This window comes from Neolamprologus brichardi, chromosome 16 (genome assembly GCF_056152115.1).
Source record: "Neolamprologus brichardi isolate AB-2024 chromosome 16, ASM5615211v1, whole genome shotgun sequence".
NCBI lineage: Eukaryota > Metazoa > Chordata > Actinopteri > Cichliformes > Cichlidae > Neolamprologus > Neolamprologus brichardi.
The window spans coordinates 32,343,718-32,414,809 of NC_142119.1; the positions used below are offsets into that span (position 1 = coordinate 32,343,718).

The window sequence follows — 71,092 nt, forward strand, 5'->3', positions numbered from 1 at the left end:
CAAATGTCCAAAGAGGAGCTCCAGAAAGCTGAAGAACTGTTGCTCAAGAGCACTTTAAAAGATACAGGCAGCCTCCCATTAGATGCACCTGAGGTATAAATGTGATGATTCTAGGTTATGTTCACAAAGGTTGACCTGTGACCTCGAGGGATTTGATCTCAGTTTGTGGAAGCTCGTCCTCACCTGCTTTAAACAGGTGAGTCCAAAGTGTGATTAATACAGCGTCATCCACAAACCTTCACATCAGACTCTCAGAGTTCAGTTTCCTTTATTTAAAAACGAAAGAAAGACAAATCAAGAAAACAATCAAAGAAAAATCATCACATTCAGAGTTCACTCCAAATATGGGTGGAGATGGCTGCACAGGCATCCACCCTTCACTCCCCTGAAAACCAGATAAACTTGACCTTGCTTTTCACTTGAAAAATGAAAAGCATGGGTCTGCTTATTTAGCACAGAAAACAGGAAATACAGGAACACTTCACAGTAACGCTTCACATATAAACTCGCGGTAACGACACTGAGATTTTATGAAAATTTCACTTCCTGTCTCGATTAATGGGACGAAGAAGAGCTCCAGGTTATAAAAATATAGACACAGACTTTATTCAGATTTACAGGAGACGCTATTGTCAGGATTACATCGTCACAGGTCAGACAAAGATGGGAACGATCTGTTGTGGGACGTGTCCCTGTGGGAAACCGTGTCAGCTCAGCGATGATGATGATCTGAACTCAAACAGTCCAGGTGAGACTGAAGGATTGCATCAGCTGTTCAGGAGTTTGACATTTTTATACACGCGCCCCATTTTCAGGCTCAGAGCTAACAGAGCAGGACTTTTATACAAATATTAAGAATAGTCAGCAGAGTTAAAATGATCTGAGCTTGTTCAGCCCACTGAACCAAAGTTTGTTTGATCCAGAATCCACTGCAGTGGTGTAACAGATGCCAACCAACATCATCCATAAAATACTTGTTACACATCATTACACCTGAACCCCCCACCCGCTCCGCCGGCTCCACCTAAACAGACTTCTCCGAGTGGCTCCTCTTCAGGCGGTCAGACGAGCCGTCGTCATGTGAGCTCTGAGGCGAGAGTCCGGGTGGAGCGCTTCCTCGCCGGTAGAGGATGACGTATGACTGGAAGAGAGGGCGGGACCGTTTACTCTGACCTCTGCTCAGTCACAGCAGCTCTGATCACGAGTACATGCAGACACCAGCTTTAAATAAAAACACCATTAACAACAGCAGCAGAGGCTAAACACTGATCCCACACAGTGTCATGTGACTTTCTGCATCAAACGTTTGTGTCATCAGATGATTGATAAACTGGTTAAATCTGATTGATTAGTCGCTGTTACCAGAGATTTGGGAAGTCTCGTTTTCAGCACACTGAAGGTCAGCCGGCTGCCGTAGGCGACCAACGCCATGAGGAGGAACACCAGCGCGCAGAAGGCCCCCAGCAGCACCACCAGCATGTACACTGAGGAAGAGACGCAGGGTGCAGGTGTTAGACTTCCACCTGCACATTTACATGCCTGAGAGGAAGTGCTCGCTCTGAAACCAGGTTCCTCTTTCAGTCTTCAAACACGGTCCATGTGCCTTCATCAGGGCGTGAGGTCTGTGAACACGCATGTGTCCATACACGGTAATAAAACCGAGCTCCCATTGGCTGTGCCGGACGCACGAATGTGACATCATGTGACATCATGTGAAAAGAAGAGCTAGGCTAATCACAGAGGCGCGTCTTACATTCAATTCAAAACTGACACTCTGGAGTTTCCTCATGTCTCTGAGCAGTGAGAATATTTACACTCAATAAATATTCTAACTTATCAAACATGATTTTGTGGCACAAACTGGATTTCTTATCACCAGACTCCAAATAAGCTACAGCAGCGTGTGGACAGAGTCTTCCTGTCACACCGTGGACAATCAGGTCAGCTTTAGCGCCATCATAAACTTGTAATAAGCATTGGCTCGTGTCTGGACTTCTGGACGCACAAAGTAATCCTTCATCTTATACCAGACCCTGAAACTAGCTGTCTTAACTCCTCCCCCTCTTTAATCCAACTTTCTTTCCAATTGGGTCTCATGCTCTGGTGGGCGGGGCTTTGACCCCCTCTGTGACAAACTACAGAAGCAAGAGAAGAAAAAAACTGTGATAAACAGTAAAGTGGGTTAATTCAGCTGTTTATACATCAAAACATCAAAACAAGATAAAATTAGAGCTGTCGTCTTTTAGCTCACTAAACTGAAACAACATTAAGCAGGAGAGCAAGTCTGCAGCCACACATACGTGAGTTTCTGGGTGGGGGGCTGGTGAAGGCACACTGAGCTTCACTTGGGATGGCTTTGGAGAAGTGAGGCTTGACGGAGGCGGTCACACAGTACTCCACACCTGTCTGCAGGTAGCTGATCACAGTCTCCTCAGAGTAGGGCATGTGCAGCGTGAACTGAAACACACAAACAGACGAAGTTCATACTGACGGTCCCGACAGGCGGAAGCAAACGTCATCATGTGACAGGAAGAAGATGCTGAAAATGGACCACACTTCAGCCAACCCTGAGATCCCCCATCAAAGGTTGGTCATGGATCTGCTGCTGTGTGGATGATTCACTGTGAAAAGTCCTGATGCTCAGCTTCACGTCCACAAAATCAGAGTGTTCTCCAACGTGTCCACAAACTGTTTGTGGACCTGAGCTTAAACACGTGCACATGAACACAGCTGATGAAAAGCTGGACAAGGTGAAGACTGAATGTTCTGGTTTGTGGGCTTTTTAAAAATACATGTAGAGGCGAAGAACCGCAGCACGTTAAAAAAGGAGAGCCTGATCCAACACAGAAGAAGGAAACTGACAATACGGGAAAACCTGCAGGTCAGGAAGCTTTTAAACCTTCGACCAAACCTTCACAGATTTCTGATTCTCTGCAGGCAGGTTTATGTTATGTAGTTACCTGACCTGTAGCTTCTCCACTAGTTCCTCCAGGTGGCACTCTTTCCTCCATTTCTTGTCATTCCAAACAAACTGGTGCAGACACACTGTACTTTGTACTTTGTACTTTGTACAGTGCATCACTTCCTGTGTTACAACCGTGATTTTATTTTTCCAAAGACAGGAAGAGCTGCAGCTCAGCAGCTGATCAGAACAGGAAGTAAAGCCGAACGACACACTGAGCCGCTAACATGAGGAGCTACCGAGCGCAGAAACATCTGGGCCAGAGGTGGCCCTGTGTGGACTCATATATGTCTGCGATCAGAGACAGAAAGCTGTGAGGAAGCCCACATCCACAGGAGGTCTGTGCTTATATCTCTGAGGGGTTTGGATCAACCAACCAGCCGCGAAACGGTGTGCAAGTGTGCCTAGAAGAACGCAAAGGTCCCACCAAACACCGATGTGGTTTAGATTTCTCTTTTGTTCATTCACTGACTGATAAAAATAAATGATTAACTCTTTTATTTTTGAAAGCAGTTTCTCTCACCTGCCTAAAACCTTTGCGCAGTACTGTATATGTGTGTGTGTCACATAAAAGTCCACACAGGTGAGACGTGGACACAATCTGTGTTCACACCTGAACATTTTAGAGAGTTCAGGGTCACTGAGGATGGACTCACGACTCATTATGTGAAAGTGTGACACGACTCCATCCTTGACTCATGATGTCGACTTCAGCAGAAAATGTTCATTTTGTGTACTCTGACATAAATCCGATGAAAGTCGTGTGGCTCGTGATCTATTTATAAAGTTCCATCACAGGGATATTTTTAGTTGTTGCAGCTCGTTAAGTAGCTCGTATTTTGTGTTTGTGCAGTTATTGCCAGCTGTCAAAGCTGAGCATTAGTGAGTATCGAGGTTAAGGAGGTCGTGTCCCGCCTTCGCCCAGCCGCTGGTGGGCTGATCATCTCGGTGACGGCACCATCGCCTCCTGGTTTAATGAGCTTTAAACCTTTAAGTACCCATGAAGACAGCAACAACAAATCACTATAATTGTATAAATGTAACCACATACGTCTTCTTGATTAAACATAACCAAGAAGTTTTTTACAAAAGGGACACAGAGAACGAGAGGACTCATATCCAGCAGCAGCAATCAGAAGATAACGAGCCGACTGAGACTGTGGTGGAAAAAGTTGTTTTTTCTTTACTTGGGTAAAAACAAGGTCACCAAAACCCTCAAAATAACTGTTTTTCTTTAATGTTTGTTATGTATTTACAGCCCGTTCTCACTCCCGAGGCGTAACATGCCGACGTTTTGTCACGTCCCGCGGCATTCCTGAGGAACGCAAAAGGAGACCTTCGGCGTTCTTATGGTACGCGGCGGGTTATGGCCGAAATCCAGTGCAATGACGCTCCCGCGGTAATAGACGTTCCAGCCCTGTATTCCAGCCCTAAACCTAACGTTATCCCTAGCCCTAACCATAACCTTTTTCCTGAGGTTAACCATGACTTTAATGATGTTAAATAGCGTGTTTCTAAGCGATTTGAAGAAAAAGAGCGAACATGTGTAGATTGAGTCCAGACGGTTCTCATATTTTCTCATATTTCCTCATTTTTCCGAGGTTGTCATTTAGGAACGTGGTGGGTAGCCGAAAACGTAATATGATGACGATTTGTCACCTAGCGTAAAATGTTACGCTTTGGGAGTGAGAACGTGTTGGTATTTACTGTGTTTTTGCTACAACTGCTTTGAACTGATTTTATTTTTCTTGTGAAGAAGACATTAAGTGTTGTTTTAGTGGATTTTAGCTCAATATGTGAATTATTTTCATTCTAGTTTTACAGGAAATACTGTGAAGTCATACATTAAAGTTTTATTTGATCAAAGCCAGAATAGTTGTTAGTTTGTTGCTCTACTACAATCTGCAGGATACGACACATTTTCCAACACACTGAAGAGTTTATTGTTTTTCTCATAAACGTTTCACATTTGTACTGAAAATTTGCCATTTTTGTTGTAAATGTGTTATTTTCCCCATAAATATAAGATGGTTTGGAAAGCTATGTGTGAAAACGGAGCTTATGAAAGCTGATTGCCGTGCCTCGTGCGCACCTTTACTTCCTTTTTTTGACACCAGACCGTGCGCCATGTTTTTGTTTGTAGGCTTCTGATTGGCCAACACTTCTGCATTTCTACGTGGACGAGGACAATTAGACAGTAAGTGGTTGCACTTAAAGCACCCAGAGTATTAATCACATGTGTGGGCGTGGCCACAGATCTGCTGTCCAGCTTGACTCTCATTGATAATAAATGTGCAGAAACATCACTATTACTGCTACAAATAGGAATATATTCATCTTCATGATAACGTTTTGTTTAGGTTTTTGTTTATTATGCTTATTTTGGTCACAGATGTATTTTGGGGCATGTGAACGTGCTCTTTGTGTTAGCGCCTCCTGTGTAAATGTGATACAGGCTATAAATCAGCTCTACACCTGCAGCCCAAACCTCCAGACGCTGTCTCACCTGCTCCTGACCTGATCAGGGGGCATCAGCTGACCCTGATCCCCCACAAAGTGAATGAATCCTGCCTACCAGCACATGTGAGCGGGGGATTTTTCTGTAACTTTCAATGTGACTTTCAGGTCCTGCTTATTGAGGAAGAATCTGTGAATCATGTGTGTTTAATCTCCTTCAGCCTCCAGCTCACAGAGATGACTGACCCTCTGCTCTTGAAGCTCAGCGTTTCCTCGAACACAGGCAGATGTGAGCTGGGGAGAGGAAGACGCTGCCAAAAACCACAGAGTGAAAAACGTCAGCGGCGCCTCTCCAAGCCGCGAGGTGCTTAATAATCGTAGCGAGCTTTCAGACGAGCTGCTGTGTGGGTTTGTGATTTCTTGGTATTCCACACGGCTCAGAGTTTCACAGCATGTAAACGGCCTCCGTTAAAACACGCAGGTGTGCGTGACGCGGGAGGATCCGAGGCTCTGCGGCTGGTTCGTCTCAGCATCAAAAAGTTCAAATTTTCCACAAAACACAGAAGTGCTGCTAAAGGAGTGTGGATGAGGTCAGCTCCTGTTTAAGGTGGAAGATTAAATGTTGAGCCTCACCGTTTATTAACAGCAGGGCTGAAATGTAGGAAAATTTGCTTTCCATGGAAAACTGTTGTCTTACATGATGATGACCAAGAACAAAAAACCTACATTTGAATGAACCACGAGAACTTCACAAGATTATAAAACATTTCCTTGTAATAAGTCAAAGTGAGAGAAGTACTAATAAAAATCTGGAAATGTACTCCTTCACAGACGTGTGCAGGAACTTTGTCGAGTACACCAAAAACACAACCACATGCAAACCCCTGTGGGTGTAGCCACAGGAGGAAGACAGGAAGTACCGTTTAAACACACGCATGTTTGCAGAACTCAGATTACCAGTGTGACAGCGCCGAGACAACCGAAGCGCTCCGAAAGTTTAGTCATAAAATTCTTTTGTTGGTAAAATATTTGTATTTGTTGTATTTGCAGCGGTACAAGTAAAGACTGTAATCTGAATAAATGTTGGTTCAAAACTCAAACCCTGATGAAAAGAAGTGTTTGACATGTTCATTCATTTGTTTTCATTTATCGTTGAACGAGTCACAAAATTATTTTAGATTTCAATTTGTGTTTTAAACAATCAGACTTTTAGTTTCTGGACACTGCAATGATTTACAAAACTTAAATATCCCTGAATTCTCTTTAACCAGAAAAGTTATTTTATACCAACAAAAAAAACAAGATTCACTCATTAAAGAAAAGCTTGTATAACTGGATCAACATGTAAGGACTTTTTGAGGGACACCTTTGTGTCCACAAACACAAAATCTACAAGATAATCTCTAAAACAACAGGCAGAGTTTGTAGGTTGTTTTAGAAAAGTCTCAGTCTTTGTGTGTTTTGGCCTTTTGTCCACATGTAGATGGGGTCCTGGGTTACAGAAAAACTGAAAGAAGACAAACAAACATTTATCTGGTTTCATGATGGTGGGGCAGCTTCTGATTTGTCTGCATTCTTGTACCGTTAGGTTTAAATATTCACCTGACTTTTCTCATATTTTGTGTTTTCATGTTCAAAGCGGTTCTTGGGGGTAACGGGGGAAACCCCCTTTTCAAAAAATACCCGAGTGCTGGTGGGCGTAGCCCGAGTGTACGGCCGACATACCTCCGCTCCATCGCGGGTTCGTCGTACGTTAAAGACTAAGTCTGTGTGGCTGTCCTTCAGGTGCTCGCTCGCCAAGACTTCAGGAAGTGTGAGGTGCAGGATTAAACAGTTCCCACATCCAGACACCGCCATGTCAGGAGGTCCAATCACAGCTACAGAAAAAAGAAGAAATTCAGTCAGCTGGAAGGAGACTGGACACAAATCAGTACAGCGACACAAACACAGGCGATGATTTTAGTTTATGTCAGAAGAAAAACCCTGAAGAGATTTCTAACCAGGGAAACTGTTCTCAAAGGAAAACGTCACGGGACCGTGTAAAATCTGTTTAACGAAGCTGTGAGCAGGATTAGAAGAAGATGAAGGTAAATCATTAGGAATGTACAGGTGATGGCACGAACAGTCACATGACGTGGATACGGCGACGTATCCTGGCTCAGGGCGAGCTTTGATAAAACAACCACAAAACCAGAAAAATATGATGTTTGTGGTGTTAAATGCAAGATGGTGGGTGGAGTTACTGATGTAACCTGTGTTAATAGGAGTTATCGTTTTACACTGCTGTAAGGTTACAACAAATATGACATAATAATAGGTACAAGTGTGCTGTGTTGGCTCTCCATCACACGCTCATGCTTTCATCATGAAACTGGTAATGAAACGTGTTAGCCTCACTGTCTGACAGCGGCAGGAAGCTGTCCGATACCGTCCAGCTGGACCTCTGGGTGGCGGTGAAGGCCTGGACACGAGCTACGTAGTGGTCGAACGGGTCCTTGAAGGCTCTGGTCAGGTCACATGTTTGTCCCGCCCTCAGTGCCACGCAAGCCGGCACCGGCTTCCACGACTGCTTTCTTCAGGTTGAAGAAAACAAAACACAAAGACAGACAGATTACTGTGTCATCCTGTGAAATAAACCTTTCACAGATGAATGAAGCTGTGGGCGTGTGCGTCATCCACAATAAATAACCTCACATCTGCCTTCAAATAAATATGAAAGTTTACATTTACTCAGAAAGGAAAGTGCTGACTCTGTATTTAGAGGTGCCTCAGAAACAGAAATGAAACATGAAACTTACTGAACAAAGGAGCTAAATAAATAACAAACACAGGAGATATCATTCAGGATCAAACGAGGCTGAAATTAACTTTACTGACATTATTGTGACCTGACGTTTTAGTAAGAAGCACCTTCAGCCCAGGAGGTGCCAAACCTTAGGGACTGAGAAACCAAGAGTACAGTGAAGAATTCATGTTATAACTGCTTCTGTTTCTGGGACATCGTCACTAGAATATCGACTTGAGTCATTCCCAGGCGCCGTTTTTACATTTCTGACTACAAAGTTAACCACACAGTCTCTGATGTACTGTATTTTCCGCACCATAAGGCGCACTTAAAATCCTTTAATTTTCTCAAAAATCATCAGTGCTCCTTATGTATGAGCTCTGGTTGTGCTTACTGACCTGGAACCGGTTTCATGACATACACGGCGCTCAAAAATCTGTTAAAAATGTTTTAGAACGACTTTGGTACAAGATGAAGCCGCACCGCTTGATGAACTATCAGGGGGTTACGGCAACTGTAGTCAAGGGGCCTCACAGAGTAATCTGGGTCCTAAACTCCATCTTTTCAGGTCCCAAAGTCAAACGAACACTGCAGTATCACTGAGAGTTACAAACTGTCTAAATTCTTTCATCTTTAATAAAATGATCAGTGTTGCTGCTTTACCAGGTGTAACAATTAAGTTTAACATCCAGGCATCCATGAAAACAGAATTTATTAAATTCAACAGAGTTAGAAGTTAGCAGGAAGTTAGCTCGCTAGCTTCCTGCTAAACATGATAGCATGTTCTGACTGAGAGATTTCTGAAAAATTCAAACGTACAGCTTTGCTATCACTTCCAACATAAATGAAGACAGGAAACTAAACAGCAGTGACGTTTGCAGGGTTACTGAAGTTGGGCTAGCTGGTATATAATGATGTGCTACGTGACCGCTAGCAACACAGCTATGTTAGCCTAGCATAAACACAGTGAAGCTGGAGGATAACTTTTTTCCACTCGATAAAAGTTAATGTGAGGGTTCCTGGTGGTTAGAGACAAATGCAATCGCATGGCAGGATGCTGTAAACGGACCAAACTTCAGTCAGGAGAACAACTGAGATAATCCATCCACAATACGAGGTTAGTCCGGAGACACTGAAATTGGCAATATGGTAGTAACAGTGTAAACACATGGTAATATACACAAAAGCAAAAAAAAGCATAAAAATAGGTATCAGTGACATCAAATTAAAATGTAGGGTAAAGTTAGTATGAATAAGAACAAAAGACTCCTGGAAACCCTAACTTTTTTTTCCTCAACAGCTCGGCATACATTTCTAAAGTTTTAACCTTTGTGCTGTGATAGTACTAATCACTAATCACTGCTCTGCCGTGTCAAACAAGACCAAGCGATCTGTCCAAGCTGCTCTATTAAAAAGACCAGTGAAAGCCTTTAAATTCAGCCTGACACTCTGAATCTGAATTGGTTTTGTTTGAGACAGCTTAAATTTCTGATCAGATTTTCTAAATACCTGGAGCGGACGACTTCTACCATGAATCGGGCGTTGGAGGGGGTCTGAGGGCCCGGCTGGAAGCTGAGTGTGTGTTCCAAGTTGATGGAAGAGATGGAAACGCTGGAGGGTGCAGAAAGGGAAACGCCCGTCGCTACAGAAAGGAAGGGGATATAAAAAAGTTTTAAAATAATCCTCCTGTATGCTTAGACAGGAAGTGTTTGTACTCACACAGTTTCGGCTCTGCAGATTTAAAATGAACCTCTCAAAACGCATTTGAAGTACAAACTCTCAGCTTTACTTCACGGCGTGGAATAATCCACTATTTTATAACAGGATAATGTACTTAACACTGTTTCTTACACAGGAGTGGATATATCTTTGTTTCTTCAAAAACAAAACTCATCCATCCAATAGTGCGAGGGACCATTTGCTGAGGACTCATTAACAGTTTGGTCCACAGAGAGAACAAAGACAAGATCGTGGACATCCACAGGAGACAGAGGGGGATGATCCCAGGATCCTTTCCATGGTGAAGAAAACCCCCCTTACAACATCCAGTCAAGTGAGGAAGACTCAACGCGAGGAAGACTCCTGTTATCGTAGGCCTTTACACACAGACTGACTCAAAATTCCGAATTTTTCAGACGTGAACTTGTCTGTAATGTTAGCATGAAACAATGATGAGCTCGTCCTGATGTTCCTGAACACAAAAAGGAAGAAACAGAGATTCTGGTTTGTCCGATGCTCAGGAGCAGGCAGCAGCAGGGAGGATTTCCTATTCTGATCCCCGAGTCAAAGCCTTCGGACGGGTTTCAGGATTGAGCTCCTGTTTCTTAGAGTTGTGACCACATCTGAGGAGGCAGAGTACTGATTCAGAGAGCCGACTGACCCACAGCAGCAGCTAGCTGTGAATCTGAGGGATGCAGGATTATTTACTGTTTATAACTTTGTGTAACTTGAGCTACGAGAGCAAGTGTATGGTCAGATATTTATTCACATGTGAAAGCTGGAATAACCCAGCGTGATCGGAGAAATTAATGCTTTAAAGCTGTTCACTATCACCATCCTGACACTTTGAAGCTGAAATCATAAACGTGGGTGAGAAATGTAGGGAAGCTGAAGCTGCAGGAACTTTTCACAAAACTAGTTTAGAAGTCGGAAATAGAAAAGCTTAAAGCTCTAATGTCCAGCAGGGGCCGACTCCTCTGGCTGTGAATTGACGTCTGATTGCATAGAGGTCTGTGAGACATAAGCCTCCAACTCAAAAAAGATGGTCCCATTGGAGTAAGAAGGGACCTGAAAACAGGGAGGGTTTAGGGCGGAGCTACATTTGATTGACAACTGCATCGTCCCTCTGTCCTCACAGATCTCACATCAAATCAAATCAAAATGTATTTCTATAGCACTTAATAATACAACAAAGTTGACCAAAGTGCTTCACAGTCGGTCAGAGCAAGAGCATAAGACAGAATAAAAACAGTTAGAAGGAGGACAAGAAACAATAAGGTAAACAGCATAACTAACCACGAAATAACCAACTAGTTTGAATCAAAAGCCAAACTACAATAACACGTTTTAAGACGCAATTTAAAGACTGGATGGACTCGGAGGAACGAATATAGGGAGGGATGTTATTCCAGAGCCTGGGAGCTATGACAGCAAAGGCCTGACCTCCTCTGGACTTCAGACAAGACCTTGGTTGGGTCAGGAGCGTTTGATCGGAAGATCTATGTGCCTTATTAGGGACATACAAATGGAGGCGATCGCATAGATACCTGGGAGCGGATTTAAAATTTTAAAGGTAAGCAAGAGAATTTTGAAATTGATACGGTAGAGCAGATCTACCTGCTCGTTTGTCACATCCGGGTTCAAAGCATCAAGAGGATGATGAGGAAACATCTTCATGATGGGAATACATCACAGTGTATCTGTCAGGTGTCTGTATGATGTGCTTGGATCATGACAGTGTTCTTTAGTTATTTAAAGACATCCACAGGAGACGACGGATGTTTCACTCAGAGCTGCTCTGACCTGCCTTTTGGCCTACTTTGGACAAGTGGACTCTGTCACTTGCCTTCAGCCTTTCCAGGTTTGGGAAGGGTGGGTTTACAAAAAGAGCTTCCAAATGGGAATGTGGAAAGTTGGATCACCTCCAGACCTTTCACCCGCTTCATTTACAGAGAACCAGCAGCTCCATTTGATCTCTTGAAAATCAGAAACTGTGCAAAGAAATGTCTGTAGTTTCTCAACTAAGTGAGTAATATTCCTGTTGCGGTTCTGTGACAGCGATTAGTGGTAAGTTGACTGCTGTTACATTATTATAACAGACATTAACACAATCTGAAAAATCTGTTTCACTTCCATACAGGAAGTGGCCAGCAGCAGCGTCATGACCACAGACCCAGTGGATGTGTCCCAGAGATAAACTTTCCCCCTTGGACCAAAGAACAGTGACTAACATGAAAGTATATTCAGTAGTTTAGATGGTTACCTAGGCAACCAGAGCTTGCAACGTCCGCTAGTGGCCAATCATCAGCTACAAAGTGCGATGACTTCCTGTGTGGCCAGTATCCACCAGTATCATTAGCTGTTTCCGGGTCCAAACTCTGCTTCAGGTCCCAAAGCCAAACAAACACTGCAGCATCACTGAGAGTTACAAACTATCTAAATTCTTTCATCTTTAATAAAATTATCAGTGTTGCTGCTTTACCAAGTGTAACAATTAAGTTTAACATCCATGAAAACAGAATTTATTATATTTAACAGAGTTAGAAGTTAGCAGGAAGTTAGCTCGCTAGTTAGCTAAACATGATATAGCATGTTCTGACTGAGAGATTTCTGAAAAATTCAAACGTACAGCTCTGCTATCACTTCCAACATAAATGAAGACAGAAAACTAAACAGCAGTGACATTTGTAGGGTTACTGAAGTTGGGCTAGCTGGTATATAATGATGTGCTACGTGATCGCTAGCTACACAGCTATGTTAGCATAACATAAACACAGTGAAGCTGGAGGATGAATGCTAACTTTTTTCACTCGATAAAAGTTAACGTGAGGGTTCCTGATGGTTAGGGACAAATGTAATCGCATGGCAGGATACTGTAAATGGACCAAACTTCAGCCAGGAGAACAACTGAGATAATCCATCCACAATACGAGGTTAGTCTTTAATATACTGCTGCATGGGCTGTAGCTACATCAGAAGGGTTTAAAAACTGAGTTTTAAAATGAACAGTGGTGGTAAAAACCAAGAGAGGCCGACAGTGATCACTGACTGTTTTTAGGGGCTTGTTCAGATTAAATAGAACAAAATACAAAACATGTTTAAAAAAACAGCCTTAATAAACCTGGCTCAGGGTTCATACTCATCACTTAACAGCCAGATCCCTACACTGACTAGGGAGGGAGCTAAACCTGACATGTAATATAGCATGTAACACTGTAAGATATGTATGACAATATAAATAATCTGAAATAAGTTCAGAACTTTTACTTTAAGTGTCTAAATTCTTCCTTCAGCAGTGTCTGAACATTAACTCGACACAGGACCAAACCCAAGCCTCAAGATCCAGCTGAAAGTTTTACTTATCGCACCTTCATGGCACCATTATCAAGGTCCAGAGACTTTAGAACAATAATATTATAGAAAATCTGAGCAATAAATCACACTTTACTGTCAGTAAACTTCATTATTAACTTTTATATTGTGATTTTGTGTCAGTTTTTTGGCAAATGAGCAAAAGTCATTCTACAAGTTTAAGGAAGTGAAGAGAAATGAAACCAGAAGTAACATTTTATAACAAATAATAATGATAATTAGTTATTTAAAATGTTATTAATATAATACGTCATTTTTAACTGTCACAGTTTTTCCTTCACTACCAGTCTGATTTCCTGTGACCCCCTCCTCCTTTGAACTCCCCCAGAAACAGATTCAACACCCCTGATTCAAGCTGTAAACCTGCTGAGAGCTCAAATCAGACATTTCCTGTAAGTCCATGAGTGCTTCAGTAGAAATAAGAATGATTATTAATTCTCCTGCTAACATCCACACTCACTCTTTTCCTCCAATACACACAAACTTCAATGCAAAGGTGTAAAAAACCAGAAAAACAACAGAAAGCTTCAGTAACCCCCCACCTTCACCCCAGTGAGCTTTACCAAGATGTAAATGCAGAAGCAGCAGCATCCACAGCCCCATCGTGTGTCCATGGACTGTGCCAAAGTTAGACTGCTTCAAGGCGGCTGATAAGCTGTTTGTGGGGCTGAGGACAACCTATAGAGGGAGGGGAGGGCAGCACAGGGGCATGTGTTATTGTACAGCTCTGAGTTTCTGTTTCCACAGAAGTCCCTCCCTGCTCACACTACAGCTCCAGCTCCTGATTACAGAGCACACAGGACGCCAGCAGCACTGTCTCAGACCTTTATTGATTTGAAGCGCGAGTCTGTACAAAAACATCTGAGGCTTCTTGTTGTTTTTGATCAATATAGAAATGAAGTGGCTCAACGTTGGCTGCTGTGAATACAAACATGCAAAAATGGCACAAACATGTTGTGATTATACTGTTTGAATAAGTTGTATGAGTGCATTACAGAGGTATGATGTGCTTTATGTGAATGAAAATAAGCGAATAAGCAGGCTGTGTGACGCTGATTCGCTGCAGACACGTTCATGATCAGACATGATGAAGAGTTCAGACACAGACGTGCCCATAATAACAGTCGCTGCCTTTAGACACACATAAGAATCAAGTCATTTCATCTGCTGTCAGATTATTTCTTCCTGATTAAAACATTAAAAATCATAAAAAATGTCCAGCAGTGCCCACCAGAGACCAGAGGGACAAAAACCAACAGCAACAATCAATCAGATTGATTCAGAGATAATCAGCTCTACATCACTGATTACAGAGGTCCTTACAGGAAAAAGAAACTAATCGTCACTGACGTGAAACATACAGGAAATGACTTCAGTTTGTTACGATTCTGTTTTTCTGTTGTGTTTCAGTTTGTTTTACTGTCACCAACAAGAATAAAAACTAAAACTAACGGAGCTGGTTACGCAACCAGTGCTCGGAGCAGCAGCTCTCCAACACAGACACATCACAGTAACCAAACATTTTACAAACGTCAGAGTTTCAGTGCTGATGGACAAAGTCTGCAGATGAGAGACGTTATTGTCCAAAGGGGAAGAAGTCGATCCAGAAGACGCCCGGGTCATTACGCCTGTCATACTGAAGCAAGTCCACCAGGTGTCGCTGCAGGTCTTTCTCAGTGTAAAGCCAAGCCTCCCTGTTCCCCACCGTCCCCCCCACAGGTGAACAAAGAGGCTCTTTAACTGCCTTCTGCTTTAATCACATGATGCAAACATGAGTAATAATCCAAAGCACGGCTGAATGTGAAACATTTTGTTCAGACTCGGTGTGGGTTAGAGTTCGACCCGGGCACTGGGACGGAGTTTGGGAATGCCCAACAAACACAGCTGTGTTGACAAAACAAACTGGTTTTATTTAAAATAGGAGATAAAAATAAACCTGCTCAGAACTGGCCTCAACATTATTACAGTGCTGCGCTCACATGTTTCAAAGTCCGCAGAAAACATAAAGTCTAACAGGAACATGAGATTTAGATAGATCGCCTCCCTAACACGGGACGTCCTCTAGCTGCTCACCGCGGAGACCAGATGCTAACCTCACGTTAGCCATTAGAGGCGGCTGAGTCGCCATCTCCAGAGACGCAGCAGGGACAGACGTCCTGGACCTCCTGCATCAGCAGGTGTCTCACACTAATAGAACCTGAAACAATGAGACGATCTCTGGACTTCAGCCGTCTGACGGACAGATTCAAATAAGTAATATCAGCAAAGAGGTGAGAACCTACACGTTAGAATAAAAATGGCCGACGTCTGCGCCGCTGCTGGTGGAGGGAAAATGAAAACATTTCAAACCCTGGCCCACATGAACCCAGACGTGGACCTGATAACCAGGCGCCTTAAAGAGCTCTGTCAGATACCCGAGCGCCCCATGTATCCACAGACCTCCTCCTCCTCCTCTTCATCATGAACAGTTTCTGTGGCGCCCTCCACGGCAAGCACTGAGTCAAACGCCACCTCCTCCACAATGAAGTCTGATTTTTTCTCCTCCTCTTCCTCCTGTTCCACCCTGCCGAAAGTTAATGTGAGGAGGTTCACATCCTTCTCCTCTTCCTCCTTAGGTCTTCCTCCACAGCCCACCCGCAGCTCTAGCCCAGCTCTGGAAGGACTTCCTGTTGAAATCAGGGCATTGCGCTGAGAGTACGGCTCCTGATTGGAGGAGACAACAGGCGGTGGTTTGGGCTGAATCAAAGATGATGATGAAGAGGATGAAGAGGAGAGGAGGTTCGCGCCCGCCCGCTGTGTGTACGCCCCTCCTGTGCCCGTGCTCTCCGTCTCACTCTCCTCATCACTCTCGTCCGAGGAGGAGCAGCTGCTTCCTTTCTTGCCTGCTGAGGGCGCCGTCTGCTCAATGTTCAGTGGGGAGATGATGCAGGGATCGTTGAGCCCCGCCTCCTCCCGGTGATGGATGGTCGTCTGACAAAGAGAGAGATGAACAGTCAATAACATGAACCAATCAGACGTGCTGACATTAAACACCAGGCTGAAGTACACTGAGATTTAAAGTACTCTGTGCTGGAGGGACACAAGTATAAATACTAATACTGCATTCCTGTTTTAATACTTTACACCTGTGATCAACACCTCTGCTGTTTTTTTAATAATGAAAGTATTTATTAGATTTTGCATTTTATAACAACAAATACAAAAATGCAACAAGCAAAAGCAAGAGGCAAACAAAAAATAAACAAACAAAAAACAAACAAACAAACAAAAAACAAAAACAAACAAAAAACAAACAAAAAACAAACAAACAAACAAAGACAGTGAGGTTTCAACGTCTGTTGCATTAAGCTCAAATGTCCAAGTCAGGTAGACATGTAGGTGCAGAAATTGTCCCACTGTTCCACTGAAGCTTCCTGATGCAACGTTCCCAATCCTTTTAAGCGTCGAAGTCCATCCAGTGTTCCAAAATGACACGGACACATGTTACCACTGCAGTGCTTAACCCTCTAAACTGGTGTTTATTTAATTGTGGCGCCTCTCCTTTGTCTACTAGCAGACATCATTTAGGTGATCTGGGTAAGTTACAAAGTGTCCACCCCTGCAAATAATTCAGTACAGTGTTCCAAACTGGAAAAACCAGCGGGCATTCCCAGAGGCCATGTATCAGAGTACCTTTGGCTTGTTGGCATTTGCAGCACAAGTCCTCTCTACCAATCCCCATTCTATACAGCCTTGAAGGAGTATAATAATATCTATTAGGAATTTTGTACTAAATAAATTTCCCCCTGGCTTCCCTAATGTATAATCCATTGTTTGACAATATAGAATCCCATCTACCTTCATCCACTGTACGCCCCAGATCCCTATTTTTTTCAGGCTCTTATTTATATTATTTTTAATCCATGGGCAAATATTACAACATTTTGCAGCTTTGCATAGTAATAAGGGTAGTAACATAAAATTCTCTCTCGGGTTACCTTCATGTGTTATTGTAACTCCTCCTTTTAAACAGTTTCTTATTTGCAAATACTTCCAGAAATGACCGTTACCCTCCAAACAAAACTTATTTTTAATATCCTCATATGACATGAAAACTTCCCCTTCAAATAGGTCACTAACAGTTCTGATACCTCTTCTCAGCCATTGTTTCCAGTAAACTGTCTGCTTACCAATTTTAATTTTAGGATTATACCACAAGGGGGCACACTTCTGTACATATGGCATAAGTTTACATTTCTTATGCACTTCCAACCATACCGTTTTGAAAATTTCCAAATAGGGTTTTGCATCTTACCCTCATTATTTATTTTTTGTGATAAAATATCAATTGGTGTGATTGGATATGCAAGCTCTTGTTCTATTAAAATCCAAATCTATATTGTTTTTCCCTGCGCAATGTTTGCCTAATCTAGCTATTTCAAAAGAGATGCTATAATATTGTATATTGGGCAGGACTAGCCCCCCTTCTTTTTTGGGTTGGGACAGCCGATTCAGTAAAAAGGACTAGATGTTACAGTCCCTGATAATTTAGTTAAATTAATTTAGTTTACTCCATTTACCCAAGTTTTTATTGATCTTGTTTATTAATTTCCCCACACTGTTAGTCATAATATCTTCAATATTTGGGTTCAGTTCAATTCCAAGGTACTTCATTCCCTTGTCCACCCACTTAAAGTTAAAGCCCGATATTAAGTTATGACTACAAGCTTGGGAAACCGACGTCGCCTCTGATTTATGCCAATTCATTTTGTACCCCGAAAAGATTAAGTATGTATTAATCACCTCTTATAGTGTTGTGATAGAATTAGTTGGGTCTTGGTTTAATACCAGAACATCATCTGGTTATAGGAACAATCTGTGTTCTCTGCCTCCCTGAATACACCTTTAATCTCTGCATTTTCTCTGATGTGAATAGCTAATGGCTCTAAAAAGATAGCAATGGGCTTAAATTGCATCCTTGACGTGTTGATCTGGAAATGCTAAAAAAAGGAGAAAGTACCCAATCCGCTTCTGGCCCCGAGTACATGGCTCTAATCCATCTGCAAAAGCTGTCACCTATTCCAAACTTTTCCAGGGCTGTGAACAGGAAGTTCCACTCCACACTATCACAAGCTTTCTGTGCATCTAAAGATATAGCAAATACAGGATTTGTGTTATTTCTATTCAGCCACAGCAGGTGTAGTAATCTCTTCATATTATCAGACGCAGCTCTATTCTTGATAAACCCTTCTTGATCTTGATGAATAATTTGTGCTGGTACAACCTCCAACCTCTTTGCTAAAACTTTGATAGAATTTTGTGATCCACATTGATTCAACTTATCGGTCCGTAATTACCTGGATCAGTTAAATCCTTGTCGCCTTTTGGAATTAGTGACATTACTGCCTGATTAAAACTTGCAGGGAGCCGTCCAAATTCAAAAGCTTCATGTAATACTTCAGTTAGAAATGGACATAGCAAATCTATAAATTTATGATAAAATTCTGCCGGGAATCCATCCATCTATTCCTTTCCATGAATTCATGCCTTCAAAGCATCCCATACAATGGCCAGCCTGTCCGTAGGTCCAACGTTCACCTATCGTTCAAATATCTTATATCCTCTTTTAGGGTTGATACAAATTTCTGGTCTTAGTTTCTACCTACACATTCTGTTCTTATCAACATTTAGATTTATGTGCAATTCTACCAGTGCGTGGTCTGTTAAAGCAATCATACCTATGTCACAGTTTATTATTAAATGAACACATGATTTAGAAATCAAGACATAATCTATTCGGGAATATGTTTTATGCGAGTGAGAGTAAAAGGTGTATTCTCCTTCCACAGGGTGAACAAGCCTCCAAATATCTACCACGCGAGCAAACACAACGAGCCTGAAGATCTGTTTTAAAATGAAAATTGAAATGTTGTGCGTTCATCTATATCAGGGGTCGGCAACCTGTGTGATGAGTGCATCTAAAATTTCCTCAGAAGTCAGTGTGCCATATGACAGTTAAACCTGTCAGGTAGTGACGTCCAGCAGGTGAACATGCAGCTCCATGAACACGCACAGCTGTGGATTCCAGCTGCTTCGATGTTGCATTAACTGGCATTAACTCAGCCAGTTAATGCGAGACAAATCCAGCTGCTCATTAAAGCTTCTGGTTTGTTCAGAAAAGAAAACATTGGTCCAAACGCCTGAAAGTCCCAAAAAAACATTGTGAATTCTGTCTCGAGTCTACGGATGTATCCGTGTATTTCCGCAGTGCTGATGCTTCGCTGTTTTATTTACAATTGAGAGAATCGGTTTGGCGGAGGTTAAAGTTACGTTTCATAACTGCACAGTTTTACTGAAGTTTAATGGTTCACTGTGTTAGACTGAACCGTTCACTTTTCTTTATCTGGTGTGTTTTGGATTTAACTGTGCATTTTGGGATTACACTGACTTTTAAAACGTTTTTATACAAAGAGGAAAGAGAAGCCGCATTTCCACCGAGAGGAGCAGAGTTTGCAACAGCGTGTTCATCATGCAGACAGCAACCTGCACAGAAATATTACATCATCTGTTTTTTAAGTTATTCAACTGTATTCTAAGCACCAGCGATCTGTTAGAATTTTTAGAGTTTACTTAACTAGGTTTGCTGAACGTGTTTGACTGGATAAGTAAAAACAACATGATTTTAAACGTGTCTAAATCCAAATCCATGTTAATAGGAAGTAGAGGACGCTTAGTCAACAGCCCACAACTAAATCTTTCCATAGCTGGATCGGTATTAGAACAGGTCACCCAGACTAAATTACTTGGTGTTACCATAAACCACCACCTTTCATGGTCTCAGCACATCAACTCTGTTATTAAGAAAATGGGACAGGGCATAGCTATAGCTAGCTAATGCTCCTTTCATATTACTTCTTCTGTTATGAAAGATGTCATTAATGCACTAGTATTATCTCATCTAGAGTACTGCTCAATCATCTGGTCAGCAGCTAATAAGACAGATCTGAACTTCAGTTAGTCCAGAACAAGGCGGCCGGATTGGTGTTAAGCTGTTCATATTATACAAATATTGATAAAATGCACGATAAACTTTCTCGGCTTTCTGTACAAGCTAAATTATACTATAGCTTACTTGTATTTCTAAAGAAAGCAATACTGGTAAACACACCACACTTTTATGCTCAGTTGCAGCATCCAGATGAAATACATAATCATGCTACACGATTCTCAACTAACCACAATTTAGTAACTCCTCGAGTTAAAAGTAACTTTTTGAAAAACTCTGTTATATTTAGAGCATCTTTTCAGTGGAATAAGTTGCCTTATGCAATTAGAGAATTGGCTTCTATTCATAATTTTAAAAATCACCTAAAAGCCTATTTAGGCAGTTTATAATTTAAATATTGTAAGATTGTAATGTCACTTGTAATGGAAATTGTGTATTTTGTTTGAGTGTTTTTTTTTTATATTTTTTAATATTTACATGCTTATATTTTCAGAATTGTAAAACCTTATTGTGGATGTAAGAGCCACATTATGTGGATATTTTGTATCCGCTTAATTGTGTAACATTTTATTTGATGGTTTGGGCCCCAGGAAGACTAGCAACCACTGTTGTGCAAGCTAATGGGGTTTGTCGGATTATAATATTATTTTATGTCATGTTAGACCCCTAATTAAAGATTGTGAATTATTATGTAGTTTTAGTTTGCATTATTCTCCTGAATTAGAAGAAGGTGATCACTATTACATTTGTTAAACTGATCTGCATTATATTAGACTGCTGATTTATTGTGAATGAATGATATTGTTTTATGATGCATTATACTGTGAGTTATAAGAAATACTGTTCACAGAAAGTCATCGCCTTATTTGTCTGGTTAGAAGAGAACAGAGCCTACTGCCCCATCTCAGCAGGAGCAGATAAACAGGGAGCCAAGGTCGTAGCTTAGGCGCTGTGTGAGAGAAAGAATGTGAATGTTTAGGCTTTTACGATTAGGTGGGGGCCACTAGAGGCTATAAGAGTTTGATCAAGGCTCCACCATTTAGAGATCTGATGCTGTCTGCTGTATGGTGTCCATCTCCCACGCGTGTGTTCATTAAATCATCGTTTGACTCAACCTGGCCGGACTAGTGTTGTTATTTTTGGTTTTCCTCTTGTATCCATCCCCAATATTTGAATCCGTAACAGGTTCCTTATAAATAAACAAATAAACATGGTGCAGACTTCTGGATGTTAAGAAAACTAATGCTGCTCATGAATGAGACTAAAGGCAGGAAGGTGTCCTGTAAAACTAAACATGTTAATAGGACCTCCCTATTTATATCACAGTTTATGATATATTTCAGTCATAGCGTACTGATTTCAGTGTAGTGGTGAACAGTCACACAGCTGTCTGTGATACTCCTTAACTATAATTTATCCAAGTTAACTTCAGTTAATCATTCAGACAGTTCTTTTGCAATGACAAGCATAAACACTCATGTCGCTGGTAAGTTTCCGCTGTGCCAGCTGTTTACATTATAGCTGCTTATGCAGTAACAATGGTAACCACAGACACAGCCACTGTAGGTGCTGGCCTCATATCAAATGTGTACGTAGACTGAGTCTGTTTGACGTTTGCTTTATATCTAATCTTCCTCTCAAACATTTAAACAGCAGCGAGTCTGCAGCTGGAACACAAACTCAAACTGTCCGAACAGGTTTGCTCGTTTCTTGCGTTCATTTGGTGATTTATTAAATGTATAACTGTTATTCTAATCTGCTGCTGAGTCTCTTACGCTGATGAAAATGCAGAAAACACAGATCACAACACCTGTTCAACCAATCGCTTTCATTCCGCTTTGATCTGCGACAAACTGACGGTTCATCTCTGTTACAGTGTTGCGTTAGACTGCTATATTTTTGTGTTCTTTATGCTGTAGATTTTCACGTCTCTGGAATAGTTGGCAGTAATAAGGATGATTTTCTCTAAAATCATATTGATATGAGCCGTGATATATTCGTAGATGACCGTTAGATTAGTCAGCTGGGAAACTCTGTTACCTCATAGAGCTGAAGATATCGTGGACATGCTGACCTCGCTCTGTGGTGTACAGGGCCGTTTACCCTCATGATTAATATTCACAATAAAAATATTAGCCGAACATCATGAAGTCTGTATGTGTGTCATAGTGTCGAACAACCTTTGTACAGTTAAAGCCAGCAGTTACTACATGAGGAAACACCAACGTTATTTCTTTTATGCGTTTATACACAGGTCACGCTGATTACTGAACAAAAACCCAAAGATCAGCTGTTAATCAGATTTATTTGCTCTCTCTCCTCCTTAAACATGTTTTTAATGTTAGTTATAATTCAGAATTGGCGACTGAAACACGTAGGACACATAAGAACATCAGGAAATAAAACCCTGATAAATATAACCTCAGTAAAATAAGTCCGTGTCAGCGGGGGTTATTACAGCTGTGTACCGGGGCCTGCGCTTTGTCGGTGGTAATAACAGCTCGATTGCTTGCGAGGCGAGCGGGTCTATCCACGCTTTGCCGTGAGACTGGGCAGACATCTCCGAAATCATCGAAGCACTTTTGCAAAGAGGCTCTATCTTGACAAACCGACCCGATATCTGAAGATTAAACCGCTACATTCTCGGCTAAAAAATATTAAAACGGTATTTGGTGACACACAAACAGGTTCTGTTAGTTTCCACATGCTGGTTGTTGCGTGCTAAAAACAATGGCCACCAGGCCAAAGCAATGGTTTTGACTCGATCAGCGTTAGCCCCGCCCCCTGAGTTTGATGGGTGAGGTTGACAGATAAAATTATTTCATGGTGAGACCTGAAGGAGTCAACTGTGCAATAATTAATTAAAATGTGAAATAAATAAATAATTAATTAAATGTGTCAAAAATATTTATTTAATTAATTCATTATGGCAGTCCTGGCGTTTCATACAAAGCACCCACGCAGCTGTACAGAAACTCCGTCATGCTAGCTAGTACACAGTACGAGTTATTGTAACTGACTGTAAAAAGTCAGCATAACGAAAATAAACTCCACCTAAACTTGGTTTATATCTGACCCAGATAGACTGCAGGTCATAACTTCTTACCTGAAGTTCACCTGACACTCAGACCGGCGGCCGCCTCGGGTCTCTCCTCCTCCCGCCTCCCCTTTCTCTCATCCACCTGCTGGCCTCTGTGGAAGCTCCGCCACAGCCAGTTATTTTTACACATCTGCCAGCATCTGGCCAATCCACCACCTTTCATTGATTATGCCGTTACAAACCCCCCAAAAAGACCCATCGGCCCATAAAAACGAATAATCACCAGCCCAGCTATGGTTGTGCCATCAGTTAACCCTTCGCGTGGCAGCTGTGCCACGCGTGCCCAGGGTTGCCGACCCCTGATCTAGTTCATCCCTGGAGTTAGACGCCTTTTTATTCATTGGTCAGAGTTAAATGTCAAATATATTTTAAAAACATTATTTTAAACACGTCAGGTGCAAAGATCTGAGTGTGCGAAGGAGACCCTCAGAAATATTCCCATAAGTCACTGCTGTAAAGGGTGGCTCAAGACTTTTGCGCATTACTTTATTATGTAAAAGTATGAATAAATGAAATTATGACATAACGAGTTTAGATTGTAGCTGAAATTCTCGTTTCACCTCAGCTTCACCTCGGCTTTACGAGCAAACTGAGCTCGGTGTTACAGTTGAAGCGGTGAACAGACCTTTGTGGGCTGTGAGCGCGCTTCATCTGCTCACGTGGCCTTTGCGTGTTTCCTAGCAGTGGAAACGTAGCTGAATCACATTAAAAGAAGTGCGGTGTGACAGAGAGCTGGGCACGGCGCCGTGTTTTGGAAAGAAACTGTTGGTGAGCACCCAAACCCTCCAAATTTCATGTTTGGTTTGTTGGTCACACAGCAGGGGAAAGCCCCCTCTGCCTCTTGGTTAACTAAAGGCAGTTAATAATGGAACATGAAACTGCATCTATTTCATGAAAAGCGTCTGCTGATCCCCCCGTTCGCATGAGACACTACAAATATTAAAAAGGTTAACTGTAAGGACGCCCACAGCTGCTTCATCCCAGCACGCTGTCTGCACGAAGAAAATACTCAGATGAATTCAAGGTTTCACAAACTAAAGGTGACGACGAGTCACACGGCACTCACCGACACGTTAACAGGAGCTCATCTTTAAAATAAGCCCGGGGTTCATTCATGCTCATAAACCACACGACCTTTAGATCCCAGCAAACAGGCGGTTACGAACGTTTTTACAGATAAATAATCACGTGAGAAGACGAGATAACGACTCACAGCAGGTAACAGAGAAGACTTCCTGATGGGGAAGTGTTTCCCTGTGCAGGACAGCCTCTGCTCTGAGACTCACATCACCAAGTCTCCATAGCAACTTCAGCCAAGACGCCAACACAGACATATATCAGCAAACACCGCAGAACGACAACACCAAGAATAAACCCAGATGAACATTTCTACACTGGGTTCTGCTGCTTTGGGTTGTGATTGTTCAGAAGAACAATGAGCCGAGAACACTACCCTGGGGTACACCGGAGTCCCGGATAGACGGTGAAGACGTTCAACTTTCAGATAAACAACACTCACTCACAAAACCACAGAAACACTGCTCTGCTTTCACCTCATGTTTGAGTGCAGGCTCGAGGTCAAAGCAGAAAATAAAAGCCAAACTTAAAAGCAGCTTTTGAACACTGCACGGAGAGCGGGCCGGGGTCGGGTTCTTCCTGCGTTCCAGCTCTGAGCTCTCAGCCCTGATATGAAAACATTACTTTTATCATGAAGCGTCTGAAATGTGACCAGAGGGACGTGAGACACTGTGAAACCGAATCACTGTGAGATCTCTGTGGACAAACATTACACTTTAGTCTCGTGAGCGCTTTAAACATGGACGGCTTGTGCCGATGCAGGAACATTAAAAGTTGTTTGCTGGCATCTCCACACCAGGAATAACACGGCACTTTATGAATGGAGCGATTAGCGGCTCGGTGACCGAGCAGCCGAGCGGGTCTCAGCGCTGCTGTGACTGGGAGCAAATGGGATTTCACTGCGGTACGAGCTGTAAAAACATGGCTGTGTTTCACCTCTCGAAGCACATCCTGCCTGCACACTCTGACTGTGTGTGCGAGCTCTTTAGCAGCGTCCTGAGTCTGTGCAGCTGTCTCTCTTTGTTTGTACAACCGCAGCTCTGGCAGAGTTTCCGCCTGCTGCTGTTTCTTCCTGTGTCTTTACTCAGAAAACGCTGAGCGCTCGCCGCTCGACCACAAACAGCAAACAGCACGTTAACTGTTTGGCCTGCGACTCCAGCTGTAGCAGAGAGCCCGACCCTGGGCGATTCCACCACATTAGAGTCCAGTTAAAGCATCTGATGGTGTAATCTGCACTCAGCTTTATGCTTCACACGCATCAAAGGATGTGAGATGACAGAGATGTGAAACCACAGAAAGAAAGAACTCTTCACACGTTCCCACTCGTGTTCTCTGCAGATCAACGGGAATATTTCTGATGAGATCGTTCTCGTGCTTTAGACACGTGGATCTGTTCGAGTGGAAAACACTTTGCTGTGATGAAGCAATGAGAAGTGACAGGAGTGAGACTGAAACTACGTGACTATCACAACACGATCGTATCACGTTCTCATGAACCAGCGTCCTCGAGTTCGCTTCAAAGGCTCAAACTCAGGACCTCTGACCCACTTGTTGCTGGATGGTGCGGGTACAGGATGGAAACTTTATTTTATAACTGAAAACAACTGAACTTTCAAAATAAGAGCCACTCGTCACACGGATCGAGATGGCGTTCTTTGAAACTGTGAAACAACAACAAAGGTCGAACATCAGACAGACCTACGAGCGCTGACGACTGAAACCTGAAGGAATCAGATGCTAGAATAAATCGTCTTCCTTTGGCGACGTGTTCAGTGTGTGATGCTCTGACTCAGAACTTACCAGAACCGACGGCAGCAGCCTCCGTCTCAGACAGATGAACCCGGTCAAGATCAGCATGATGATGCAGAACATGACGATGATCACCAACGAGCACAACATGCCCGAGATCAGTGGGTCTGCACGCAGGAACACAACGAGTTTAGAGATGAACATCAGTCTCATCAGCCTGAAAACAGCAACATCTAAACGTTATGTAGTACTTCTACAGGTAGTACTAGTATATGTAGCACTTCTACAGGTAGTACTAGTACATGTAGTACATCTACAGGTAGTACTAGTACATGTAGTACTACAGGTAGTACTAGTATATGTAGTACTTCTACAGGTAGTACTAGTATATGTAGTACTTCTACAGGTAGTACTAGTATATGTAGTACTAGTACATGTAGTACTTCTACAGGTAGTACTAGTATATGTAGTACTTCTACAGGTAGTACTAGTACATGTAGTACATCTACAGGTAGTATTAGTACATGTAGTACTACAGGTAGTACTAGTATATGTAGTACTTCTACAGGTAGTACTAGTACATGTAGTACTTCTACAGGTAGTACTAGTATATGTAGTACTTCTACAGGTAGTACTAGTATATGTAGTACTTCTACAGGTAGTACTAGTACATGTAGAACTACAGGTAGTACTAGTATATGTAGTACTTCTACAGGTAGTACTAGTACATGTAGTACTTCTACAGGTAGTACTAGTACATGTAGTACTACAGGTAGTACTAGTATATGTAGTACTTCTACAGGTAGTACTAGTATATGTAGTACTTCTACAGGTAGTACTAGTACATGTAGTACATCTACAGGTAGTACTAGTACATGTAGTACATCTACAGGTAGTATTAGTACATGTAGTACTACAGGTAGTACTAGTATATGTAGTACTTCTACAGGTAGTACTAGTACATGTAGTACTTCTACAGGTAGTACTAGTATATGTAGTACTTCTACAGGTAGTACTAGTACATGTAGTACATCTACAGGTAGTACTAGTACATGTAGTACATCTACAGGTAGTACTAGTATATGTAGTACTTCTACAGGTAGTACTAGTATATGTAGTACTTCTACAGGTAGTACTAGTACATGTAGTACTTCTACAGGTAGTACTAGTACATGTAGTACTTCTACAGGTAGTACTAGTACTGCTGTTTCCAGCCGTGACTTGCTCATCAGTCAGATTCCCTGAGGTTAGCGTGGGAAGTGTTTCACGGGGAATTCCTTCCATTTACAATCACAACAGAAGCAGACGCTCAGCATGAATGTTGTGGACTAAAAGGTTTTTATTATCACCTCCATGTGTCCACTTGATTTTTCCAGTGAGTAAAACTAAATAAGCAAACACACAAATGCTGTATCTCACAGTTCAACCTGAGGGGGCTGAAACTTGGCACAGCTTTGAAAAACGTGGAGCTCAGAGTCCTGACGTAAAGTTATTCACACGCACGCCCTGAACGACACTGCAGGCTAACAGCAGTGTTTATGATGCTGCTCCGTTAGCTTCACCCATCTTCCACCTGACAGCGAGGTAACTGAAATCCCTGTGTGTGTGTGCGTGTGTGTGTGTGTGTGTACCTGGAGAGAAGATGGCTGGTATTGTAGCACACTCAGGCAGGCTGAAGTTGGAGCCAATGTCCTCGAATTTGTCCCAGAATCGCACGGCGACACAGTACCGCCTGCCGGGCTCCAAACGATCCCACTTATAGCTCTTCAGAGACACAGTCTTGATGAACTGCACACACAGGCACAGATTATCAGCACAGGAGGCGTCCTGCTCACACAGACTCCGACTGACACAGCAGCAGGTCTCTCATGTGACGCCTGCTCTTAGCCTACAGACTTTTTACATTTAGGAAAATATTTAAACATTTATCATAAATCAGAGTGGACTCATGACTGACTTCAAACTGTTCAAAGCCTTGGGCCACACTTTCTGTCCCAGAGGTTCAGGAGTACGTCACTGCCCATAAAGATCCACTCAGAGCTAACAGATGAAAGCAGGAAGTAAACTTGTTTCTAACGCGCTTCGAGCCAGCGCTCAGGTATCACCACGGTTACTGTGCGAGGTACGCTCTTATGCTCATCGGCAGCTGGTGAGGACGCACGGCGAGCATCATTTCAGAGAAATGTAATAACAGTGGGACAGAATTCCACAGCTGGATCACCATGGAAACATTAATGGAAGCGGCGGACACGGAGAGTGAGTGGAAAAATAACCGCAGCGACACAAAGTGGGCGGGTCCAAAGTGGAGTTAGTGTTGTGTGATTTGAAAGGTAACTCGCAGTCCCATGTCAGGCCTGTAGGCCAGGCTCCTCCCTCCTTATACTTTGCTTGAGGTGACATTTGACCCTCGACGTCTTAGCCGTTTATTTGCGGAGGTGAAACTCAAACCGGGGGTTCTGATTGGTCTCCCTCTCTCATGTACCTCCATCTTATCCGGGTTGCTGCTGCTGATCTGGAGCTCGTAATGGAGAATGTTGTAGCTCTGCCTGAGGCGCTCCAGCGGAGGGTGAAGATCCACGCTCAGGCTTCTGTCGCTGGGCGCCACGCTAAGCAGCGGCAGGCTCAGGTGTTCTGCAGAAATCAGAAACAACGCATGACGCACACACACGGCTCTGAGGGCTGAAAATAACAAACACGTGGCGTCTCCGGAACTGAAGACTCAACACTCACTGATGGGTTTGAATGGGACCCCGGTCTCGTTCGGGTCTCCAAAGACCTGGCCTCCCAGCTGAGCTCCAACCCTTGTTAAGTACTTCTCCGTTAGGACGGAGAACGCCGCCGTCAAGTCACAAAACAGAGGCTTCTGCACACGCTCACAGCCGGCCACCGGGTTCCAGCTATGTTTCCTTTCATGACCAGAGAGGAGAGAAACATCAGATCTCAGAGGAAGTGTTCGTGATCACCTGAGCCAATATGTGCCAGAAACATGTCAGAACTCCTGAAGACAACGCAGACTATCATCAGGGTACCAACCAGGTGACATCAGCACACCTGCAGCTGTCAGTGTGTGAAGGTAAACCCACCTCTCAGTTGTGTATTCAACGTTATAGAAGACCCCTGGAGGTGTGCCTGGTCCCGCCTCCCATTTCAGTATATAACTGAAGTTGAGTGATGTCAGGGAGATGTTGACGGGCTTTGGAACGGTACCTACAGCTGGAACACAGACAGGAAGAGGAAGGTCGAAGGTCAGCAGGAGACCAGCACCATGAGTTATCTGACCCGCAGCACAAAATGAAACATCTTAAATGTCAGCAGAAAAACAATAAAATTATTATTCTTCGCGGACACTCTACATAATTATTAAACAGGCAGCAGCTCTTCTACGCCTGACAGAACTCCAGCTTTGCTCCTGCACATGTGCACGCTGTGGGAGGAAAGAAAGACCCAGCAAACATCTCCCCACCGTCAGTCGTTCCAGGGAAAGGAACTCTTCATGCTTCAGCAGACCATCTCATGGTCCCAACTTTGTGGGAACAGTTTGGGGATGGCTGTTCCAACATGGCTGAACACCGGTGTGCAGAAAGACATGGATGAGCTGTGGAAGAACCTGCCTGCACAGAGTCCTGACCTCAGCCCGACAGAACACCTTTGGGATGAGTTAGAGACTGTGAGCCGGGGCTTCTCGTCCAACATCAGTGTGACCTCACAAATGTTCTTCTGAATGGTCCAAAATTCCCATAAACACTCCTAAACCTCTGGAAAGAAGAGCTGCAAACTGTTGCTAATATAGTGTCCTAAAGACTGCTGCAGCCTCTACGTCTGAAAAGCCTGATTGGACACAAGTCTGTGACAACATGAGCAGCCTACTCTGGGCTCAGTCAACTCCTTCCTGATGATTTCATGGTCTCAGGTCTGACTGAATAACACGCCTTTACAGTGACAAAGGAACAGGAAGCAGGGGACGGTGAGTGGATGACCACAGGCTGTCAGCCAGCCGGGACACTCAGGTGGTTTCCGAGAGGAAACGGCCTGAACTATGACACGGAGAGTCCAGAAATACGCAGAGGCAAGATCACGTGGTTCTGAGTGCGCGCTCACCTGGCAGGATCAGAGGCAGCCATGAGAGCATCCAGATGAGAGCGGTCATGACAGCTGGAGCACATCTGCCGAGCTTCCATCAGCACCTCGACGGACAGACAGCAGCTGCTTTCACTTTCTGAGCAGGGATGAAAGTGCAGTTACAGACCCACGCTTTTACTTTCTGTCTCATGTCTTACAGTTAAACACAGTTAATAAAGTTTTGATATTGAAATAAACCTTTATTGACACCCCCGTGGTTCTGTTAGCCTCTGATTTGGCCTCAGACTTCCCTGCAAGTACAGACTGTGAGATAAGTTTAACTTGCTGACCTGTTACGGAGAGATAAAGCCCCCATGAAGCGTCACTGGTCCGCAGATTCAAGTTTTCGTGTTTTTCTCAAACCGCCCACTCGCCGGAAATTCCTCCTCATCTCAGGCTGACGGGCTAACAGGCTAACGGGCTAACAGACTAACGGGCTAACGGGCTAGCACCCTCTGTGTTGTTAAAAGATCAAAGCTCCAGGCTGGTAGTAACCGATCAATGAGTCCGTGCGTGTTACCTGTCCCGGTGAGCGTCCCGATAGGCTTCCGTTAGCGCTGTCACAGGACCGAAACACGCTGCTGCCGCCCCGCTGCCTTCACGGACCTCCGGTAATCCCGATCTCTCTCCTGCTCCTGTGTCGTTCCTTTGATCAAAGCAACATCACACCCAACAATGACACAGCAACAACACTTAGAAACATTTTCCACTCGGTCGGTTTGAGTTTGTTGTTGACCAGTCTGACAAATCATAAAGTGTAAACTTCGTTTGACACACAGCATTAAATACAGCCGGACAGACGCAATAAAATATACCGTCACAGTTGATTTAACGGCACATCTTCCCTGAAATCGGGTGTAGCAAATATATATCTATATATCTATAGATATTTTTTTTCTTTACTGTTTATAACGCCGTCTCTTCACGAGATCTCATTAGACCGGCGGTAATGAATGCAGCACCGCGGGAAGTCGGTGATAGGAAATCACGTGATATTGTGGAAGCGCGGACGCTTACCTGACAGGCTCCCAGTAGCTTTGAGAAGTCATGTGATATAGTTTGTGGTTATTTTCCTTAGATTTGAGGTTTACATTTAGTTTTAAATATCCGTGTACGCGCTTCACGAGCAGGTCATGTTATAACCACAACAACAAACCATGGTGGAATAAAATAACGATTTAATTTCTTATTTTCAAACCCTTAAGATTATGAAAACCAAAAATGCAGTGAAACCTTTTAACACAAAGAAGTTTAGTAAGTTCTCATTTTATTTATTTGATTGAAAGTGCATATCTTGTAGCCATGTTGTGTACATCAATCCTTGTTCTTGCTTCACTAAAAAACAAAAAGCTGATATATACCTGTGACTTTTCTCTAAATGAACCGTAACTCCAGAGGTCACCGAGACATAAAAACCACACAAATAACATCGGCAGTCAAATGTGATTGAAAGGTTTGAAGGTTTGTCTCAAAATAAGCCTTTAAACTGATTTTGTACCCTCTGGAAGTTGTGCTAACCTCCATCTTTGCCCTTACAAAGTTCTCATTTACATTCTAATGTAGGAATAAACTGCCTTCATGCCAGGGGCGATTTTAGCCCAGTTTTGGAGGTGCTTCAGCACCCCCAAAATGAATCAAAGCACCCCCAAAGATGTCTTACTTTTTTTGAAAATATTTGCTGTTTGTGGGACACACTACTAAAAGTATAAAAAGCATACAGTACTTAATTGAGATGGAACATTTTAACAACAAAAGTATAGATAACCCCTCCCCCCTCCCAAAATGGTTTGTTCCAGCTCGGCTCTTTCCTACTTGCTTTATCGCCGTTGCTACCAGAGCGATAGTGGCTGAGACGCAGCGGAGCAGAGGTGGAAGTGCCTGGCTTAAAACAGGACATATTAGCTGCATTTAACTTTCAGTTACTCTTTATATAGTTAGGTAGGAGTCAGACCGTGTTTCTTTTTAACTGAAAAACATTACAAGAGGTAACCTGCTGTGTTGAAAATAGGGCTGCCACGATTAGTAGACTAGTCACGATTACGTCGACTATCAAAATCATCGACGACTGATTTAAATGTCGACCCGTCGTTTGAAGCTTTGTAAGATCACAAAAGACGCAGGAATAAGTAGTAGGATTTAAGAGTGTAATAACGGACTGAAACAGAAGATGGCAGCACTGCATGTACAAGGATGCCAGCTGCCGTTTAACCCCAAAAAGAAGAAGTAGCTCTGTCCCAGAATTCATAGCGCAGCCCAGCTCAGTTTCCAACAATGGCGGCAGCTAGTTAGTTTTAATATTACTCTTATTATTCTTTCTGGGTCACAAAATAAACGTTTAGCATATTTTCAGGCGAGAATGTAGCTGTGTAAACCTCAAATATCTGCTCAGTTTATCAAGACACCACATATTTTCAAAAGCGCTCCGACGTTTTCGGAGACGTCTGTTACCCACTAGCTCGATAGCTAGCCGGGGGCTAGGCTCACTAGAGCCGTGAGAACACCGGACTCGGCAAATCGTTTTCAAAGCCACTGCGGTCTTTCGCTACTCAGGTTAAACATGATATATAAGTCACTTAGATAACTTAAAAATGTTATTGTTTGGCTTTTTTTTAGTATTTTATTTGTTCCTGAGTAAATCGGTTTGGCTGATATTAAAGTTATAGTTTTTACACAGCTGAATAAACGTCAAGCAGACAACTGATTATCAGAAGTGTGAGATGCTCGAGAATATACTCCGGTGTCCCGTTATATTTTAGATAACAAGGAGTTTATTAAACTTCACCGAAACAATCTGCAAATTTCATTAAAATTTAATAAACTATCATCTTGTCTTTATTTTTAGTTAGCACATACCTTAAACACTTAGAGCTGTAAGCTAATGATAGTTATATGAGAGCAGATGCTGCTGGTGCAATAAGCTGTACGCTGTACATCCAATGGATGCATGATCTGATTAGTCGACTAATTGCAAAAATAATCGGTGACTAGTGTGGCAGCCCTAGTTGAAAACGTGTTTTCCGACGATGTTTGCTCTGTAGTAAAATTAGCGATATTTGACTGCCCTGTTGATCTCATTGAAATGTATACAGCCTATTTAAAATCTAAAACTTAACATTGTCCGTAGCCTGCTGTTGTTACCACTGTCCTGTTTGAAATGTAATGAGAGAAACTGGTTATTTTGCCATATGTGCATGTGCCGATATTGAACCCAAGGTACTAACTAGCTAACTGACTGGATGCCCATTAACCTTATAACTCCTGTTGTGTGTGTGTGTGTGTGTGTGTACAAATTGTCAGTCCAAAGAGGGAGAGAGGAAAGAGGGGAACATGAGGACAAAGTACAAGATCAGGAAGTACCAGGTAAGAAAACAGTCAGGGAGTACTAACAGGCAAAACAGTAACTGTTTAACTGGCAAAGAAAAAGAAAGACAAACAACTAATACAAACAACTCATACAATCTGGAAGTTGTGTTCTCCCTATATTAAAGCTGCTATACAGAATCTGCAAAACAAACTGGGTTGTCAGCCCTGGCACTGCATTACCATATTGAGCTTCAGTCAGAGGAAGTCACGGTTGCCAAAGACTTTATAAAGCTCAAGAGTGAGGCTGGTGCCATTCCAGATATGTTAACATTGTACAATCTTCTGGATAATCAGATCGTCCCCAAACTGAAAACTGTTATTCAGGTTGCCCTAACAAACCCAGTTAGCAGCTGTAGCTGTGAAAGGTCTTTTATTGTCTTGAGTCAGCTCCATACCTGGCTGAGAAGGACCATGGGTCAAAGCAGACTCCAGCACCTGGCTGTGATGTCAGTTGAGAAAGAGATGCGTGAGAGACTTGACCACCAAAATGTGATAGACAGATTTACCAACCTCAAGGTGAGGCGACATAGGTTAAAAGAAAAGAAAAAATCTGCAGAGCCATAGTAGTATCTGCAGTAAAGATATTTTCATACTTTGTATACATTGTACCAAAGGCCAAGTGTCTCCATTTTCTAATAATATTTTGTATATTTCAAGGACTCTTCTATTTTTGGAGTGTATTTTTTATGTATCTGTATTGTATTATACACACACTTTAGAAGTGAATCTCTGTCCAAAAAATGCACAGAGTTTACTTTTTACTCACTATGAGCATCATTTATCATTTTTCCCCAGTAATTAAGGTTAGGATATGTATTTTTTTTTTTTATTCCAATCCATTCTTCTTTGGCAGCATTTAAATAACCTTTATCAGATTTGATGGTTTTGTTACAGACTTTTCAAAAAAGTGTTTTGCTATTCTTTCAAAAATGTGGGGATTAAATTGTGTTAAAATGTACAAAACAGTGATGTCATGTTTTGTGACGAGGACCCAGGCACAGAGAGACTTGATGAATTTAAGAAACTTATGATTTAATAAAGAAATTTGCAGACTTGCACAGAGAGGGGAAAATTATGATGACTGATAATGGAGATGAAGACAACAGACGATGAGGACAGGGAGGAACAGGGGTTTAAATGCACCAAGGAGGCAGTCAGAGAGAACTCGGGACAACTGGAGGCATTTAGGGATGCAGGGACTGACAGAGACGGGGAAGAAGTCTCATCGTGATGAGTAAAGTTTACCTTGCCTGGATGGGCAGCTCTCTGGGTGCTCAGCACCCCCAAAGCTCTGATCCTAGAATCGCCCCTGCTTCATGCTACAACTCTGCTGCAACAAACCACTGCAGACCTTTGCTTAATCCGATTACATTATTAAATGTCAACAGTCATACTGCTGAAGTAATCTGGAAATCCACTAGCATTATGATTTGGCTAGCAACAATATTAGCATGGGGTACAGAGTGGCTGTAGCTCAGGTGTTAGAGCAGTTCATCTGCTAATTGGAAGGTTGGTAGTTTGATCCCAAAATTGTGAGGTACGCAAGTCAAAATTTCAATTTACTAAATCAAAATTTTGAGTTAAGTCAAATTTTTAAACCCATGACACCAATATAAGGTAGCATGGAAAAATCATTAAGGACTCTCATTTTTTAAAATATTAAAAAATAAAATGTAATAATTATTACATTATTCTTTTTCTGCTAATTTCTGTTCACGTATCTTCTGTTCCAGCCATGGATGTTGGATGAAACACTGGTCAATGCATGAACAAGTGAGTCGAAGGCTCTTCTGCAGACAGTTTTTTCTACACCTGAGACTGTATTATATCAGAGGGAGGGTATACCCTTATATGGTCGTCTCAGAAGCTCCAGCCAGCTTCTGTTTACAAGGGGCAGCCAATCAGAAAGCAGAATTTTTAAAGTCACTGCAGCAAAAACAGTTTGTCTGAGACAGAGGAGACCCAGCATGAGATGACCAAAACTTAATTTTGAAGTACAGAGAATGGAAACCAGGAGAAAAGCAAACATTAAAATCTATATTTAATGAAGAACATTAGAAAGAGAAATGTCACAGTTTCCTTTGATTTTCTTAAAATGCTTATGTTTAATTTTCAAACAACATTAAAAAGTGTCTGGACCCCATTTGGCAGCATCAGTTTTATGTTCACAGTCAAACAAGTCAAAAAGTCGGACACAGAAAATCCGGCTGGTTCATTTGCAGATCTTCTGACCTGCAGCACCAAATAATAAGCTGGTCTACAAACACGAGGAGAACCTGCGAGTCATCGACGCTCAGAGCAGCACACATCAGTATCATCTGTTTCTCAAATAGGGCGAGAACTCCTCCTCTTCCTCTTCAGTTAGCGTGTCCGTGCTGTTGCTTTCACATCTGCTCGCAGTGCGGTCTGTGTGTGTCGGGAATACTTGAGGTGTCAGGTGATCTGATTCAGTTTGTGAGTCTGTGGCAGGTAAACCCTCCAGGCTGGACTCTTTCAAAAAGCCTGTGACGTCCTCCTCATCTTCATCGCGTGCAGCCATTGAGGCGAGGGTGACTGAGAACAGGTTGACATTGCCGGAGATGTCCCGCACCTCCTTGTCCTCTTTGGACTTCGTCACCTCCTCGTCCTGACTTTGTCCCCAGACTCCACTTCGACTCCTCTCTTTCACCAAACAGAGCTGCGCTCCCTCCACCTCCGTCTCCACCTGGCCTTCGTCAGACTCTGCAGGCAGCGCCGTTACCTTCACCTTAGCAAATAACCTTGAACTTCCAGCGTCCAGTGCTGCCGTTGGCTCGCTGTTCGGTGACATGTTGCCAGACAGCTCCTCACAGCAGCAGCTCTCCCCCGAGGAGAGATCCACTGCTCTGTTCACATAGTGCATGTTGCCATCATCATCCTCATCGTCCTCTGAGATATCGTCAATGTTGGCAGAAGGTGATGTTGTGTGATCGTTATGCTCCCCGGTCTCCGAGGTAACTGAGATGGGATTTGGGACGGTGGGCTGCGGGGTCAGGACGTAGCCTTTGGTTAGAGCCGTCTACAAAGAGAAGAGAAAGAAGCTCTGAGAAGGTGGAACAGAGGCAAACTCTGCTGAAGATGTCTGAGTATCACCGAGTCACAGCTGCGTCTAAGTATGCAGGACAAACACATCAGCGAAAGCTGTTTTCTGGGGACAGTCACTGTGATCTGTTAGCTGTTTGACAACTACTCTTTCAAGGATCTAGAGATGGTCTAGAGATGCTTTTTAAGTAAAGGTTTAACTACAGCCAGCTTGAAGGCCTGTGGGACACACCTGATTATTAGAGATAGGTTGATCATATTTAAGACTGAAGCAAGATACACATGGAGCAGCAGGGCAAAACAGAAGTAGTTTTCAGCTCAGCTGACTCATTTGCTTAACCTTTGAAGGACTTTGGTCCTTCTGTGGAAATGCAAATCACAATATGCTGGAGGAGCTTTACGACTGTGGAGCTTCAAAGTATTTGAACTTTGTCCTGTGAGAGACGCTCATGGATGAAAATGAAGGCGATGTTCAACTTCACAGCAGAAATAAACACATCATTATAAAATCTCTCAAACCACAGGTGTTAGAGTGTATATGAAACTGGATTTCTTACAATTAGAGCTCTGGGCACAGTTTCCTTCAGTTTACAAATGACTCCCGTGTAGAAGAGGAGGAGCAGGCAGCTCGTGACGATGAAGATGGCAACCATCGGGACGCCGATGACCAAACAAGTGAGGCCTGCAGACACACAGACACACATTATTCCATGCAGACGACCGTCTGAACCAGCCGAAGTACAGCGGAGGGGTGTGGTTTGTGGCTCTGCTGTGGGAGGGATGGGTGGAGCAGGTGGCTGGGGAGGAGTCCCACTGGCGAGAGTGGCAGCCCTGGCATGTGTTAGTAAGCTCACCTCTCTGCTGGTCCACCACCGTGGTGAAGGTGCACTTCCAGGCAGACGGCTCATGCTTGTTTAGTTTTCTGGTGTTGAGCTTCACCTGTATGCAGTACTCCGCCCCTTTCTTTAAGTTTTCAAGGGTCAAACTTTCTTTTTCTGTTTCCAGCGTCTGCAGGTCAAAGAAGGAGGAAACGTGTCATTAAAATCACGTCTGGGATTTGTCCACGACCCACTGGTGTGATCCTCAGCATCGTTTTCTCCTCTGACCTCTACGCGGCCATGAAGGCACCTTTGGAGGCCTGACCAGGTGTAGAACACCTGCTCTGACAGGTGACTCTCAAAGTCAGTCTCCTCATGTCAATCAACCCGACACCTGCTTTTAGGCAGAAACCTGCTGTGATTGGCTGCATTTCCATTTTTATATCGTATATGTACTGTATGTGTTTTACAGCCGCGCCTGGACACCAGTCAGCGACCCCTGGCTCAGGGACAGGATGGCGAGAGGTTGCTGACCGGCCTGTAGGCCCATGTGATGGATGGATGCAGGTCTAAATCAGCACGTTGATGTTGGGATGAAATTGATGTCTTACCCCATTTTCTCCATCGGTTCCGATCCGAAATGAGACTCTGAAACTGGCTCCGTAATATTGCTGGATACCGGGAAAGTTTGGCAGGTCATCAGTCCAAGGCAGTGAAATGTTGATGTGGATGTAGTTTTCATATCCGACCAGTGAGACCTCTGGAGGACCTAATTTAGCTTGTAAACAGAAGAAAACACACGGTCACCTTTTGGTAAAGATTCAAAGTCCAGAGATTTTAGTTCAATCAAAGCCTGATGCATCTGGATTATTAGAGAGTAACTGAGTCGGTAAAGTTACTGTGTGTACCTGCAAAGTACCAGGTGAGTCACAGACACACTGAACCAAACCCAGCTGACATCTTTGAATACAAAGTAATCTCACTAACACTGTGGGACACACTTAAATCCAAATGCACCAGTGTGAAACCCAGAAGACACTCTCACTGACATACTTTGTTTGTAAGGGACAAAATCTATTATTTCGGACTCTGGAGACCAGGTTTGGTTGAAGAACGCTTTGACGTGCAGGTAATACTGGGACTCCCACTCTGGTAGCATCAGCGGCATCGATGTTCCAGATGTTAGGTTGCACTGGGGCTGCGTTGGTATGTTGCATTGCTGTTCCCATTCATTCCCTTCCTCACTGAACAACGACAAACAGAACATTTTAGATCAGAAGGAAAAAAAACGTAAAAGAAACATTTGCTTTGTGTGATGACTGTTTGCTCAAACAGCGACGATGAGCTGTTCATGTCTCAAATCCAGCTGGTCCTAGATTCAAACGAAAGCTTATTTCTGATTGGACGTTTACTGTCAGGTTACCATTCATGAATAAGAGAGGAGTTTAGATGTTAATTAAAAAGCTCAGAAGTCTGCTGCTTTGCTCAGACGCAGCTTTTCAAACCTAAGCCGTGCTGTCGAGGCTGTGACCTTTAACCTGCTGAGGCCTGTAGACGTGTTTCCAGATAAAAGATGATGCATTCAGGGTGCTTAAGACAGGAATATGACACAACGCCAATATTTCAGAGCTAAAACAGGAAAAGTGAATGCACCACGTGTCACAGGTTTTATCCCCTCTGACAGCTCGTTCAGATCCTGATGGAAACCCATCTGAGGCCTGAATCTGGCTCACATGAAGCCAGCACGCCGGCTCTGAAGACTCAGTGAAACCTGAAAATCATTTCTAAGACATGCAGGAAGGCGGCCGGATGCTGCTGCGTTTTAGCTGTAAGGGCTGCCACAAACAATTATTTTGATAGTCGACTAGTCACCAATTATTTTTGCGATTAGTCAACTAATCAGATCATCATCCATTGGACATAAAACGTACAGCTTATTGCACCAACAGCATCTGCTCTTATATAACTATCATTAGCTTACAGCTTTAAGTGTTTAAGGTATGTGCTAACTAACAATAAAGACAAGATGATAGTTTATTGAATTTTAATGACATTTGCAGATTGTTTTGGTGAAGTTTAATTAACTCCTTGCTATCTAAAATATAACAGGACACCGGAGTAAATTCTCGAGCATCTCACACTTCTGATAATCAGCTGTCTGCTTGACATTTATTCAGCTGTGTAAAAACTATAACTTTAATCTCAGCCAAACAGATTTACTCAGGAACAAATAAAATACTAAAAAAAAGCCAAACAATAACATTTTTAAGTTATCTAAGTGACTTATATATGTTTAACCCGAGTAGCGAAAGACGGCGGTGGGTTTGAAAACGATTTGATGGAGTCCGGTGTTCTCAGCGGCTCTAGTGAGCCTAGCCCCCGGCTAACTATCGAGCTAGTGGGTAACAGACGCCTCCGAAATCGTCGGAACGCTTTTGAAAATATGTGGTGTCTTGACAAACTGAGCAGATATTTGAGGTTTACACAGCTACATTCTCGCCTGAAAATATGTTAAACGTTTATTTTGTGACCCAGAAAGAATAATAATTGTAATATTAAAACTAACTAGCTGCCGCCATTGTTAGAAAATGAACTGGGCCGCGCTATGAATTCTGGGACAGAGCTACTTCTTCTTCGGGGTTTAACGGCAGCTGGCATCCTTGTACATGCAGTACTGCCATCTTCTGTTTCAGTCCGTTATTACACTCTTAAATCCTACTACTTATTCCTGCGTCTTTTGTGATCTTACAAAGCTTTAAACGACGCGTCGACTATTAAATCAGTCGTCGACGATTTTGATAGTCGACGTAATCGTGACTAGTCAACTAATCGTGGCAGCCCTAAAGACAATAAAGACTCGTTGGACCCACAGGCTGTGGTTTGGTGACGAGGACGCTGTATGAGGAAGAGCACAGTTTCTGAACTAGCTGAAAAACACGAAGCCACAAGCAGTTTCAGTGTAAGCATGTTAAACCTTGCAAACGTAAAGCGAACCCTCACGATGAGTGCTGAAACTGAAACGCGTCAGAGCCATCCCAGCTGCTCTCTGTGAACAAACCACCCAGGAGAGAGAAAGCACCCCGCCCAGGCAGATATTCCACCAACGAAGAAGAAGGAGCCAGTGAAGCTGACTGAAAACGTGAGCAGATTAAAGGTTAAAGAATATTAAAGGTGAACTTTGTGTCAGACACGTCGCCCCTCGGATTACTCAGTACCCTTAAATTAGCTCTCAGGGCAAAAAGGTTGGTGACCCTAGGCTGAAGAGGTCCCCACAAACCTCAGCACGCCGCTCTGCTTTCACTTCCTGTTTCATCTCCACGCACTCCAAAATAACCACGATCTGTGTGCTAGAATATCTTTGTGTGTGTGTGCGTGCGTAAATGGAAAACAGCTGTAAGCTGTGTTCAAGCTCTCGAGGCTGTGTGCGTCTGTTATCAGGGGGTTTCCTCCATGCCTGAGAGGAGCGCTCCCTGAAGCCTGGACCAGCTGATCTCTGTGCAGCAGTTACTCAGAGACGGCGGCTCATCGTCCCACAGAGCACGCCGTGCACGCATCACAGGCAGCAGGGAGGGCTGCTTCATGTTTACCACACATCATAAACCTGCATGGAGGTCACGCCCCCACTCACACACCTGATCCTCCATCGTCTCACGATCACAACACACTCTTTTTATTTACGTGTACGAACGAGCTGCTTATGTTTCCCATGTCACGACGAGTTTGGCTCGAATGTTTCTGATGTCGTCACACGTGGACACGACACCGGGTCTAAAGACCAGAACGTCTGTCTCCATGAAATCTGTTCTTCTGGATAAACTGCAAAAAGGAAGCTGTTTCCTTTTATTTTATAAAATATGAACAAAAAAACTTGTAACTAACTAACTTTGTATAACTGCATAACTACAATATAATTAAAAATGAAATAATTCTATTGTTTCATTTCTTTCTTTTATCTGAAGAACAGTGCAGACAAACTTGTGTGAGTTACAAAATAAAACAGGAAATCTATTTTTGAATCGTTCTTTTGGTAAAAAAGTAGAAGCAACAGTGGAATTTCCCAGCAGGCTACGGGGGGACTTTTACCCTCCTTTAGAAAAAATATTGTGTTCTGAACTTCGACAGGAAGCATCTGACAAAAACACGCAGCTGATGCAACACTTTTATTTACAGGTGTTTAATCCTGTCCTTTATCTCAGGTGTGTGTGTGAGTGTGTGTTAATAAAAGCCTGGAGTCACAGCTGAGCTTTAACTTGATCCTTCAAGCGTCTGAACTTTGTGTTTCTACATCACCCACAGAGCTCAGAGGTTTTTTGGGGTTTGATGTGAGCACCATCGTCTTCATGTTACCAGGCTGAGAGGACAGATGGCGGACAAATTACCTCACAAAGACCCCGTACTCTGTCCCAGGGGGCGTGTTGTCGCCGGGCTTCCACCGGAGGACGTGGCGGAAGTTCAGAGAGTCGACACAAAGGTTAACAGGTGCGGGAGGCGGGTGAGCGAGCTCTGCGCGAGGAAGAAAAGGGAAAATATGTGAGGCAATCTGATGAGTCACGAGGATCCAAAGTAAACCTGACTGCCTGTGTGTGAGTGGGGCAGGACGGTATTTGAACACCTGATTGCTTTTACATGACTTACCTGAGTGCAGCAGCAAGCTGAGGCAGAGGAGCAGAGGCAGACAGGCCATCGTCACAGGTGGGCAGGATTCATCGTCACGTCGGCAAACGCGCTGAGAGCCAGGAAGCACCACGCGGTCCAGCTGCAGCGAAACATCATCGACATTTACATGTCATCGACGAGACGATTGTAATGTTTCGGATTGTTTCAGTTCGAGAAAAGATTTTCAGTCAATTAAACATAAACTCAGTTAGTTGCCCAACTGCAGCCGCTTCATCCTGAAGACAGAAAACCCCCACCATCAGACAGCGGTGACAAAAAACCCCTTTTCACAGGAAGAGAGCAGGGAAACAGGATGAAACACAAAAAAGACAACATTTAGCGACGCACTGCAAACGGCGAGAGAGGGGAGAGGAAGCGCTCAGAGCATCACGGGAAGTCCCCGAGCCGGGAGAGCCCAGAGCGGCGTGAGGAAGGACGCTCCACCCGCCGAAGGTCACAGAAACAGCAGCTCCAATAATCAATAATCTATAATCAATGCTGTGAGAGCAGCTTCTGTCAGGCCTGCAGGAAACAAAAGTTGTCTCTCAGACTTCTGGGCAACATCGTCAACATGTTGCATCAAGCATGAATGATGACATCACAGCAAGTCTGGCACCTTCTCTCCACACCAGGACATTAAAGGTTTACTGTATGGTGTTTGAAAAACCACACGTGAAAAACACACAACACAGTCAACAACAATAATAGTGGCAATAGCGATAATCCATCACTTCTGGTGATCCTTGTCAGGGTCACAGGGGGCTGGAGCCTCCCAGTTACCCTGCATGCTGGACTGGTCGACAACAACAATAATAATAATAACACAACAACACACAGTCTCAGTGACCACGGACACCCACGGACACTTTGACTTACTTTCTGATCAGTCAGTTATCCCTATTATCCCTATTATCATTATTAATATTATTATTATTATTATCATTATTATCATTATTATCATTGTTGTTGTTATTACTTCACGCGGCTGGTCGGTGTCCGCTCCACAGTCTGGCCCCTGCTGGTGTGTACTAGTCGGTAGTTAAACACCATAAACTGGCACCGGAGTGCCCGCAGGTCACTGCTCCCTGCGGACACCGACACAGCCACACACTGACAGCGGTGTCGTGGACATGCTCGGCCGGCCTCGGTGGCCCTCTGCCCGGTCACTCACCTCCTGTCTGCCCGGAGCGGAGCTTCCACAGCCTCGGAGAAAGACGAGCAGCTCCCAGAAACTCTCCTTACACTGTGACGCAGACGGGCTCCTCTCAGCTCTCCACATCAAACCTACCACCGCTTCCTGCCACGCCCTTCAAAGTAAAAGCCTCCCGCACCAACACAGCTCTACACTGGTCTCGGTGGACTATTTTTTTGTTAAGCTGGATCTAGTTTTCTGTATCTTAATAATATGTTATTAAATTATTGTAATGTGATCGGGATGAACTGTGGACCTGTCACAGTAGGAACTGAGTGGTTAACATCATGCGTGGGCGTGTCGGAGTGCCAGGGTAGAATTTTTCCCTTGCGTCGGGAGCGCGCACTGATGAGTGTTTGTGGGTTACAGGAGAAAATAATGCATTAAAAGTTCTCATGCGGCGCATCATTTCCACACTGTGGCTCATATTTATTTGTATCCTGTAACTTTACTGTTTAAAGAGCCAACACCGCTAATATTTCAGCAGTAATACCTCTTTATAAGAAGTGTTTGTGAACTAAATCTAAAAATGACAGATAGCATTCATCCGTGATTTGGACAGCCCTGTGCGCGCTCCCGACGCAGGGGAAACAAATTGTCTGTGGATAAGCACCAACCCTGGCACCACACCGGCGATCCAGCTGGATGGAAAGGGTGTTATGTTCGGGGGTGAGGAGGGGAGGATGGGTGCCGTGTTTAGGTCGGGACTCCAGACGCCGCCGGATCAGCTGCTGTCTCTGAGATCCCGTCGCGCATGCATATCAAGGACGCTTGTTCAGGGGAAAGGTTGGGGGGGTGTGGGGGTCTATAAGTTCGGTATTTTAATGTCGGGGAAGCTGGGAGGAGGTGGCTGGGAGGTGTAGTCGCAGTTGGGGTTGTCAGTGTGCACTGTCGTTAATTTGCAGTGGGTGGATCCTGTGCTGTGGTTTATACTGGCGTGGACAGATGCGGCCTCGCTCGGGTTAAAAAAAAAAAATCGTAGATCTTTTACTGAAGTTCACGAACTTTTCCGGTAAAACAGAAGTTTCCGTAGAATTTCTCTACTATTTACGGACATTCCTTCAACTCTAAAACGGAAAATTCCGTTTGTTCACAATAAAATTTCTATGAATAGAAAAACTGAAAGTCGTGTTTATCATTTACAGACACTGGTTTTCACTGTAACTCATTACATGTATTTCTTTATATCTTTACACTTCGATACAGTACTGTACAACCTATTACACCATCTGCTCAAAAATTCGTAAATTAAAACTTCATGAACAAAATAACTGACAGACATCAAAATGTGAAGATTTGTATTTCCCTTGAAGTCACTTTGTCCTCATGTAAACGCGTTCATGCACATTCAAGTGTTTTCTTCCTACAGGACACCTGACCAACAAACATGTAATAGTATTTGTACAGTAACAGTATCCAGAGTACTTTAGGTTCATATCACTGCTGCGGTTTTTTTGGCTCAGCCAAACAGGTGTGGTTCACATCCATGTGTGTCCACTCATGAGAAGGACACACGTGTAGTCCTGCATTCACTTCATCAATGAATCCGAGTGAACGTTTGTCCTGCATTAACTCTGTGGGGTCTTCACCTTACAGTAACACGTGTGTTTGTTCACTGATGCTATATGAATAAAAGTGGACTACAGGTGTTCCTGAAACGTGTCTTTGTTAGAACAGGACGGATGGAGGAGCACAGCCCTCTCAGCACAGGGCTGACACCACTTTGCCCCTTATAATAAATACAACACAAATATATTAGAACAGGTTACTAAACCAGGCTTACAGGTAAAAGGACATTTACTGAGCGGATCGTGTCAGCTCTTGCTTTTCAAGGACAGCAAGCAGCAAAGTACAGTTAGCAGTGTTTGTTCTGATGAAGACTGTAAACAGCAGCGCAGTGAACAAGGATCTGTGTCCACGAATGTGTCCTCTGCTCATTTAAGCCAGACGGTGACTGCTGTCCTCCTCTGTGCTCTGAAACATGTTAAACATGCATCCGAGTGAATGGAGGAAATGAATGTGTTCATCAGATATTAATAAGAACAGCGTCTCCCTGTTTGTTTTCTCTCTGTTTGTTGGTGATAATAATGATTTTTAGTAAAAATCATTAAGAATCTGTTTTCCTGTGAAAGGACTCGATGTGCTTTTAGAAAACAAAGTTTTATTGGATTTTATTTTTTCATTAAATAAATAGATAATAAAACGAAAAAAAGAAGGTTTTGGCCACATGTGTCATGTATTTATAATTGTATAAATACTTGAATATATTCAGACTTTGTGATTTATCGTGTTGTCACTTTTCTTCCTTTCACCCGCCTGTATGAAAACAAAGCCCTTGGTTCCCTCTGCTGGTTCGTTAGTTGAGGACAGGCGGCAGAAAGCGCAGGAGGACCCAGTGCTCTTACGTTGAAGTTCTTCCGCTTCCTGTCTCGCTGCTATTGCGCTTCCCAAACGTCACTCGGTGGTTTCCAGGCTGCTGTTCGGGGGGCCGCCGCTGGAGGGCGCTGTGGGAGTTTATTAGTTAGGAGTTTTTTAAACGCTTTTATTTCTGTGAACTCTGAAAAGCTGCAGAGCTGTGAGGAAATGTCTCAGCGACTCGCTTTAATAAAGTTTTTAGAATCAAAGCCTGTTGGTCTGACTGTGACTGTTGTTTATTACTGTTGGTGTGAAGTGCAGGCACGAAGCTGTAACAAAGTCAACATCACAACACTTTTTCAAACTTTATTGTAAGACAGTGTTGGGGAGTAACGGAATACATGTACCGCCGTTACGTATTTAAAATACAAAATATGAGTAACTGTATTCCGTTACAGTTACCGTTTAAAAAGGTGGTATTTAGAATACAGTTACTTTGTTGAAATAAATGGATTACACGGCGGTACTTCCCTGTTTCATATTGTCGCGGGTCAGGACTGTTTGGGTTTTGTTTGACAGCTACGTTCTGTTGTTCCAGGCGGCGGCGTTACGGTTGCCATGGTTACAGGGTGCCGCTCTCTCTCTCTGCGTGTTTCCTGGGTGAGAGAGCGCCTGTTGTTGTTGAGCTAAGCTAATAGGCAGAATGCTACCGGTATAGCTCTAAAGAATGTAGCATCATGGGCAGTGTAGTCCGTGCTGCAGGGAGAATGGACTGCCATACACGTTATGTGTCTGTGAGCGAGGGAGGGAGAAAAAGGAAAAGTACGAGCTGTCATTGAGCAAAAACGGGAGCTGGAAGCATGTAAATATAATAATAACCACTGCAGCCAAGAAGAGAGCCTGACGAGCCCAGTTGTAAGTAAGCTATTAAGACTCGACTGTACACCGTCTTCGTGTTTTCCTCCAAAAACAATAAGTTCTGTTGGAGCAGCCTTTCAACGCCTCTCTCTGTCTCTGGCTAGCAAAGTTGACCCAGACAACAAAATAAAGCTAGTTTTCGGCTACAAGCCGACACAGAACCCACCGTATTAGCCAGAGGTCCCTTTACTACGGTTCGGAGCCGCGGACCTTCAGTAACAGTAATAAATCACAGCAATAGTACATTCATGTAGTTGTAAACAGCATGATAATATATTAAGTAATCCAAAGTATTCAGAATACGTTACTCTCATTGAGTAACGTAACGGAATACGTTACAGAATACATTTTGGGGCATGTATTCTGTATTCTGTAATGGAATACATTTTAAAAGTAACCTTCCCAACACTGTTGTCAGACTACACAAAGCTTCCACATGATGACGTGTTTATGACATTCACTCCAAATTATATACAAATCAAAGGTGCCGAGCCATTTCCAAATACGCAACCTGCTCCTTAAACACACAAGTCATCACGAAGCCTGCAACAAACGTGCAAATCATCCGAAAGCAAAACACGTTCCCTGATGCAGAGTTAAGGTGCTGGAACAGAGACCAGGAGAGGAAACGGAGACAGGACAAGGGAGTGACGTCAAACCCAAAAAGCCCGCTGAGCTCATTTTCACCCATTTTGTGGTGGAAAGTTCCAGAGTCTTTGACTTTCAGTGCCAGTCCTCTGTGAACTGCCTGAAAACCATTATGGAGGTGTGTTACAGCCCAGTTTAGCAGATGGGAAGAGCTGTGGAAAAATCCCAGTGTGTCAGAGCGCTGCACACTGGAAATGAGCTGCTCTGTTTGTGTTTTAAACAGCAGATGGCGTTCACAGACAGACTTCTGCCTGTTGCATAACTACAAGTGTTTGTGCTCAGGAAGAGCAGGAGGAGCCTGACAGTCACCGAGGAGGGCAAACTCACCCAGCGGTTCTCCTTATTCCTGACTGGGTAACCTTGAAAACACAGACTGTATATAAAGATGGACAGCATGGCAATCGCCCTCTGGTGGCAGGTTGGGGTAAAAGTTATAAACCCCGCCCCCTCCAAATCAAAGTGATCTTAAACATTTTCTTCTCATGAGCAGTGCTTCTTAAATTTAGGTTTTCACCACTAACCAGGTGACGTCAGCTGTTGGACGGGCCTAGAGACCGGACATGTCGGCCCGGAAAAACAAGGATTCTCCAGCTGGATGGAGAAGCACTAAACCTCCCTGTGACCGCTTCCAGCAACCAGGTGGAGAATTCACATTTTTCCTTAGCAATCAGAGGTTTCCGTGCAGTCGCTGACTGTCTGATAAATGCTAAGTGTAAATAATGTAAGCATGATGTAAGCATGAAAACCAAGTGCAGAGACCCTCTGATGAAGTCAGACACTCACAGGTTGAGCATCTTTCATGTTACGTTGAGAAACTCAAGCGGACTGTGTGTCACTGCTGCTGGGTTTGTTTGCTGATGGGGCGTGCAGCGCTGACCCCTCCCTGACTTCACACCACATGATCTATAATTATGTCATAAAAGCTGCTCATATGAGGCCAGATCCCAAGGCCTGCAAGACTCTGGGTGCTTATCAGAGTCTGCTGTCAGGACGGCTAACCACGAGTCATTGGTCACTGCTGAGGCATTTAACCAACCAATATGGCGGAGAGGTCATGAATAATGTGCGCTTACATCAAGCCTGAACGTCAGTGTTTATCTGCACGTTCGTTTTTCTGGAAAAGGATTAGCGGTTTAAATGTCTACACTTTCAACTGAAGTTCCACGTACAACCACTAGAGGGCTGCAAACAGCTAGAAAATAAAGAAAAATGTTTGTTTTGGTCATTTAGGGGCTGCTTCAAACAGCAACAGCCCATCAAAGGTTTATATGGACTGTTACAGTATAAGAAATGATAAATGTATCTTTATAGCTTATGGTTTAACTCAGGAGCAGCTTTCAGTTCTGTCTTTGACCACCAGAGTGTGAGGAACTACCAGGACATTAGCAAACATGCACTGATTTGCTTGACAGCCTCTGTCGTGTGGCTGCAGCACAGCGACACCTGCAGAGCCAAAGCTGAACTGTTTCAGAACAGAGAAACTCCAGGAAACTGAACCCTCTGTTCACATCAAACGTTTGTGCATGAGATCAAACCCAGTTTAAGAAAAAGGGCTAATCCCTCCACCCGGCCTTGATTAAGTCGAACGTGCTAGCTTGGACTCTGGCCATGTGTGTGCACTTTGTAGCTGTCCTGCTGTGAATGAGAATTAGAACCTGGAAGCGAATCAAAGCATTTCTGACGCACATCATTTTGGACTCAAAGGTTGGTGTTTGTAAAAGTGAGCCGTGCTCTATGCACATTTCAAAAGTTTCTGTTTGCGGGAACATTTCCTCACACAGAGGCGCTGAGCAGCGTGCAAAGTCCCACCAGGTAATTAAGGATAGAGGCCAGCGTGTGGTGGGCGTGGACCTGATCTCTGACTCTCTGCTCTGAATCCTCACTGCATGGGTTTAACACACACACGCGCACACACACACACGCGCGCACACACCAGTGATGTGTTGGTCGCGAATGAAATGTCTCTTAGAGCCGGATCTTTGAAGTGAACGACGCGAGCCGGCTCCCTTTTTCCCCCCTTTTTCTCACCCTCTCTCTCGCACTTTTTCCCGCTTCACTCCACACATGAGCCTTGTGCTTGCGCTGAGCAGAGGGGCGGAAGTTACACTGTCAGTAGCACAGGAACAGAGCGGGAGGGAGAGAGAGAGAAAGAGAGCCAGGGACAACAAGAGACAACATCGTCACATTAGAAAGGTGTTGCGGGAACTTGTGTGTGGCTGGGTGCTGTGTGAGGAGTGTATGCGATGTGCATGTGAGCATACGCGTAAGGAAATGCAGTGAGCGAAAAAGAATGTCATGGGTAGGGGCGGCGACCGGGAGCAGCGTTCTAACGGGCTACAGCCTATGCAGTGTGTTTTGAAATGTGCAGTACCGTTATTAAAGCCTCATCTCTTTAGTACTCCCGGGTGTCTCGGCTGATTTCTGCCTGCCTCACTACTCCACAAAAGTGAAGGGAGTTAACCCTGAAGGAGGACAAACTTCAGCCCTGGAGGAAGCATCTCCCCTTGCGTCTCCTGACTACGGTCAGGGGGCCAACGGCGAGGAATGGTTAACACTGGCAACCAGGAAGGGACTCTCTCGCGTTGTTAAAGGAGTGGTGAGCACTATGAAAAACCGAAAGGCTAAAGTGTCTAACAATAAAGCCGAGTGACCGTAATTACAAGTGTATTAGCCCATAGCTAAGCTAACTCGGGATGTCCACTGCTCGCTATTCTCGTGAAAACTACGGACTTGGGACCAATTTCTCCAACCCGTTCATGTCGCTGACCAATGTCCCCGAGGGTGCCGCGAGCATTAGGGAAGCTAAAAAAGACAGTGCTGTGGCTAAGTGTGAGCATATCAACCCATTCCTGTGTTGCCGAAAGTTGTACTAACACACAAGCTAATGGAGAGGGTGTATTTGCACCACCCGATAGTCCTGCCCAGCTGCAGCTTTCCCGCACAAATCCCTTCAATGACGCTGAATGCCGCAGCTACAGCCATGAGGGAAACACAGGCAGCAGCATGAATTATTATCCAGCTCCTACTCCCCAAATGAAAGTGCACTATCCAGACTCAAACCCATTGTCCTCAGCAGAACATTCCCACTAATACACACACACTGAGAAAATACATGTGGCTAAAACCTTTGATACTGCTTCTTTGTTTCATGGCTGGACCATGGGGGAGCTGAGCCAAGCCCAGGACGCTGATGCAGACATTGCACCCATACGCGACTGGATGGAGGCCAGCAGTGAGCGCCCCCAATGGACTACTGTTTCACCATGCAGCCCGGCCACTAAGACACACTGGGCTCAATGGAAACGGCTCTACTTCAGAGATGGAGTTCTGGTCCGTTGCTTCTACTGCCTTGACGAGACCCAGTTCTCCCAAATCGCACTGCCACGCAAGCTACAACCAGAAGTGATGAGCCTGATGCACAAAGGGCCAGTGGGCGGACATTTTGGTGTCAAGAGGACTGTGGCAAGACTACGAACCCGATTCTATTGGTATCACATGAGGGAAGACGTTGCTCTTTGGTGCCGTACTTGTACCAGCTGTGCATCCAGAGCCCAACCCCAGCAGACACCACAAGCTCCGATGGGAACTGTCCGGATAGGAGCCCCAATGGAGCGCATTGCGCTGGACATTATGGGACCACTGAATGAGAGCGCAGAAACCGATATGTGCTTGTGATACAAGACTACTTTACAAAGTGGACTGAAGCCTTTCCTATCCCAGATGAATGGGCTGCAACTGTCGCTGAGGTTGTTGCATCTGAGTGGGTGTGCCGCTACGGGATACCTCAAGCAGTGCACAGTGACCAGGGACGCAATTTTGAATCTGAGGTGTTCCAGGGGGTGTGCAGTTTGTTTGGCATAGACAAGACAAAGGTAACAAACAAACAAAGGTAAGGTATCATCCACAATTATTTTCAGCTGTGGATCCTATGCATGCAATTCCAAGCAGGAAAACAATCTCCCCAAAAAATCATCCCAGGCCTATATGACAGAGAATGTGCATCTTCTTTTTGTTTTGCATATTTTAATTTATATTTTATTGGGTTGTGGTTTGCAGTGTTTTGTGTTGTTTCACTTTAAATTTGTTGAAAAGAAAAAATTAATTAATTAATTGTTAAAATCTTCATTTCTGCAGATTTTGAATGAAAAAGGAAAAAAGGGCAGAGACTGAAAAACAGCACATTAGACAAAAATGCAAATCCTGTCCTCCTCCAGACCTCCTCCTGTCCTCCTCCCAATCTCCTCCTGACCCCTCCAGTTAGTGCCTCCTCATTTTCTCCTGACCTCCTCCAGTCCTCCTCCGGACCTTCTCTGTCCTCCTCCTGACCTCCTGCTGACCTCCTCCTGTCGTCCTCCTGTCCCAGACCTCCTCTATCCTCCTCCTGTCCCAGACCTCCTCCTGTCCTCCTCCAGACCTCCTTCTGACCTCCTCCTGTCCCAGACCTCCTCCTGTCCTCCTCCTGACCTCCTCCTGTCGTCTTTCTTACCTCCCCTTATCCTCCTCCTGACCTTCTCCTGTCCCAGACCTCCTCCTGACCTTCTCCTGTCCCAGACCTCCTCCTGTCCTCCTCCTAACCTCTTCCTGACCTCCTCCTGTCCCAGACCTCCTCCTGATCTCCTCCTTTCGTCCTCCTGACCTCCTCCAGACCTCCTCCAGACCTCCTCCTGGCCCCCTCCAGTTAGCTCCTCCAGACCTCCTCCTGTCCTCCTCCTGTCCTCCTCCGGACCTCCTCTGTCCTCCTCCTGACCTCCTCCAGACCTCCTCCTGTCCCAGACCGCCTCCTGACCCCCTCAGACCTCCTGATCTTCTCCTGACCTCCTCCTGTCCTCCTCCTGACCTCCTCCTGTCGCCTTTCTTACCTCCTCCTATCCTCCTCCTGACCTTCTCCTGTCCCAGACCTCCTCCTGATCTTCTCCTGACCTCCTCCTGACCTCCTCCTGTCCCAGACCGCCTCCTGACCCCCTCAGACCTCCTGATCTTCTCCTGACCTCCTCGTGACCTCCTCCTGTCGTCTTTCTTACCTCCTCCTATCCTCCTCCTGACCTTCTCCTGTCCCAGACCTCCTCCTGACCTTCTCCTGTCCCAGACCTCTTCCTGACCTCCTCCTGTCCCAGACCTCTTCCTGACCTCCTCCTGTCCCAGACCTCCTCCTGATCTTCTCCTGACCTCCTCCTGTCCTCCTCCTGACCTCCTCCTGTCCTCCTCCTGTCCTCCTCCTGACCTCCTCCTGTCCCAGACCTCCTCCTGTCCTCCTCCTGACCTCCTCCAGACCTTCTCCTGACCTCCTCCTGACCTCTTCCTGTCCTCCTCCCAATCTCCTCCTGACCTTCTCCAGACCTCCTCCTGTCCTCCACCTGTCATCCTCCTGTTGTCCTCCTGTCTTCCTCCTGACCTCCTCCTCTCCTCCTCCTGTCCTCCTCCTGTCTCTCTTCAGTAAAAAAACGTCTTCCTGACCGTTGCTGTTGAGGCTTCATTCGACGATCAGCTGATCACTGTCAGGTCTTTGCTCCTACTATCCTGTCGTCCTCCTATCCTCCTCCTGACCTCTTCCTGTCCTCCTTCTGTCCCAGACCTCCTCCTGTCCCAGACCTCCTCCTGTCCTCCTCCTGACCTCCTCCTGTCGATCGTCAGGTCTTTGCTCCCCATTCTTAAAGACGTGACTGTCAGATACACACTTCACACCACGCTGAGATTAGGTAAGTTTCCAGCTAACAGCTGTTGGTGCCACTATTTCAGGTCAAACTGTGTTTTTTCATTTTTTTGTAGATTTAGCAAAAGAAGCAAATGACGTGTTTTGTGAAAGGCGAGCAAACACAACGAGCCTGAAGATCTGTTTTAAAATGAAAATTGAAATGTTGTGTGTTCATCTAGTTCATCCCTTGAGTTAGAGGCTCACCTCGGCTTTACGAGTAGAACTGAGCTCGGTGTTACGGTCAAAGCGGTGAACAGACCTTTGTGGGCTGTGAGCGCGCTTCATCTGCTCACGTGGCCTTTGCGTGTTTCCTAGCAGTGGAAACGTAGCTGAATCACATTAAAAGAAGTGCGGTGTGACAGAGAGCTGGGCACGGCGCCGTGTTTTGGAAAGAAACTGTTGGTGAGCACTCAAACCCTCCAAATTTCATGTTTGGTTTGTTGGTCACACAGCAGGGGAAAGCCCCCTCTGCATCTTGGTTAACTAAAGGCAGTTAATAATGGAACATGAAACTGCATCTATTTCATGAAAAGCGTCTGCTGATCCCCCCGTTCGCATGAGACACTACAAATATTAAAAAGGTTAACTGTAAGGACGCCCACAGCTGCTTCATCCCAGCACGCTGTCTGCACGAAGAAAATACTCAGATGAATTCAAGGTTTCACAAACTAAAGGTGACGACGAGTCACACGGCACTCACCGACACATTAACAGGAGCTCATCTTTAAAATAAAAAAAATAAAATAAAAATAAAAATAAAAATAAAATAAGTTCATTCATGCTCATAAACCACACGACCTTTAGATCCCAGCAAACAGGTGGTTACAAACATTTTTACAGATAAATAATCACGTGAGAAGACGAGATAACGACTCACAGCAGGTAACAGAGAAGACTTCCTGATGGAAGGTGTTTCCCTGTGCAGGACAGCCTCTGCTCTGAGACTCACATCACCAAGTCTCCATAGCAACTTCAGCCAAGACTTTAACACAGACATATATCAGCAAACACCGCAGAACGACAACACCAAGAATAAACCCAGATGAAAATTTCTACACTGGGTTCTGCTGCTTTGGGTTGTGATAAACTCAGAAGAACAATGAGCCGAGAACACTACCCTGGGGTACACCGGAGTCCCGGATAGACGGTGAAGACGTTCAACTTTCAGATAAACAACACTCACTCACAAAACCACAGAAACTGTCATGGTCCTGGGTCGGTGACCCAGCGCTTTACGTTTATTATTATCATTTTCTAGTTTATTGTTATGATTTTTATTTGAGTTCTCTTCGGTCTGCCTCTGAGTCTGCGTCTGTATCTCTGTCTATGGTGTCACCCCATCTGTTTGTGAATCTGTCTGTTCAGTTCAGCGTCTTGTCTGGTTCCCGGTGTCTGAGTTTCCTGTTTTATTGTGAAGGTCTGTGTCTTTTGTGAGTGTACTCAGTTTACGTTTCCCCTGTCTCGTCAGCTGTGATTTCTCCCAGGTGTGTTCCCCTCCTGTCTCTCATCCCTTGATTACTGCCATCTGTGTATTTAAGCCCTGTGTTTCTCTGTGTCAGTGTCGCGTCGTTAACGTCTGCTCACCCTTAGATTTCACTGTGTGTTCCGTTACCCGTTATGCCTGCCTGTTAGTTTATTTTCCCCCCAGTGTAGTTAGTCTTTTGTTCAGTCTGCAACCTGCAATAAAGCTGTTTATTTTGAGTTCAACTTTGCCTCAGCGAGTCCTGCATTTTGGGTCCTTCCTTCCTGCCTGCCTGCACACAGCCATGACAGAAACACTGCTCTGGTTTCACCTCAGAGGGTTGGCCAATGTTTGAGTGCAGGCTCGAGGTCAAAGCAGAAAATAAAAGCCAAACTTAAAAGCAGCTTTTGAACACTGCACGGAGAGCGGGCCGGGGTCGGGTTCTTCCTGCGTTCCAGCTCTGAGCTCTCAGCCCTGATATGAAAACATTACTTTTATCATGAAGTGTCTGAAATGTGACCAGAGGGATGTGAGACACTGTGAAACTGAATCACTGTGAGATCTCTGTGGACAAACATTACACTTTAGTCTCGTGAGCGCTTTAAACATGGACGGCTTGTGCCGATGCAGGAATATTAAAAGTTGTTTGCTGGCATCTCCACACCAGGAATAACACGGCACTTTATGAATGGAGCGATTAGCGGCTCGGTGACCGAGCAGCCGAGCGGGCGCTGCTGTGACTGGGAGCAAATGGGATTTCACTGCGGTACGAGCTGTAAAAACATGGCTGTGTTTCACCTCTTGAAGCACATCCTGCCTGCACACTCTGACTGTGTGTGCGAGCTCTTTAGCAGCGTCCTGAGTCTGTGCAGCTGTCTCTCTTTGTTTGTACAACCGCAGCTCTGGCAGAGTTTCCGCCTGCTGCTGTTTCTTCCTGTGTCTTTACTCAGAAAACGCTGAGCGCTCGCCGCTCGACCACAAACAGCAAACAGCACGTTAACTGTTTGGCCTGCGACTCCAGCTGTAGCAGAGAGCCCGACCCTGGGCGATTCCACCACATTAGAGTCCAGTTAAAGCATCTGATGGTGTAATCTGCACTCAGATTTATGCTTCACACGCATCAAAGGATGTGAGATGACAGAGATGTGAAACCACAGAAAGAAAGAACTCTTCACACGTTCCCACTCGTGTTCTCTGCAGATCAACGGGAATATTTCTGATGAGATCGTTCTCGTGCTTTAGACACGTGGATCTGTTCGAGTGGAAAACACTTTGCTGTGATGAAGCAATGAGAAGTGACAGGAGTGAGACTGAAACTACCTGACTATCACAACACGATCGTATCACGTTCTCATGAACCAGCGTCCTCGAGTTCGCTTCAAAGGCTCAAACTCAGGACCTCTGACCCACTTGTTGCTGGATGGTGCGGGTACAGGATGGAAACTTTATTTTATAACTGAAAACAACTGAACTTTCAAAATAAGAGCCACTCGTCACACGGATCGAGATGGCGTTCTTTGAAACTGTGAAACAACAACAAAGGTCGAACATCAGACAGACCTACGAGCGCTGACGACTGAAACCTGAAGGAATCAGATGCTAGAATAAATCGTCTTCCTTTGGCGACGTGTTCAGTGTGTGATGCTCTGACTCAGAACTTACCAGAACCGACGGCAGCAGCCTCCGTCTCAGACAGATGAACCCGGTCAAGATCAGCATGAAGATGCAGAACATGACGACGATCACCAACGAGCACAACATGCCCGAGATCAGCGGGTCTGCACGCAGGAACACAACGAGTTTAGAGATGAACATCAACATGAACAACATCATTGTTCTAACAATACAATATCACGTTATTACAGTATACATAATTATCACGTTCGTACAATATAAATATTATATTGTTCAAACGTGAAAGGTATATTGCACGAACATGAAAAGTATATTGTTAGAACAATAAACTTTTCACATTCTAACATGATATAGCTCTATTTTCCTTTTGCCTGGATGGCAGCTCTACGCTTACGTACTCGGATGAGGCAAAGTTCTACAAGTTGTGCCTCCACACTGCCGTGCTGCTCCACCTTTTCTCTTTCATTTCTGTGTTTGTGCGTGCGCAGTGTGAGAGGCTGCGTTGAGGGGCGACAGGATTTCAAACAGGTTTGATTATCTTGCAACCAAACGATTGATGATTGGGAGCTGGTTGTGAGGTGTTAACTGCTCATTACCCCATGTATACTACTCAATGCACGACACACGATTAAGGCAAAACTCGGGCCGATCCCCAAAACGGTTGCGCGACTGAAAAATCGACTCAAAATGGGCCAAAAATCGCACAGTGTATTGCCAGCTTTTGGAGGCTAGCTCCAAAAAAACATCCGGAGCTTGGCAGTGTATACAGCACTATAATGACCAGACCTAATTCTTTTGAAAAGCATACATCTTTCCACAGGTCTCCACTTCATCAGACATCACCTAGACTCAGAGCTGGAGAAGGCCAGCACAAACAGCAGCCTAACCGACGAAGATGATGGATCCATGAGGTCAGGAAAGCCAGAAGCAGAGGAACTGGAGAAGTACCTTTCATGTCCATTCACTGGAGGTGTGGATCTATTGCATGGCTTTCCTCACATCAAGAAGCTGTTGATCAAAGTCAGTACAGCTCTTCATGCATCTGTAGCTTGTGAAGGACTCATGCAGGACTCCTGTTCACTGCTAAACAGTTACAGCTTTACAGAAAGAACCTTGAGAGCAAACTGCTGCTGAAGTTTAACCATCACCTCACCGAGTGAAGAAATGGCACATTTTTGCTAAATATGCAGAAATAGATGCACACCCATACAATTTATGGTAAACTGAGCTGCCTTGTATGAACATATGTTGAAGATGCCTTGTTCTAATGTTTTCTCTGAGGCTGCTGCTGTTTATATATTTATATTATTTACTGTAGGTTTTGGTGAAAAAAGCTTTATGTTGTGAAAAACTGAAATCTGGAAATTAGAATAGTTTTGCCTTATTTTGTTGATGTTTTTACATATATTCCTTTTGAAAATACTAAAATTTGTATATTTATTTAGTTTTGTTTGTCTGATAGCATTTATTTATAAAATAAATCAGACATTTCAAACAGTTACTCGCTACTTGAGTATTCTTTTCACCAAGTACATTTTTACTCTTACTCGAGTAACTGTTTTGAAGACTACTTTTTGCTTTTACTTGAATAATAATATTTTAAAGTAATGCTACTCTTACTTGAGTACAATTTTTGGATACTCGACCCACCTCTGCATGTGACTAAAGAAAATCTTGAGGAAAAGCCTAAAAGAGAGTTGCAGAATCTCAAGGACCATGCTGCTAAAGGATTTCTCTTGGTAGAAGAATTTGACAAGGCAGAGAATGCAGTTTGTAACGTTGGGTTGTGTTCAGTGGTCGAGAGGAGGCGGTAGTAGGAAGAAAACACGATCACACTGGTACTGGGAATTCCACAGCGTATCCTTTAATGCACCTTCTCTTCATCAACCATACAAGGCCCCGTTGAACGGCTGCTGCTTATCAAACATGACAGTGTTCATACAACCTGTAATGTTGCAAACGTTTCTGGAGGGGTAAAACAAACAAAGTCCGTCTCTCTCCATGTATTCACGTTCAAGCACGTTGCTCCCATAAATCACAGAGAGAGCAGTGGTGCACACTAATGACATCATAAACCTTTGACTTATGTTACATTAAAGAGACACCACACCATTGTGACTGTTACAAGTTCTTTGCTTGAAAAGGTGAAGAAGAGTAGCAAGCTTTATAAGCTTAATCCTAAACTTGAGAATGGTGTGTTGAGAATGGGAGGTAGGCTTAGTAGAGCAGCTGTGCCTGAAGAGACAAGGCATTCCACTATTATAGCTGGGGATCTTCATATTTCTGACCTTGTGCTTCTACGTGTACATCAGAAAACAGGGCATGGTGGACGCAACCACAGGCTGTCCAAATTGCAGCAAAGGTATTGGATTCCAGGTGCAAGCATTGCCATTAGAAGGATTTTGGCTAAATGCATTGTCTGTTGCAGACCTCCTGCAGCACCAGGATATCAGATGATGGCAGACCTTCCACAAGATCGCATCTCACCAGATGAACCTCCATTCTCTCGGGTTTGAGATTGTGTTTATTGTTGCGCGTCATCAGCGTCCTCATGTTTAGCCTGCCGCGGCCGTTGGTTGGAGGAGCTGCAACAACACTTAGAAACATTTTCCACTCGGTCGCTTTGAGTTTGCTGTGAAAACACAAAATATGCCCAGTCTGACAAATTGTAAAGTGTAAACTTCGTTTGACACACAGCATTAAATACAGATGAAATAAAAACATACCGTTACAGTTAATTTAATGGGACATCTTAGATGGTGGGTGTAGCAAATAATAATAATAATAATATATATATATATATATATATATATATATATATATATATATAAACACCCAGCATGCCCCTGCGGGCGGTTTATCCTTCAAGCTTGGGTCCTCTACCAGAGGCCTGGGAGCTTGAGGGTCCTGCGCAGTATCTTAGCTGTTCCCAGGACTGCGCTCTTCTGGACAGAGATCTCCGATGTTATTCCCGGGATCTGCTGGAGCCACTCGCCTAGCTTGGGAGTCACCGCACCTAGTGCTCCGATTACCACGGGGACCACCGTTACCTTCACCCTCCACATCCTCTCGAGCTCTTCTCTGAGCCCTTGGTATTTCTCCAGCTTCTCATGTTCCTTCTTCCTGATATTGCTGTCATTCGGAACCGCTACATCGATCACTACGGCCGTCTTCTTCTGTTTGTCTACCACCACTATGTCCGGTTGGTTAGCCACCACCATTTTGTCCGTCTGTATCTGGAAGTCCCACAGGATCTTAGCTCGGTCATTCTCCACCACCCTTGGGGGCATTTCCCATTTTGACCTCGGGACTTCCAGGTTATACTCAGCACAGATGTTCCTGTACACTATGCCGGCCACTTGGTTATGGCGTTCCATATATGCCTTGCCTGCTAGCATCTTGCACCCTGCTGTTATGTGCTGGATTGTCTCTGGGGCATCTTTACACAGCCTGCACCTGGGGTCTTGCCTGGTGTGATCTTGTACTCAGAGCTTGTTCTTGTGCTGCCATGATTAGTGCCTCTGTGCTATCTTTCAGTCCAGCTTTGTCCAGCCACTGGATATCAGCCACCTCCTCTATCTGCCGGTGGTACATACCGTGCAGGGGCCTGTCCTTCCATGATGGTTCCTCGTCTCCCTCCTCTTTCTTGCGTTTCTGCTGCCTGAGGTATTCACTGAGCACGCTGTCAGTTGGGGCCATCTTCGTGATGTATTCTTGGATGTTCGTTGTCTCATCCTGGACTGTGGTGCTGACACTCACCAGTCCCCGGCCCCCTTCCTTCCGCTTAGCGTACAGCCTCAGGGTGCTGGACTTGGGGTGAAACCCTCCATGCATGGTAAGGAGCTTTCTTGTCTTTATGTCAGTGGCTTCTATCTCCTCCTTTGGCCAGCCTATTACCCCAGAAGGGTACCTGATTACGGGCAGGGCGTACGTGTTGATGGCCCGGATCTTGTTCTTACCGTTCAGCTGACTCCTCAGGACTTGCCTGACCCTCTGCAGGTACTTGGTGGTTGCAGCTTTTCTAGCGGCCTCTTCATGGTTCCCATTCGCCTGCGGGATCCCCAGGTACTTGTAACCCTCCTCTATGTCTGCAATGTTGCCTTCTGGTAGTTCAATCCCCTCAGTTCTGACTACCTTCCCTCTCTTTGTTACCATCCGACTACACTTCTCCAGCCCGAACGACATTCCAATGTCATTGCTGGTAGTGTGGATCAGTGAATCGATGTCTCGTTCACTCTTGGCATACAGCTTGATGTCATCCATGTACAGGAGGTGGCTGACAACTGCTCCGTTCCGTAGTCGGTATCCGTAGCCAGTCTTGTTAATGATCTCACTGAGGGGGTTCAGGCCTATGCAGAACAGCAGTGGGGACAGAGCATCTCCTTGGTAGATCCCGCACTTGATGGTGACTTGTGCTATGGGCTTGGAGTTGGCCTCTAGTGTTGTACGCCACATCCCCATTGAGTTCCTGATGAAGGCTCTTACGGTCCCATTGATCTTGTACAATTCCAGGCATTCCAGTATCCAGCTGTGGGGCATTGAGTCATAGGCCTTCTTGTAATCAATCCAGGCAGTGCACAGGTTGGTCAGTCTGGTCTTGCAGTCTCGGCTGACTGTTCTGTCTACCAGTAGCTGGTGATTTGCGCCTCTGGTATTCTTGCCAATTCCTTTCTGCGTCCCGCTCATGTATTGACCCATGTGCCTGTTCATCTTAGCCAATATGATGCCTGACAGGAGCTTCCATGTAGTACTGAGGCAAGTTATTGGTCGGTAGTTGGAGGGGACTGGTCCCTTCTTGGGGTCCTTGGGGATCAGGACCATCCGACCTTCGGTTAGCCATTCCGGGTGTCCCTCGTTAACTAGCAGCTGGTTCATTTGTGCTGCCAGACGCCCGTGGAGTGCAGTCAGCTTCTTTAGCCAGTAGGCGTGAACCATGTCGGGGCCTGGTGCTATCCAACTCTTCATACTGGAGACCCTTTCTTGGATATCTGCCACTGTGATGGTTACTGGACCCTGTTCAGGGAGGTCGCTATGGTCTGCCCTCAGATCCACTAGCCACTGAGCATTGCCGTTATGGGTTGCGTCCTTGTCTTCCAGTATTGCTCCGTCTCCAGCCTTGGTGGTGCTGTTCTCTTATTATTGTTCCCTTGCCACTGAGAGTACACCTTCTTTTAAATTTTCCTTACGGTTTATAACGCCGTCTCTTCACGAGATCTCATTAGACCGGCGGTCATGAATGCAGCACCGCGAGAAGTCGGTGATAGGAAATCACGTGATGTTGTGGAAGTGTAACGCTTCCAGCTCTTCAAAAATCACAGACGCTCAGAAAGGTTGGCTTTTCACAATTTATTCCTGCAGAAGACATAAAACACACTCAACGGGTGTCTTCTGATGGTACCAGCAATTATAGCTCCCTCACAGTGCAAGCGCGCGCAATTAACTTTTTAATAAAGAAAAGATGGAAAATAATAATTTCTCTCATTTTACAGTCTGTCACCCTGAACTTGTATACAAAAAGAAATCTTATGACTAATAAAAATACATTTCACAACCGTATAAAACAAAATAACAGGTTACAGAAGTCTCAGTAAACAGTATCACCGGCTAAACATTGCCCTCTAGTGAAAAATTAATGGTAGCGCACTACATTTTCACTTGCTTGTGCTTTACAGACAAGATGACTGTTAACGGCTCACATACCTGCAGAAGACATAAAACACACTCAACAGGTGTCTTCTGATGGTACCAGCAATTATAGCTCCTACAATGTAAAACAACATCACAAAAAGCACAGAAAAACAGTAAATCAAACACAATTCCTGCTATGCGCAGCAACCACTAGGGGGCTGACAAAAGCTTACTGCCAAAGAGCATAAATACGGCAGAAACATTGTTTAACAGCAACCAGCCTTTGTTTCGGTTACACAGAAACTTTTTAACATCAATATGAACCTATATACATCGACATGTACACCTTATGTAACAACATTCACACCAGAAACCATAAAAATGCCAGAGCCTTTCATTACAGAACTTACCCTCACAGAAGCCTTAGCAGCTTCTAAACGCTAGAGTGAGATCCGGTTTCTGGATTTTCAAAATAAAATATAATAAAAAATGATAAAATTCACACTTAAAATAATAATTAAGAACAGGTAAGTGCACGTTTTTCAGATGTATTTTTAACTCCGTTACAGAAGCACGGATGCTTACCTGACAGGCTCCAAGGTTGTGTCCCAATTCAGGGTCTGCACGCTTGAAGTACGCTTTTTAAGTGCGATTACGTCACCGCCACGCAACTACGGCTGTCCCAATTCAAAGTGTACTTCAAACGCATACTTCAAACGCATACTCCAAATGCGCCGTCGATTCCCCCAAATATCATCTGTGGTCCGGTGCACGCTTTGTGGTCCCATATATCCCACAATTCATAGCGCGGCGGTGGGTGTGGATAATTTTGCCGCAAAATACGGCAGAAGGGAGCGGCCAAGAGTGAACTGTCAAAAGTAAGTATATAAATATATATAAAGCGCCTTGAGGCGACATTTGTTGTGATTTGGCGCTATATAAATAAAATTGAATTGAATTGAATTAAATAAGTATATGTAAGTATGTAAATAACGAAGAACATTAAAACATTACTGTTGGCCACATGTCGGCAAAGTTGTGTGACATTAGTGATGTTTGTACTGTCAGCGTTAACTTGGTTTTAAAGCCTCTACTGCTATATATATAAAATATTGGCCATATTATATTTACATTACCAAAGTAAGATGACTTTAGTCTCATGAACAACATTAGCTAATTGTTATTTACTAACTAATCTTGAAATGACTGTTCAGTACAGAAATGAAGCCCAACAATCATGTTTTACAGTCCCGTGGTCTCAGCCTCAGATACTCAACTAATCAAAGTGATGTCATGACAAAAATGAATGACCAACAAAACATTTTTTCTCCTTCATTTCTGTCAAACAAAGCTGTATGTGCGTGTACTTGAAGCGTGCAGACCCTGAATTGGGACACAGCCCAAGTTTGCTTTGAGAAGTCTTGTGATAGGCTGTATCCCAATTCAGGATCTGCAGCCTTAATGGCCCACAAGGGCCGCGTACTCAAAGACCGCTAAGGCCGGAAGTGCGAGGCTTGTGAAATGGGACGGTCTAGCCTCCGTCGCACCGCCCAGGTTGCCTAGCAACCATGATATTAACAGCTGGAAACGTTTCATACAGCTTTGTTTGACAGAAATGAAGGAGAAAATCTTTTGTTCATTTGTTTGTTTGTTTGTACATGAGCTTTGATCATTCTCTGTAAGATTAAGGTCAGCTATTGAACGGCGTATATTTGAAAGTAAAGGCTTTAAAACCAAGTTAGTACAAACGTCACTAATGTCACATAACTTTGCTGACATGTGGCCAACAGTAATGTTTTAATATTCTTCGTTTTTAAACATTTGCACATAAATAAGTGACATCATATTCAGTACTTACTTAAAGTTTACTCTTAGGGCGCCCCTCATCTGCTGTTTTTTTTCGGCAAAATTATCCACACCCACCGTCGCGCTATGCATTCTGGGATATGTTGGGCCACAAAGTCTACACTGCCACGTCCTTAAAATTCAGGGAAATGAAGGACGCATTTGAGGGCAGCATTTCGAGCAGCCTTTGAATTGGGAAAGCCTTCGTCGCGTCGCTGTGACGTAATCGGCCTTAAAATGCGGCCTTTAAGGCTGCAGACCCTGAATTGGGATACAGCCATAATTTGTTTGTTTTTTTTCCTGAGACCCAGCGTGAGATGACCAAAACTTAATTTTGAAGTACAGAGAATGGAAACCAGGAGAAAAGCAAACATTAAAATCTATATTTAATGAAGAACATTAGAAAGAGAAATGTCACAGTTTCCTTTGATTTTCTTAAAATGCTTATGTTTAATTTTCAAACAACATTAAAAAGTGTCTGGACCCCATTTGGCAGCATCAGTTTTATGTTCACAGTCAAACAAGTCAAAAAGTCGCACACAGAAAATCCGGCTGGTTCATTTGCAGATCTTCTGACCTGCAGCACCAAATAATAAGCTGGTGTACAAACACGAGGAGAACCTGCGAGTCATCGACGCTCAGAGCAGCACACATCAGTATCATCTGTTTCTCAAATAGGGCGAGAACTCCTCCTCTTCCTCTTCAGTTAGCGTGTCCGTGCTGTTGCCTTCACATCTGCTCGCAGTGCGGTCTGTGTGTGTCGGGAATACTTGAGGTGTCAGGTGATCTGATTCAGTTTGTGAGTCTGTGGCAGGTAAACCCTCCAGGCTGGACTCTTTCAAAAAGCCTGTGACGTCCTCCTCATCTTCATCGTGTGCAGCCATTGAGGCGAGGGTGACTGAGAACAGGTTGACATTGCCGGAGATGTCCCGCACCTCCTTGTCCTCTTTGGACTTCGTCACCTCCTCGTCCTGACTTTGTCCCCAGACTCCACTTCGACTCCTCTCTTTCACCAAACAGAGCTGCGCTCCCTCCACCTCCGTCTCCACCTGGCCTTCGTCAGACTCTGCAGGCAGCGCCGTTACCTTCACCTCAATAACCTTGAACTTCCAGCGTCCAGTGCTGCCGTTGGCTCGCTGTTCGGTGACATGTTGCCAGACAGCTCCTCACAGCAGCAGCTCTCCCCCGAGGAGAGATCCACTGCTCTGTTCACATAGTGCATGTTGCCATCCTCATCGTCATCGTCCTCTGAGATATCGTCAATGTTGGCAGAAGGTGATGTTGTGTGATCGTTATGCTCCCCGGTCTCCGAGGTAACTGAGATGGGATCTGGGACGGTGGGCTGCGGGGTCAGGACGTAGCCTTTGGTTAGAGCCGTCTACAAAGAGAAGAGAAAGAAGCTCTGAGAAGGTGGAACAGAGGCAAACTCTGCTGAAGATGTCTGAGTATCATCGAGTCACAGCTGCGTCTAAGTATGCAGGACAAACACATCAGCGAAAGCTGTTTTCTGGGGACAGTCACTGTGATCTGTTAGCTGTTTGACAACTACTCTTTCAAGGATCTAGAGATGGTCTAGAGATGCTTTTTAAGTAAAGGTTTAACTACAGCCAGCTTGAAGGCCTGTGGGACACAGCTGATTATTAGAGATAGGTTGATCATATTTAAGACTGAAGCAAGATATACATGGAGCAGCAGGGCAAAACAGAAGTAGTTTTCAGCTCAGCTGACTCATTTGCTTAACCTTTGAAGGACTTTGGTCCTTCTGTGGAAATGCAAATCACAATATGCTGGAGGAGCTTTACGACTGTGGAGCTTCAAAGTATTTGAACTTTGTCCTGTGAGAGACGCTCATGGATGAAAATGAAGGTGATGTTCAACTTCACAGCAGAAATAAACACATCATTATAAAATCTCTCAAACCACAGGTGTTAGAGTGTATATGAAACTGGATTTCTTACAATTAGAGCTCTGGGCACAGTTTCCTTCAGTTTACAAATGACTCCCGTGTAGAAGAGGAGGAGCAGGCAGCTCGTGACGATGAAGATGGCAACCATCGGGACGCCGATGACCAAACCTAAAGTGAGGCCTGCAGACACACAGACACACATTATTCCATGCAGACGACCGTCTGAACCAGCCGAAGTACAGCGGAGGGGTGTGGTTTGTGGCTCTGCTGTGGGAGGGATGGGTGGAGCAGGTGGCTGGGGGAGGAGTCCCACTGGCGAGAGTGGCAGCCCTGGCATGTGTGAGTAATGACTCCCTCTGCATATTTACACAGATAAGGAGGCAGATGAATTGTGGCAGCTCATTATGCTCTGATTCAGCAACAACGCCCGCCTTACCGGCTGCACATCAGCTCACCTCTCTGCTGGTCCACCGCCGTGGTGAAGGTGCACTTCCAGGCAGACGGCTCATGCTTCTTTAGTATTCTGGTGTTGAGCTTCACCTGTATGCAGTACTCCGCCCCTTTCTTTAAGTTTTCAAGGGTCAAACTTTCTTTTTCTGTTTCCAGCGTCTGCAGGTCAAAGAAGGAGGAAACATGTCATTAAAATCACATCTGGGATTTGTTCACGACCCACTGGTGTGATCCTCAGCATCGTTTTCTCCTCTGACCTCTACGTGGCCATGAAGGCACCTTTGGAGGCCTGACCAGGTGTAGAACACCTGCTCTGACAGGTGACTCTCAAAGTCAAAGTCTCCTCATGTCAATCAACCCGACACCTGCTTTTAGGCAGAAACCTGCTGTGATTGCAAGGGCGTAGATTTGGTTTTGGCATTGGTGGGGACGGATGATTCAACCACCGAACCCTGCCTTGTTTCTTTTTTTCCCCCTTTTTGTCTTTGCTTCTTGATAAAAGGAGAAATATACTTGCCTACATATGCTATCTCTTTACATCAGGACTAAGGGAACACTGAATGACCTAGTGGTTTTTGTCCATAAAACTACTCACAAAAGATTACCACAGAGTAAAAGATCTCTCAGCAAAATTCTGCAACATTTTAGGCACTATTGCCCCGATCAAATCAGTGAGCTGGGATCTTTTATTCTAAACATGAACTACTGTTACCAGTTGGTGTTGGCACAAAACCTTCGGCCTTCTATTAGAAAGCGGAAGATAAAGAGGAACTTCATCTTTCAGCACAGCAATGACCCAAAGCACACATCCAGAACAACAACAGAATGGATTCACCGGAATAAGACTGAGGCTTTGGAAGAGACCGGACAGAGTCCAGACCTGAATTCCAACATCTGTCGGCTGATCTGAAGAGGGCTGTGCACAGGAGATGTCCTCGCAATCTGTCCGATTTGGACGGTTTTTTGCAAAGAAGAGTGAGCAAATATTTCCACATCAAGATGTGCCATGCTGATAGGTTCCTACCCAAAAAGACTGATTAGAGTGATAAAAGGCAAAGGTGCTGCAACAAGGTATTAGTTTAGGGTGTGCATATTTGTGCAACCAGGTTATTTTAAGCCAAATCTGTGCCTTTGTGTGATTGGCTGCATTTCCATTTTTATATCGTATATGTACTGTATGTGTTTTACAGCCGCGCCTGGACACCAGTCAGCGACCCCTGGCTCAAGGACAGGATGGTCTGTAGGCCTGTGTGACTGAAGCCTCAAACAGGTTTAAAGGAACTCAACAATGAAGACACCAGCTGAGGTCTAAATCAGCACGTTGATGTTGGGATGAAATGGATGTCTTACCCTGATTTCTCCATCGGTTCCGATCCGAAATGAGACTTTGAAGCCGTAATATTGCTGGATACCGGGAAGGTTTGGCAGGTCATCAGTCCAAGGCAGTGAAATGTTGATCTGGATGTAGTTTTCATATCCAACCAGTGAGACCTCTGGAGGGCCTAATTTAGCTTGTAAACAGAAGAAAACACGCGGTCACCTTTTGGTAAAGATTCAAAGTCCAGAGATTTTAGTTCAATCAAAGCCTGATGCATCTGGATTATGGGACACACTTAAATCCAAATGCACCAGTGTGAAACCCAGAAGACGCTCATGCTGACATACTTTGTTTGTAAGGGACAAAAACTATTATTCTGGACTCTGGAGACCAGGTTTGGTTGAAGAACGCTTTGACGTGCAGGTAATACTGGGACTCCCACTCTGGTAGCATCAGCGGCATCGATGTTCCAGATGTTAGGTTGCATTGGGGCTGCGTTGGTATGTTGCATTGCTGTTTCCACTTCTTTCTATTATCACTGAACAATGACAAACAGAACATTTTAGATCAGAAGGAAAAAAACCGTAAAAGAAACATTTGCTTTGTGATACGACTGTTTGCTCAAACAGCGACGATGAGCTGTTCATGTCTCAAATCCAGCTGGTCCTGGATTCAAACGAAAGCTGATTTCTGATTGGACGCTTACTGTCAGGTTACCATTCATGAATAAGAGAGGAGTTTAGATGTTAATTAAAAAGCTCAGAAGTCTGCTGCTTTGCTCAGACGCAGCTTTTCAAACCTAAGCCGTGCTGTCGAGGCTGTGACCTTTAACCTGCTGAGGCCTGTAGACGTGTTTCCACATAAAAGATGATGCATTCAGGGTGCTTAAGACAGGAATATGACACAAAGCCAATATTTCAGAGCTAAAACAGGAAAAGTGAACGCACCACGTGTCTGTGGGTTAGCTTATTTACAGCAATGATAAAAACCCTGACACAGGTTTTATCCCCTCTGACAGCTCGTTCAGATCCTGATGGAAACCCATCCAATCATTTCTAAGACATGCAGGAAGGTGGCCGGATGCTGCTGCGTTTTAGCTGTAAGAGACAATAAAGACTCGTTGGACCCACAGGCTGTGGTTTGGTGACGAGGACGCTGTATGAGGAAGAACTGAAACGCGTCAGAGCCATCCCAGCTGCTCTCTGTGAACAAACCACCCAGGAGAGAGAAAGCACCCCGCCCAGGCAGATATTCCACCAACGAAGAAGAAGGAGCCAGTGAAGCTGACTGAAAACGTGAGCAGATTAAAGGTCGCGGTTCACCAGCAGGAGATCACCACAGCAACGCGGCCCAAACAATCAAAGTCAAACATTGTACAAAAACGTGAAAAATGATGGAAATGCAACAGATTTGGTGATCGGTACAAATGTTAGAAGATTCATTTAAATATGAAGGACGTGTACAAACGTGGGGCAGTCTCCATGGTTACATATCAGCTGATGATTTCCTACAAACATGTTCACAGAGATATCAGCTGTGAGAACTCCCACTGTCAGCGTGTGAGTCGTCCCTGCACACACACTAATATCTGTTATTGATAATATTAGAATATTAAAGGTGAGCTTTGTGTCAGACACGTCGCCCCTCGGATTACTCAGTACCCTTAAATTAGCTCTCAGGGCAAAAAGGTTGGTGACCCTGGTCTGAAGAGGTCCCCACAAACCTCAGCACGCCGCTCTGCTTTCACTTCCTGTTTCATCTCCACGCACTCCAAAATAACCACGATCTGTGTGCTAGAACATCTTTGTGTGTGTGTGTGCGCGTAAATGGAAAACAGCTGTAAGCTGTGTTCAAGCTCTCGAGGCTGTGTTCGTCTGTTATCAGGGGGTTTCCTCCATGCCTGAGAGGAGCGCTCCCTGAAGCCTGGACCAGCTGATCTATGTGCAGCAGTTACTCAGAGACGGCGGCTCATCGTCCCACAGAGCACGCCGTGCACGCCATCACAGGCAGCAGGGAGGGCTGCTTCATGTTTACCACACATCATAAACCTGCATGGAGGTCACGCCCCCACTCACACACCTGATCCTCCATCGTCTCACGATCACAGCACACTCTTTTTATTTACGTGTACGAACGAGCTGCTTATGTTTCCCATGTCACGACGAGTTTGGCTCGAATGTTTCTGATGTCGTCACACGTGGACACGACACCGGGTCTAAAGACCAGAACGTCTGTCTCCATGAAATCTGTTCTTCTGGATAAACTGCAAAAGGGAAGCTGTTTCCTTTTCCATCCATCCATCCATCTTCATCTGCTTTATCCGAGGCCGGGTCGCAGGGGCAGCAGCCTAAGCAAAGAGGCCCAGACCTCCCTCTCCCTAGCCACCTCCTCCAGCTTATCTGGGGGAACACCAAGGCGTTCCCAGGCCAGCCGAGAGATATAATCTCTCCAGCGTGTCCTGGGTCTGCCCCGGGGCCTCCTCCCGGTGGGACATGCCTGCAACACCTCACCCAGGAGACGCCCAGGGGGCATCCTTGTCAGATGCCCGAACCACCTCAGCTGGCTCCTTTCGATGTGGAGCAGCAGCGGCTCTACTCTGAGCCCCTCCCGGATGGCCGCACTTCTCACCCTATCTCTAAGGGAGAGGGTTAGGGTTAGGGTGTTAAGGGAGAGGCCAGCCACCCTTCGGAGGAAGCTCATTTCTGCCGCTTGTATCCGCGATCTCGTTCTTTCGGTCACTACCCACAGCTCGTGGCCATAGGTGAGGGTAGGGACGTAGATCGACCGGTAAATTGAGAGCTTCGCTTTTACACTCAGCTCCCTCTTCACCACGACGGACCGGTGCAGCGTCCGCATTACTGCAGCTGCAGCCCCAATCCGTCTGTTGATCTCCGGCTCCCTTCTCCCATCACTCGCGAACAAGACCCCCGAGATACTTGAACTCCTCCACTTGGGGCAGGAACTTATTCCCAACCCGGAGTGGGCACTCCACCCTTTTCCGGCTGAGAACCATGGCCTCAGATTTGGAGGTGCTGATCCTCATTCCCGCTGCTTCAGACTCGGCTGCGAACCGTTCCAGTGCGAGCTGGAGGCCCTCACCCGATGAAGCCAACAGAACCACATCATCCGCAAAATTCAGAGATGAGATCCTGAGGCCACCAAAGCGAAAGCCCTCCGCCACTTGGCTGCGCCTAGAAATCCTGTCCATAAAAATTATGAACAGAACCGGTGACAAAGGGCAGCCCTGGCGGAGCCCATCACCCACCGGGAACGAGTCCGACTTATTGCCGGCAATGCGAACCAAGCTCTTGCAACGGTTGTATAGGGATCGAATGGCCCGTAGCAATGGGCCAGACACCCCATACTCCCGCAACACCTCCCACAGGACACCCCGAGGGACACGGTCGAATGCCTTCTCCAAGTCCACAAAACACATGTAGACTGGTTGGGCAAACTCCCATGCACCCTCAAGTATCCTCGAGAGGATAAAGAGCTGGTCCAGTGTTCCGCGACCAGGACGAAAACCGCATTGTTCCTCCTGTATCCGAGGTTCGACTAGCGGACGAACTCTCCTTTCCAGCACCCTGGCATAGACTTTCCCAGGGTGGCTGAGGAGTGTGATCCCCCTGTAGTTGGAACACACCCTCCGGTCCCCCTTCTTAAAGATGGGGACCACCACCCCGTTCTGCCAGTCCACGGGTACTACCCCTGATCTCCACGCAACATTGTAGAGGCGTGTCAACCAGGACAGCCCTACAACGTCCAGAGCCTTCAGGAACTCGGGGCGGACCTCATCAACACCAGGGGCTCTGCCACCAAGG

General features: G+C 44.7%; 3 protein-coding genes and 1 pseudogene across 8 annotated transcripts in view; all 4 read right to left on the reverse strand.

The window, feature by feature from the left end:
- Positions 1–251: 251 nt before the first annotated feature.
- On the reverse strand, positions 252–14,054 carry LOC102799618 (interferon alpha/beta receptor 2-like). Of its 4 annotated transcripts, none has more exons than XM_087829743.1 (7): positions 13,859–14,054; positions 9,714–9,846; positions 7,817–7,992; positions 7,145–7,296; positions 2,301–2,457; positions 1,363–1,484; positions 252–1,141 (listed from the first exon to the last, which is right to left on the reverse strand). In XM_087829743.1, the coding sequence occupies exons 1-7, from the start codon at positions 13,896–13,898 to the stop codon at positions 1,025–1,027; spliced, it is 897 nt and encodes a 298-aa protein (XP_087685869.1). In that variant the 5' UTR covers positions 13,899–14,054; the 3' UTR covers positions 252–1,024. The 4 variants fall into 4 exon arrangements, with proteins under 4 accessions (XP_087685869.1, XP_087685867.1, XP_087685868.1 ...); XM_087829741.1 differs by having other exon boundaries at positions 13,838–14,054; XM_087829742.1 differs by lacking the exon at positions 13,859–14,054 and adding an exon at positions 9,926–9,982.
- A 64-nt stretch (positions 14,055–14,118) lies between these two features.
- On the reverse strand, positions 14,119–30,915 carry LOC102786992 (interferon alpha/beta receptor 2-like). 2 transcript variants are annotated; one of them, XM_087829740.1, is made up of 8 exons: positions 30,846–30,915; positions 30,305–30,422; positions 29,290–29,419; positions 28,937–29,112; positions 28,689–28,837; positions 27,838–27,994; positions 26,258–26,373; positions 14,119–16,265 (listed from the first exon to the last, which is right to left on the reverse strand). In XM_087829740.1, exons 2-8 carry the CDS (start codon positions 30,351–30,353, stop codon positions 15,702–15,704), a joined length of 1,341 nt encoding a protein of 446 aa, XP_087685866.1. In that variant the 5' UTR covers positions 30,354–30,422; positions 30,846–30,915; the 3' UTR covers positions 14,119–15,701. The 2 variants fall into 2 exon arrangements, with proteins under 2 accessions (XP_087685866.1, XP_087685865.1); XM_087829739.1 differs by having other exon boundaries at positions 30,616–30,913.
- Positions 30,916–34,605: 3,690 nt separating this feature from the next.
- LOC102799896 (uncharacterized) lies at positions 34,606–43,516 on the reverse strand. The gene is made up of 8 exons (XM_087830260.1): positions 43,394–43,516; positions 42,202–42,322; positions 41,946–42,069; positions 38,620–38,810; positions 38,178–38,344; positions 37,603–37,756; positions 37,306–37,430; positions 34,606–36,725 (listed from the first exon to the last, which is right to left on the reverse strand). Exons 1-8 carry the CDS (start codon positions 43,499–43,501, stop codon positions 36,003–36,005), a joined length of 1,713 nt encoding a protein of 570 aa, XP_087686386.1. The 5' UTR covers positions 43,502–43,516; the 3' UTR covers positions 34,606–36,002.
- A 20,449-nt stretch (positions 43,517–63,965) lies between these two features.
- The window catches only part of LOC148098329 (uncharacterized), a 10,578-nt pseudogene continuing 3,451 nt past the window's right edge, over positions 63,966–71,092 (reverse strand). The window contains exons 4-8 of the transcript XR_015716624.1: positions 67,619–67,809; positions 67,304–67,464; positions 65,959–66,112; positions 65,556–65,683; positions 63,966–64,975 (exon numbers count right to left, since the gene is read on the reverse strand). The product of XR_015716624.1 is annotated as an uncharacterized LOC148098329 (transcript). The remainder of the gene's footprint in view (positions 64,976–65,555; positions 65,684–65,958; positions 66,113–67,303; positions 67,465–67,618; positions 67,810–71,092) is intronic.

Coding starts and splice junctions, on each gene's coding strand:
- LOC102799618 (XM_087829741.1), bottom strand. CDS start 13,898: ATGGGGCTGTGGATGCTGCTGCTTCTGCATTTACATCTTGGTAAAGCT. Junction 9,847..13,837: donor TAAAGCTCACTGGGGTGAAG/GTGGGGGGTTAC, acceptor TCCTTTCTGTAG/CGACGGGCGTTTCCCTTTCT. Junction 2,458..7,144: donor GAACCCGCGATGGAGCGGAG/GTATGTCGGCCG, acceptor TGTGTGTTTCAG/TTCACGCTGCACATGCCCTA.
- LOC102786992 (XM_087829740.1), bottom strand. CDS start 30,353: ATGACCGCTCTCATCTGGATGCTCTCATGGCTGCCTCTGATCCTGCCA. Junction 29,113..29,289: donor GTTGAATACACAACTGAGAG/GTGGGTTTACCT, acceptor TGGTCATGAAAG/GAAACATAGCTGGAACCCGG. Junction 16,266..26,257: donor GGCTGCTGCCGTCGGTTCTG/GTAAGTTCTGAG, acceptor TCTCTTTGTCAG/ACGACCATCCATCACCGGGA.
- LOC102799896 (XM_087830260.1), bottom strand. CDS start 43,501: ATGTGGAGAGCTGAGAGGAGCCCGTCTGCGTCACAGTGTAAGGAGAGT. Junction 38,811..41,945: donor GAGTACGGGGTCTTTGTGAG/GTAATTTGTCCG, acceptor GTCGTTGTTCAG/TGAGGAAGGGAATGAATGGG. Junction 37,757..38,177: donor GAACCGATGGAGAAAATGGG/GTAAGACATCAA, acceptor TTTGACCTGCAG/ACGCTGGAAACAGAAAAAGA.